At 37.6% G+C, this 72089-nt stretch overlaps 1 protein-coding gene, 2 long non-coding RNA genes and 1 pseudogene across 7 annotated transcripts; 3 read left to right on the top strand and 1 right to left on the bottom strand.

Annotated features, from left to right (window-relative positions):
* Positions 1-21084: 21084 nt before the first annotated feature.
* LOC145066788 (uncharacterized) lies at positions 21085-29286 on the top strand (annotated as a pseudogene).
* LOC145066789 (uncharacterized) lies at positions 23859-26892 on the bottom strand. Its single transcript, XR_013688791.1, has 5 exons — positions 26463-26892; positions 25679-25846; positions 25466-25612; positions 24654-24743; positions 23859-24053 (listed from the first exon to the last, which is right to left on the bottom strand). It is a non-coding gene; the product is annotated as an uncharacterized LOC145066789 (long non-coding RNA).
* Positions 29287-37759: 8473 nt separating the features above from the next.
* LOC145065767 (uncharacterized) lies at positions 37760-42103 on the top strand. 2 transcript variants are annotated; one of them, XM_079012839.1, is made up of 3 exons: positions 37760-37872; positions 38145-38213; positions 38994-42103. In XM_079012839.1, the coding sequence occupies exon 3, from the start codon at positions 39345-39347 to the stop codon at positions 41964-41966; it is 2622 nt and encodes an 873-aa protein (XP_078868965.1). In that variant the 5' UTR covers positions 37760-37872; positions 38145-38213; positions 38994-39344; the 3' UTR covers positions 41967-42103. The 2 variants fall into 2 exon arrangements, with proteins under 2 accessions (XP_078868965.1, XP_078868964.1); XM_079012838.1 differs by lacking the exon at positions 38145-38213 and having other exon boundaries at positions 37770-37872.
* A 12756-nt stretch (positions 42104-54859) lies between these two features.
* LOC145069623 (uncharacterized) lies at positions 54860-70403 on the top strand. 4 transcript variants are annotated; one of them, XR_013689582.1, is made up of 3 exons: positions 54911-55047; positions 56146-56236; positions 70234-70403. It is a non-coding gene; the product is annotated as an uncharacterized LOC145069623 (long non-coding RNA). The 4 variants fall into 4 exon arrangements; XR_013689580.1 differs by lacking the exon at positions 70234-70403 and adding an exon at positions 62958-63433; XR_013689581.1 differs by lacking the exon at positions 70234-70403 and adding an exon at positions 62958-63433 and having other exon boundaries at positions 56146-56241.
* Positions 70404-72089: the final 1686 nt, after the last annotated feature.

Below are 72089 nucleotides of genomic sequence, written 5' to 3'. Positions count from 1 at the left end.
TTAGGACTTTTTTGTCTAATAAAGTTTAGGACTTTCTTGTCAAATCGTGAATTAGGACTTTACTGTAAACCCACATTTCTAAAGATGGAGATGACCTAATATTAGGTCATTTCCACTTACCAATTTCTATAAATATTAGGTCAACGAATTAACCATTTATGTTATTTTCTTAAAATTGTTATGTTATTTTCTTAAAATTTATGTTTATCATGCAACCCTAATTACCGGCTAACCGGAAAAAAAATGGTAAAAGTGTCAAAAACTGTCGGTAGTTAGAACTTTACTGTCAAAAAAATAAAGTTTAGGACTTTCTTGTCATTTAGTTGAAAATATATGACAATAAGTCAATAAGTTATATAAAGCTCAATGTTGTTCAATTTGTGTTGAACTTCCATAATTAGTACTTTTCAAATTTCATGTTGAGAAGGCTTTCTGCTTGATTAAATGTGAATAAAATGTAATAATTAGTACTTTTCAAATTTCATGATTAGAAGACTTTCTGCTTGATTAAATGAGTGTCAAACGGAACACAAATACTATGAATTATAAAACAAGGCATTCAGACTAAGGTTGTAATAATTGTTTTTCCCCAATTTAATGGCACAATTATATTCTTCATTTGGTTTTCTTGTGTCATTCTCTAATGTGATTATTTCTTTACGAACAATGTTTGGATCTTTGTCAATACATTTGATAGAACACCAATACTTTTCACTTCAATGTAGTTACATCTACACCGTGGTTGTTACCTAATAATCGATGAGCAAGAGCATGGTGAAGAGACCAGTGAGCAAGAAGCATGTGTTCACTACAAAGGACAAGTAACGGACTACAAAGGTGTCAATGTGAAATCTTGGCAACCAATAAAAAAGGAAAATGCTTAGATTCTGCACTGAAAACCCACATTTCTAAAGATGGAGATGACCTAATATTTATAGAAATTGGTAAGTGAATGCACGTGGTATGTGTTTAGACAGGTTTTAGAAAATGTCAATTTTGATGAGGGTGTGAGATGGAAAATGGAAAGCTCTCACAGCCAAAAACTCTTAGAAGACTTACATTTGGTTTCATTTTCCACATCTTTTTGAATGTACACCGATATGAGAGACCTTGCTTGTAACGCCCCGTTTATTTAAATAATTAATAAATGTAAGTCCCAGGATGATTTGTAAAGAATATTAGGAGTCGAGGGTTAAAAGTGTACGTTTGAGACTTAAATTGAAAAGATTTGAAGGCTTAAGGGTTTATTGGTGATTTAGGGATCTTTTATGAAAGAAATTTATGGGATCAGGGTTTTAAAAGTAAGTTTTGGATTCAGTTGTAAAGAATTTCCTAGGGCAAGGGCTAAAGTGTAAGTTTTAGGGTTAAATGGAAAAAGATTATGGGAGGAGGGGCTAGTATTGACAAAATGGTCAAATGCTTGGATGAGACACGGGTTAAGACCCGGTGCTCATTCTTTCCCGCTTCAGGAAGAGAAGTCGAGTAACCCTAACCCTAAGAGAATAAGATGCAGCCGCTACTACCCATTGAATGCTTTCATCGACCGCCATCTCCTTTTCTTCTTCTTCCGTCCAAATGAGACCGTCGCCTGCTGCCTTGCCGACAAGCACCACCTCCTTGCTGTTGCCGGTGACGTAAGGGATGTCGGAAGAGCCGCCAAGTCTGGCGACTATAGCTACGTCGTCGCTGTGTGGGTTCTGCGTGACCGGGAGGTTCTTGGTAAGGTCATCTATCGCTTCTCTTCTCATTTCCTCGTTCATTTTGGTGTTTTGACACCGTGTTTGGAGGCTGCAAACACCATCGGCCCTTGAACCACCATTTTCTGCCCTTTTTCCGCTACCAGCCACCATAGGAGGTGGCTGTGTATGTTTATTTATTATTTATGAAGATTTCAAGTGTGATTTTCTTGGACAGGGACCGCCACCACCATTGGGAATGTTGGCTGCCGCCGCTGTGCCGCTGTTGTTGCTTTCTAGTGCTCCTGCCACCACCGTGAGCCACAAAGGGAGGGTGGCTGGACCTTTGTGCAAATAGAATCTTGTAGGTGTGTGTCTATTGCAGTTTAGTGGTGTTTGGGTGTTTAGCCTAGCCGGATTTAGCAAGGAAGCCACTACCACCACCGTGAGGTGGTGGCTGCCGCCCAGCGCCACCGCCGGCCACCATGGTGTGGCAGTGTGTGTGTGTGTTAGTTAGTGTGTTACTGTGTGTGGTTATGTTTTGATCAAACATTGTAATTGTAATTATTTTGGTTAATAATAAAAATAGTAGTAACCACCACCTTAAGGTGGTGGTCGCCGCCGTGAGCCGCCATCGACCACCACTACCCGAGGTGGTAGTGGGTGGTGCCCCACTAGCAAACCCTAATGGGCTTAGAGATTTGATTTGGGCCTATTGGGCCATGTTTGAGTGCAAACCCTAATTGTGATTATTTGGGCCTTAGACTAATTGGGCCCACTTGTGGGCCATTGGGATTGGATTATGAATTAAGCCTAAACTATTCCATCCCATTTATGTAGTAGATTAAAGGACTTAATGGATTAAGTCCTTAATGAGCTAATTGAGAAAATATTAATATTTGGGAATTTATTAGGACACACGAGAATTATTTAATAAGTGAAATATTAAATAATAATCATTGGCAGAAATTAATCAAAGCAATAATAGACTTAATGGATTAAGTCCTTAATGGATTAAGTCCCTAGCGTGTTAAGTCCTTAGTGGGTTAAGTAAGAAACACTTAACCCTAGTTATCATTTGATGTGAAACCCTAATTTCACTTGGGCTTTGTGTTGGGCCATCCGAGAATAATCAAATGGACTAGAGTAATTAGTTGGGCTTTAGGGTAAGGCCCATATGAAGGATTGGGCCCAATTTGGAAAATTGGCCCATAGATGGGCTATAGTTGGGGCCGAGAGGACTGTATGATATTGGGCCCTTAGAATGGGACATGTTGGACTAGACTGGACATTTGGGCCTTAAGGGAAGTCCATGTAGAGGTTTGGGCCCAATTTGGAAAATTGGGCCATATGTTGGGCTTTGATCCCTAGTTGACTTTGGGCCTATGGATTGGGCCTTAGGCTTGGGTAAGCCAAGCTAGGGGTAATGTAGTAATTATCCAAAGCATGTATTTATAGTTATGTGTTAGAACCCAATTATTAATTGGGTGTTATTTGGTGTTGACAGTTCGGGAATCTGTCAACCAGTAGCTGGGGTGGAGTTTGCGGGACTTCAACAGTGTGGGATTGTGTCTACGGGACTTCAGCAGTGTGAGGTGAGTTTCCTTCCAGTAGGAACGGGTCTAAGGCCACAATGTCGGCCCGCTCAGTTAGCAGTAGTCTCAGTACTTCGGTCCAATGCAGTAGTTAGTATGTTTGACGCCTCCGTGGCTCAGACAGGATTTATGTGTTTATGCTAGTTGATATGTTATGCTATGCTGTGTTCAGTCAGTCAGCTTCGGACTTCGGTCCGATGTAGTGGACAAGGTCCCAGTCAGTCAGCTTCGGACTTCGGCCCGATGTAGGGGACAAGGTCCCAGTCAGTCAGCTTCGGACTTCGGTCCGATGTAGGGGACAAGGTCCCAGTCAGTCAGCTTCGGACTTCGGTCCGATGTAAGGGACAAGGTCCCAGTCAGTCAGCTTCGGACTCCGGTTCGATGGAGGGGGCAAGGCCCCAGTTAGCCCGGACTTCGGTCCGATGCAATGGGCAGGGCCCAGTATGTGCTTTATATGTTATTGCATGGTATGTGGTAGTTTGGGGGAGCTCACTAAGCTTCGTGCTTATGGTTTTCAGTTTTTGTTTCAGGTACTCAGTTTTTTAAAGGAGGAGCTCGGGAAGATTGCTGTGCACACACCATTTGTTCAGTCTGGGATGTTTATACTCTGATATATTTGACAGTTGTTTAGATATTTTGAGATAAATTCTTTATGACTCTAATATGACGTTTGATGAATATGGTTTTATTACTAATTTTAAAAGAAATTTTCAGACTGTATTTTTGGGATGTTACAAGTTGGTATCAGAGCCTTGGTTTGAGGGATTCAGACATACTTGAGAGTGTGTCTGGACTCAAACTAAGGAAGTGGTATAGAGTTTTCAAAAGAAAAACCATGGTTACAAAAGAATTTGAGAAAAGAAAACAATTTTAGAAAAATTATAAAGAAAAGAGTTTTAGAAAAAGCGAAAAGAGTTTTGAAAAGAGAAAAAGGGTGTGGTACATGCAATCAGCCGAGCTCAAGTAAGTACTCCCAATTTACCCATACAAGTTATGTTATGATTATCAGTATCAGTATCAGTATCAGTTTCAGTTTCAGCTTCAGTAGAACAGCATGCTAGAATAAGACTAAGGATCTAGGATGATGCCTTATGTGTCTGCTTTATGTGTTTCGGCTTGATAAGAATTTCATGCTAGTAACGAGTAGAAAGTAGTAGGATAGCCTGTGTAGGTTATGGCTGATAGTATGAGCTTAGCATTGTATGCTAGTGTAGTTTCTTGTTATGAGAATAGTTTTGCCTGAGTATGTTTCCCTTATCCGAATGCTGCTTGCTTCGTGCTTTGTAGAACTCTGAGTGATGGGAGTTAGCCATTAGGTGAATACGTCACATTACATGTGATCAGGATTGAATAATCTCAGAGTGCTGGATTTGGCCCTACTGCGCAGCTCTTGTTTGAGTCTAACCGTTGTAGGGACGAGACTTTTACTCGAAGGATTATCCGAGCCTCATTACATGTGATGGTATTCAGGTGGTGACTAATTGGCATTACAAGGAGGCCTTCAGCAACTGAGGACTGGTTTAAGTGGAGTCAGAAGTTCCCTAGGGAAAGCCTAGGAAGGTAGTAGCAGAGATCAGTAGCAGTAGAGTGACTTGGTGGAGTCGAGGCAGTTCTTGAGGAAAGTACGGATAGATGTGGAAGGTAGTATGGGCCCGTACTACTGAAAGCATAGGATCCGTACTCGAATCAAGGAAGGCTGAGATGAATCCAGGGAACTTGTAGTGTGTGAGATCCCTCGAGATTGGGTGAGTATTGTGATGTTAGTGATGGCATGTTGCCGAGTATAGTGACGCTACGTGGTAGACCAGATGGTAGTTCTGGTGTCGACATGGGATCAGGCTCGGACTCTAGATCCGGGCAGATTGATGATCAGATGAGAGAGTTCATTTCATTTGAGAATTTTGCGCAGTATCACTGACCAGACTCCTTTGATCCTCAGTGTGATCAAGGAGGGCATTATGGAGATTTGTGATGAGAGGCCGAGTGCTTTCTGCACTGAGATAACAGTCATGATAGAGACCTGTACGTTGATGTTTCGGGAATTCACAGTTTGTGAGGCTTCAGATTGTCAGGGGGTTAGGGACCCCATTGTTAGCGGCAGATGGTTGGCAGATGTTGCCAACACATTTCGTACCAGATGTTGTCTCGAAAGGAGACAAGATCTGACTTACTTCCTATTTCCTGAGGGATAGAGCACGAGATTGATAGGAAGAGGTTGGTAGTGAGTTGAGTGGTGACGTGGTTGATGTTATGTCATGAGATGACTTCCAGACCAGATTATGGGCAGAGTGTGCCCAGGCGATTGAGGCGCAGCAGTTGGCGCAAGAGTTGTTAGATCTCCACTAGACGACTAAGATTGTGGTAGAGATCACTACCAAGTCTCAGGAAAGAGCTTATATGGTACCACAGTATGCAGAAGATGGGGAAACGAAGAAGGTAAGTTATTAGGACATATTGTAGAATGATAGCAGGGAGATTGTGAGTATCTCGGGGTGCAAGACCATGAATGATATGACTTCTAGAGCTCGAGAGCGGGATATTGACTTAGAGCCCATTGTAAGAGGGAACCAGATCAGTTGCTTATAGTAAAGGGTCTCGGGAGGAGACCGTAGATTTTAGATCGGCTTCTGAGAGGCCAGCGGGGTCAGAATCGGTGCAGCACTTGTGGGAAACTGCACAAGGGAGCCTTTTGTTCCAAGGGTTGAGTAAGTGTAACCCGGTGTTATCCTCGGTTCGTGTCTGAATTACATTTTCAAGAGATGTCATATGCCAATTGCATGCCGAGAAGCATTAGTGAATAGTGATAGAGCAATCCCCCAGATTATGGGATTGGGAAAGTACAGCGTCATCTTGGTTTATTCCAAGACTGAGGAATAGCACGAGAAGCACCTGCGGGAGGTGCTAGAGACTTTGAGGAGGAAGAGAATTTTCGCAAGGTTCTTTAATCGTGAGTTCTGGTTGCACGGGGTGCAATTTCTTGGGGTACCTCGTCAATCGGAAGGATATTCTAGTCCATCCGGCCAAGATAGAGGTCGTGATAAAGTGGGAGATTCCGATGGTCTCCAATTGAGATTCGGAGTTTCCTGGGTTTAGCGGGTTATTACCGGAGATTTATTCGAATTTTTAAGAGTTGTGAGATCTTTTGGATTAGCTAGTGTTAAAACACTAGCAATGGTAAGTGTGGTTTCTAGCAGATTGGTCATGGGTGGTGAGAAGGATTGGGAATTCTTCCAGTTTTGTGTACTGTAGGGCATTCAAAGTGGGGGAGAATCACCCAAGGATTCAGAAGCGAGGCAGTTTTGAGACTAGGATAAGTTTCGCATCCTTATTGGGAAGGAAGATAGCCCAAGTGGTTGTATGGTTTGAGGATAGTGTGAGATGGAAGTTCGGAAAAGCGTGCCAATAAGGAGATCGCGTTCTCGTGATGTTACTAGTAAGCCTTAGGGAATCAGGTTTGGGATTCCATTCAGGACATGAGTTCAGTTGAGTGCGGGGCAAGCGCGTGTTCGATCCAGTATCAGAGTGTTGTAAGCATGCGGGTGTAGCCGTAGCATTCACTAGTAGTCAGATAGCATCAGAGTGTTGTAAGCCTGTGGATGTAGCCGTAGCATTCACTAGTAGTCAGATAGCATCAGAGTGTTGTAAGCTTGCGGGTGTAGCCGTAGCATTCACTAGCAGTCAGATAGTATTAGAGTGTTATAAGACTGCGGGTGTAGCCGTAGCATTCACAAGATTAGCAGATAGTACTAGGGTGATGTGAGTCTGTGGGTGTAGTCGCAGCCTTCACTAGGTTGGTAGATAGCGTGAGTGCGTTGTTAGGACGCAAAAAGATCAGTAGTACTCACCATTTCAGGTATAGCAGTAAGGATATGGAAATCCATGGATTGGATTTCGGAATTTCCCAGACGGATTAGACCTGGTTAAGCCAGTGATAAGACTGTAGAAGCGCCACTATAGAGAAGAGAGCAGAGAAGTAGTGGACTGCTTGAGGTCATTTATGACATAAGGCTACCAATGATCATGTAGCAATCGCGTTTAGCTTTGGGTTTGGTGACGTCAGGATTCGACGCATGGAACCAATCAGTTAGAGAAGAAGGTCGTTAGGGCCACAGTGACGAGATAACTAGTAGCAGCTAGATCCATAGAAGGATTGCATTCAGAAGTCGTGCGAGGCGGCTAAGTAGGGAGTCCTTTGGCTCTGCAGTTGGGCTGGAACCCGATAGTTCAGATGATTGGCGGAGAATTTGAGACCAGGTAGGTCTCGGAAGATGTTGGGAAGCAGCCATGTGGCATCATATAGTTTCAGACAGTTCAGTGTTTCAGGAAGTTACCGCTTTTGGGCAATGTTAGTAATTGTGCCCTAAGTTGCAAGTACAGTCAAGATAGCTGGTTTATTCGGAAGTGACAAGTCACTCACAGCGGGACTATCAGGACGTTGGCCAGGTATAAGTGAATCACAGGGATAAGTGGATTTGTGATTCTGTTTTCTAGTGTGAGCCTTGAGTTACCAGAAGTTGAGTAGGCAGCTGAGTAACAAGTGGATTGGATTTAACAATCATGAATCAGTAGAGTGGTTTGTCAGGGATTCAGACCACCTCAAGACATCAGAATTTAGATGAAGTAGATGTGATCTTGTTGCGAGGAAGTAGTTCGCCTATAGATGTTTGGGCTTTGCGAACATTGGTCACAGCTACCCTGAGAAGGTTAGGGTGTACTCAGGATTATGGCCATGTTACTTGAGTAGTTAGCGTGTAAGGAATGGTAAGGAAGGATTTCGAGGACGAAATCTAATTTAAGTGGGGGAGAGTTGTAACGCCCCGTTTATTTAAATAATTAATAAATGTAAGTCCCAGGATGATTTGTAAAGAATATTAGGAGTCGAGGGTTAAAAGTGTACGTTTAGGACTTAAATTGAAAAGATTTGAAGGTTTAAGGGTTTATTGGTGATTTAGGGATCTTTTATGAAAGAAATTTATGGGATCGGGGTTTTAAAAGTAAGTTTTGGATTCAGTTGTAAAGAATTTCCTAGGGCAAGGGCTAAAGTGTAAGTTTTAGGGTTAAATGGAAAAAGATTATGGGAGGAGGGGCTAGTATTGACAAAATGGTCAAATGCTTGGATGAGACACGGGTTAAGACCCGGTGCTCATTCTTTCCCGCTTCAGGAAGAGAAGTCGAGTAACCCTAACCCTAAGAGAATAAGATGCAGCCGCTACTACCCATTGAATGCTTTCAGCGGCCGCCATCTCCTTTTCTTCTTCTTCCGTCCAAATGAGACCGTCGCCTGCTGCCTTGCCAACGAGCACCACCTCCTTGCTGTTGCCGGTGACGTAAGGGATGCCGGAAGAGCTGCCGAGTCTAGCGACTACAGCTACGTCGTCACTGTGTGGGTTCTGCGTGACCGGGAGGTTCTTGGTAAGGTCATCTGTCGCTTCTCTTCTCATTTCCTCGTTCGTTTTGGTGTTTTGACGCCGTGTTTGGAGGCTGCAAACACCATCGGCCCTTGAACCACCATTTTCTGCCCTTTTTCCGCTACCAGCCACCATAGGAGGTGGCTGTGTATGTTTATTTATTATTTATGAAGATTTCAAGTGTGATTTTCTTGGACAGGGACCGCCACCACCATTGGGAATGTTGGCTGTCGCCGCTGTGCCGTTGTTGTTGCTTTTCTAGTGCTCCTGCCGCCACTGTGAGCCACCAAGGGAGGGTGGTTGGACCTTTGTGCAAATAGAATCTTGTAGGTGTGTGTTTATTGCAGTTTAGTGGTGTTTGGGTGTTTAGCCTAGCCGGATTTAGCAAGGAAGCCACTACCACCACCATGAGGTGGTGGCTGCCGCCCAGCGCCACCGTCGGCCACCATGGTGTGGCAGTGTGTGTGTGGTTATGTTTTGATCAAACATTGTAATTGTAATTATTTTGGTTAATAATAAAAATAGTAGTAACCACCACCGTAAGGTGGTGGCCGCCGCCGTGAGCCGCCATCGACCACCACTACCCGAGATGGTAGTGGGTGGTGCCCCGCTAGCAAACCCTAATGGGCTTAGAGATTTGATTTGGGCCTATTGGGCCATGTTTGAGTGCAAACCCTAATTGTGATTATTTGGGCCTTAGACTAATTGGGCCCACTTATGGGCCATTGGGATTGGATTATGAATTAAGCCCAAACTATTCCATGTCATTTATCTAGTAGATTAAAGGACTTAATGGATTAAGTCCTTAATGAGCTAATTGAGAAAATATTAATATTTGGGAATTTATCAGGACACACGAGAATTATTTAATAAGTGAAATATTAAATAATAATCATTGACAGAAATTAATCAAAGCAATAATAGACTTAATGGATTAAGTCCTTAATGGATTAAGTCCCTAGCGTGTTAAGTCCTTAGTGGGTTAAGTAAGAAACACTTAACCCTAGTTATCATTTGATGTGAAACCCTAATTTCACTTGGGCTTTGTGTTGGGCCATCCGAGAATAATCAAATGGACTAGAGTAATTAGTTGGGCTTTATGGTAAGGCCCATATGAAGGATTGGGCCCAATTTGGAAAATTGGGCCATAGTTGGGGCCGAGAGGATTGTATGATATTGGGCCCTTAGAATGGGACATGTTGGACTAGACTGGACATTTGGGCCTTAAGGGACGTCCATGTAGAGGTTTGGGCCCAATTTGGAAAATTGGGCCATATGTTGGGCTTTGATCCCTAGTTGACTTTGGGCCTATGGATTGGGCCTTGGGCTTGGGTAAGCCAAGATAGGGGTAATGTAGTAATTATCCAAAGCATGTATTTATAGTTATGTGTTAGAACCCAATTATTAATTGGGTGTTATTTGGTGTTGACAGTTCGGGAATCTGTCAACCAGTAGCTGGGGTGGAGTCTGCGGGACTTCAGCAGTGTGGGATTGTGTCTACGGGACTTCAGCAGTGTGAGGTGAGTTTCCTTCCAGTAGGAACGGGTCTAAGGCCACAATGCCGGCCCGTTCAGTTAGCAGTAGTCTCAGGACTTCGGTCCAATGCAGTAGTTAGTATGTTTGACGCCTCCGTGGCTCAGACAGGATTTATGTGTTTATGCTAGTTGATATGTTATGCTATGTTGTGTTCAGTCAGTCAGCTTCGGACTTCGGTCCGATGTAGGGGACAAGTTCCCAGTCAGTCAGCTTCGGACTTCGGTCTGATGTAGGGGACAAGGTCCCAGTGAGTCAGCTTCGGACTTCGGTCCGATGTAGGGGACAAGGTCCCAGTCAGTCTGCTTCGGACTTTGGTCCGATGTAGGGGACAAGGTCCCAGTCAGTCAGCTTCGGACTTCGGTCCGATGTAGGGGACGAGGTCCCAGTCAGTCAGCTTCGGACTCCGGTTCGATGGAGGGGGCAAGGCCCCAGTTAGCCCGGACTTCGGTCCGATGCAATGGGCAGGGCCAGTATGTGCTTTATATGTTATTGCATGGTATGTGGTAGTTTGGGGGAGCTCACTAAGCTTCGTGCTTACGGTTTTCAGTTTTTGTTTCATGTACTCAGTTTTTCAAAGGAGGAGCTCGGGAAGATTGCTGTGCACACACCATTTGTTCAGTATGGGATGTTTATACTCTGATATATTTGACAGTTGTTTAGATATTTTGAGATAAATTCTTTATGACTCTAATATGACGTTTGATGAATATGGTTTTATTACGAATTTTAAAAGAAATTTTCAAACTGTATTTTTGGGATGTTACGTTGCTGTGGAATTCTATTAATTACTTACGCTACAATTATCATTGTTTCCGCCCAAAACTTTACCAAAACACCTTTATCATGGATCATACTGCTCGAAATCTCTGTCAAATGTCTGTTCTTCCTCTCTGGGACTCCCTTCTATTGTGGGGTATTATAGCATGTCAACTAACTCATGAGGTCATGCAGTTACATCATTGGATTGGTGTTATAAACCTATAATAGAACACATAACTTAATATAATCATGAGTTTCATCATAGATATTAAGATTTATGGAAAATTCTTAAACCTAGAAGACAACAAGGAAAAAGAAAGCTACCTTACAAGCTTTTACTTTAAGAATTAGCTTAGAAACACCATTGGATTTTCACTTTTACTCCTAATTTCATCATCTATCTCTCAAAATTGATTTCTCATTTTCTCCTTAACGCCGATACATTTAAATAAGGAAAGGAGAGAGAATTTTTTTCTGGGGGGAGGGGGGGTATGCTCTAATCAAACTCACAAGGAAAACACCCCCCCCACCTGACACGAAGGCCGATGTCGGAAGGAGGCGGCAGCCACCACCTCACGGTGGTGGTTTTTAGTTTCTTTCTCATTATTCCATTTCCAATTACATTTTACAAGGCTAAATCTCAAGTAAACACACACACCTACTAACACACACACAAAACACGGTGGTGCATGGTGGCAGCCACCACCCCACAGTGGTGGTGATGCCTTGTACTTAGAACTCCGACCAAACACACACTAATGAAATAAACACACACACACAAAATTAACCCATACATCAGCATACACAACCGCTATGGCGGTCCTTGAGGTGGCAGCCACCATGGCCGACAACCATGGTGGTTCATCCTTGGGTTTTTCCGATAACAACAACACATAGCGATGGACATGGCGATAGAACAAATAGAAGAAGAAGGGTAGCAACGATTAGAAGTAGCTACAACAGTCATGGTGGTCGCGAACGATGGTAGCACATACAATCATCGATGGCAGTAGCGGATGGAGCTCGAAGGCGTCACAGAAGTAGCTAATGGCAATAATCGTCTTCATCGACGACCTCGTCTTCTACAGCAACAACAGAAACATTTATCGGTGGTGGGTGAGACCCCTCATGGTAGCGAACGAAGGAGAATAAGGAGGAGAGCGGAGGTCCGGTGGCTGCTATGGTTGTTGGCTGATCTGAAATGGATGAAACCACAACAGCTTCAGTGGTTGGCGATCTCAACGGGAGTGGGGTGCGGCGCCGAAGGTTGAAGAGGTGAGGGGTGGCGGCTGGGAGGAGGTATAAGGGTGGATGACGGCGGCTTCTCATATTAGGGTTAGGGTTTTTCTTTGTGGAACTGGCACATGCTACGCTTTATACCCGTGCCCTTCAAATTATTGCCATAATGTCAAGATCAATCCCTCTCCATAAAATTCTTTTCATATCAAGTCAATAATTTACCCTTTTAACCCATCCATGTAAATCCTTTACAATTGAAGTCCGAATTTTACTAAAATAGCCCCTTCTCTACAAGTTCTTTTCAATTGAAGTCCAAATAATTTACCAAGTAATCCCTGCGAACCCATCCGAAACTTACACTTTTAACCCCCGACTTCTAAAATTGTGACAATTAGCTCTTCGAGACCATCCTTTTATATATAATTATTTATTCAGGGCTACAAGCCATTCATTAGTTCATTTATTTATTTAATAAATAAACGGGGTTTTACAACTCTCCTCCACTTAAATTAGATTTCGTCCTCGAAATCATTCCTTACCAATCCTTACATACCAAGCCACCCTAGTAACATAGTCATCTTCCTGGGCACACCCTAGCCTTCCCAGGGTAGCCGTGACCAATCTTCGCAAAGCCTTACAATCCGTAGGTGAATGAATTCCTTGCAACAAGACCACATGTAATCTATCCGAAACCTGCTATCTCGAGATGGTCTGAACCCCTAACAGACCACTCATACTAAATCATTATCGTTGAATCTAGTCTGTTTATCCCTCAACTGACTACTCAACTTCTGATAACCAGGGCTCCCACTAGAAAACAGAATCACAGTTCCACTTATCCCTGTGATTCCCGTTGTAAGTGACTTACCACATCCCAATCAACCAGCTATTTCGTCTGTGTTTGCAACATGAAATGCAAATACTAATGCTGCCCAAACGCTGAAACTGCCCGAATACTAAACTGCCTGAAGCAGTATGTTGCCACATGGCTGTTTTCCAAAATCTAACAAGACCTCTTTGGTCTCTATACATCCACCAATCATCTGAAATACTGGGTTCCGACCCGGCTGCGGAGCCAAAGGACTCCCACTAAGTCGCCTCACACGACTTCTGAAAGAAATCCTTCTCTGGAACTAGTCGCCACTAGTTATCATGCCACTGTGGCTCAAACATCCTTCCGCTCTAACCGATCACGTCCATGCGTCGAATCCTGTCATCATCAAATCCAAGTCTAAAAGTGATTGCCACCTAACCGATGGTAACCTTATATCATACACGAACGTAAGCAATCCATTGCTTCTCTGATCTCATAAATGCAGTGACGTCCCTACTGCAGTATCGTTGGCTCAACCAAATCTAATCCATCTGGGTAATTCCGAAATCCAATACGTGGATTTCCTTATCCTTACTGCTACACTCGAACTGGTGGGTACTACTGTTCCTTCTACGTCCTAACAACGCGCTCACACTTATCTTCTAACCTAGTGAATGTTGCGGCTACACCCACAGTCTCACAACACTCTATCACTATCTGACCGCTAGCGAATGCTCCAGCTATACCCGCAGTCTTACAACACTTCCAAACTACCTGACTGCTAGTGAATGTTATGGCTACCCCCGTAGTCTTACAACACTTTCCATACTATCTGACTGCTAGTGAATGCTACGGCTACCCCCGTAGTCTTACAACACTTTCCATACTATCTGACTGCTAGAGAATGCTACGGCTACCCCCCGTAGTCTTACAACACTTTCCATGTACTCGACGTAACACACAATTGAGCTTGAATCCTAACCGGAACTCTAACCTAGTTCTCGAAACCTGCTATCACGTGACCCCACTATATCAGTACCGCACCCATGCCCATGATCAAAGCGTCACAGTAACCCACGAAATCATCTAAAACCTTTGGCATGGTGAGAATAAGTGCCTCGCACAATCGCTGTCTGAGAGTCTCGAAAGCTGTCTACTGCTCAGGCCCCCAACGAAGGCCACCGACTTCTTGGTCCGTCGGGTCAAATGGAACCTCAATCTCAGAGAAGTATCGAATAAATCTCCGGTAATAACCTGCTAGACCCAGGAAACTCCGAATCTTAGATGGAGACCTCGAAATCTCCCACTGCATCACGACCTCTATCTTGGCCGAATCAACTAGAATACCTTTCTGGTTGAGAAGGTGCCCAAGAGATTGTACCCCGTGGAACCAGAACTCACATTTGGAGAACTTTATAAAAAGTCTCTCCCCCACTTATATTCGACTAAGTCTTCACTGCACGCAAGAATTGAAGGATTTCCAATCATTCCCGCTTCCTAGTATCCCCTTGATGACAACCTGTACTTACTAGTGCTAGGGATCCATCACCAATCAAACCTTAAGATCGTCCATCCTCTGAAATCTTGAAGAGTACTCTTGAAATTTGGTCCAATTTAACACCTCAATCCATCTCCCATGCTGTCAATTGAAGGTCTCAATCTTCACTCTAGCTGACGAATCCTCGTTCTCATTTCCAATCTTGCAGTACCACTAAACTCTAACCAAACACAACCCATGCGAAAATACAATTCTCTTGAACATCTGATGACCAACCACTTATGCATCTAACACCTGCAACTAACACTACCCTCTCCATGTTACCAGCCCTATCTTAGCAACGGTAGTGCCTTGAACTCCAAGGTTCATCCATAGCCAATTGTCGACCACACCTGAACCATGATAGAACCACTGAATGCTGACTTCGTTGAAGAACTACCGCTCTACTCCTGACCGAGGGTCTTCCCAAACAATACTCCTGAACAGATCTCAACAAAGATCTGGAATGATAACGGTAAACGTGGAACCCGCTCCGCAAGATGCATCCCTTTGTGGGTTCATCAATGACTTTTCGGCTTGCAGGATGGCATATATGATCCTTGATAACCCAAACACTAGCAGGAAACCGACCCGAGGTCTGACTTATCCAAACTCACTCATAATTCCAAAGCGGTACGTATTCCAAAAATGCACCTGATATCATAAAAGATGACATACTCGCAACATCTGGAGGAATACTGACTCCCTTCTGCTGACATGACCAATCCTGCTACCATGTAGCAGCCTAAACCCTTGGAGTGACAAACTCCCTCGTGTACATTTCTTGTATACGCTGCACTGAATCAGGCCCTGCTGGCCCTTCACCTGATGATCATAAGTCATGGGTCTCTTCCTGAGACCCCTACTATACGCACCTAGCACGAACCTCTCTTCTCAAAGTGCTCCAAACTGATCACACATCTGCAATTTCATGGAAATCATATCCCTTAGGGTCTGACACCCTGCCACGCTCACTAACTCACTTGCCAATGGCTATGCTAGAACATCCTCTGTCCCCAAACTGGGTCACAAACTCTTCCCTGAAGCTTCTCAGATTCTCTAAGACTCTCACCGATTCGAGTATGAATCTTGTGCTTTCAGTAGTACGGATCCAATACTACCTTCCACACCTATCCATACTTTCCTCAGCAATCCTCCCGGATCCTCCAAGTTACTTCCTCAACTGGTACACCCAAGTCTAACTGAGCCTCACTACTGACACACTGAAATATATCCTAGGCTTCCCTAGGTTCCCGAACTCACCCAGTCCTCAGCTGCTGAAAGATTCCCAGTAATGTCAACTAGCTACCTCATAAATATAGCCACATGCAACAGAGATCAGATAATCCTTCAAGTAATAGGCTCATCCCTATAACGGTTAGACTTAAACGAGAGTTGCGCAATATGGTTAAATCTATCACTCTGAGATTATCCAGCCTATGCCACATGTGACTTAGCATATTCACTTAATAGCTAACTCACATTGCTAAGAGTCCCACAAAGCACAAAGCAAGCAGCATTCAGACAATGGAAAATCTAACCATCATATTCCAATCAAATCATTTTATCCTCTAATCAGGAATCTGTACATGCAATTGAAACAAGCTATCCTATCACTGACTGATCAGTACTAGCATGCAAATCTATAAGCACATATAATAGGCATATAAGGCATCCTCCTAGATCCTTAGCCCTAATCTAGCATGCAGTTCTCATAAGCATATCATATCATAACATCTCATAACATGTATGGATATCTTGGGGAAGACTTACTTGAGCTCGGCTGATTGCACGCATCACACACCTTGTTCTTTTCAAAATTCCTTTCTCTTTTCAAACTTCTTTTATAAAGTGATTTTACTTTTGAAAATTTTCATACCAACTCCTTAGTTTGAGTTTAGACACACCCGAGAGTGTACCCGAATCCCTCAAACCAAGGCTCTGATACCAACTTGTAACATCCCAAAAATACAGGCCAAAAATTTCATTTTTAAATACGTCATTATAAAACCAACAGTGTAATAAAACATTTGTAATATCATGTCATGTCAAAACCAAAGTAGAAATAATCAAACATGTTATCGTGAAACAATATCAAAGTGTAATCCCAAAGATCTCATGTGCGGAAAACCATTGTGTGATGCGCTGCGATCAAGCCGTCTCCTTTACTTTAAACACGAAGTACGTGAAACCAAAACTGAAAACCGTAAGCACGAAGCTTAGTGACTTCCCCCAGCATACCACATACCATATAATCACATAACATACATATATTGTCAGGCATATCTGGGTGCCCGAGCTACCCCTTCGGTCCTCTCGACCGGATACTGGCTAGCATATCTGGGTGCTAGCCTCCCCTTCGGTCCTCTCGACCGGATACTGACTAGCATATCTGGGTGCTGGCCTCCCCTTCGGTCCTCTCGACCGGATACTGGGGACTATTTCACCCCCTACTACTACCACATAACACATATCACATAATCTATCTAGCATGGTTGGGCATGACTACCCCTTCGGCCCTATCGACCGGTAATCTGGGGACTATCTCCCCTACTATCACTAGCACATAGCATCATATCATACTAGCACATAACATATCAGGTAGTAGCAAGCCTAGATGAATATCATAGAGACAATCATCTAATCATACAACTCCTACTGATGGGTCGACATTGTGGCCGTAGACCCACCACTACTGGAAGGTAACTCACCTCACACTGCTGACGTCCCGAAGACACAATCCCACACTTGCTGAAGTCCCGCAGACTTGACCCCAGCTGCTGGTTGATAGATTCCCGAACTGTCAACAAAAAAATAACACCCAATTAATAATTGGGTCCCAATATATAACCATAAGTACATTCTTTGGATAATTACTACATTACCCCTAGCTTGGCTTATTCAAGCCCAAGGCTCAATCCATAGGCCCAAAGTCAATTAGGGATCAAAGCCCAACACATGGCCCAATTTTCCAAATTGGGCCTAGGCCTATACATGGTCTCATTCTAAGGCCCAACATCATATACTCATTAAGGCCCAAACTATAGCCCATCTATGGCCCAATTTTCCAAATTGGGCCCAATCCCCTTACATAGGCCTTACCCTAGGCCCATTAAATTACTCTAGATCATTTGCTTGATCTTGGATAGTCCAATAACCCAATCATCAAGGCCCAATAAAAAGGCTGCTATGGTCGTTGGCTGATCAGAAATGGGCGAAACCACAACAGCTTCAGTGGTTGGCGATCTCAACGGGAGTGGGGTGCGGCGCCGGAGGTTGAAGAGGTGAGGGGTGGCGGCTGGGAGGAGTTATAAGGGTGGATGACGACTGCTTCTTATATTAGGGTTAGGGTTTTTCTTTGTGGAACTGGCACATGCTACGCTTTATACCCGTGCCCTTCAAATTATTACCATAATGTCAAGATCAATCCCTCTCCATAAAATTCTTTTCATATCAAGTCAATAATTTACCCTTTTAACCCATCCATGCAAATCCTTTACAATTGAAGTCCGGATTTTACTAAAATAGCCCCTTCTCTACAAGTTCTTTTCAATTGAAGTCCAAATAATTTACCAAGTAATCCCTGCCCTCATAATTCTTTACGGAACCCATCCAAAACTTACACTTTTAACCCCCGACTTCTAAAATTGTGACAATTAGCACTTCGAGACTATCCTTTTATATATAATTATTTATTCAGGGCTACAAGCCATTCATTAGTTCATTTATTTATTTAATAAATAAACGGGGTTTTACACTAACACACACTATTATACTCATAAATATACATATTTTGCTCTAAATGAGACTTGAACCCTCAACATTTAACGGATGAACATTTTTTGTCAACTTCTAATATTATTAGGTTCGTAAATCATTTGTTATTTGATAAATGTGAAATAGTTTAGAAACTTATACTTATGATATAATTAAACATTAAACGTTGAATATCATATAATTCAGAAAAAGAGATTACTCATGGAACTACAAGTAAAATAAAAGTTTGGTCCTCTGGTATGTTATTTTTGGGGTTTGAGATAAAATGGTCTTTGAAGAAAAACCTGTAAGAAAAAAGTTCATCTGGACAAAACATGTTTATTTTGTGCATACAAAAAGGACCCGTTTTGTATTTTAATTTAAAAAACACATTTCCCCAAACTTCCGGTTCTTCTCGAAAGGAATGGTTTCCTCCAGCGAAGTAGTTGCGTACAGGGGAAAAGGCGAAGCCTCGGTTGTTTTATATCTATCCTTCTCAATTCTCGAGTCATCGATGTTCGCTGGGTAAGTTTTCCAATTCTTTTTCTGTTTGACCAAATTCATATTGATTTCATGAACTTACTCTATTTGGTTTTTACAAAAATTTTAACATGCAACAAAACACACAAATTTGGACCTAGTAATTTAGCATGGTTGAAACGGATGCATATATCTTTCTATGTGTACAATTATCTGCATGCATTAACGCATCGTATTGGGATGCTTCTAAGTTTTTATATTTCTGTCTGACCTAATTCTCACACAAAATTGGGACCTGTAAGACATAGAAGATCGAAATCATGCGATTTTATGATGATTCATATATGCTGATGGTGATGGACTTTGTTCTGCAACACTTTTGGAGCTCCTAATTGTAGATATAATGTCAAACTCATTATCTGTTAATACCTGTTAAACAGGTGGAGATGCTTAAAACTCAAGTGTTTCCCCTGCTTCTCAGTAGAACCTTTTATCAGTGGCATTATGGGGAAGAAATGAGCTCTTGTAGCTCAGCCATAAAAAAAAAGCACAAAGAGATGATGATGGTCCTTCTGGATTCATGCTGACATATGCTTCAAGTTATTAAATTATTTACTCTGAATAGCTGCCCATCATCCACATAATCATTCCGTAAGGCGATGCCTGGAACCCACCTTGGTTTGCCAATTAATTACTTCCTATTTAAAAATTGATATGAAATTGTTTACTTTGTAGGGATAAATGAATGCTAATCTAAGAGTACTATAAATTAACACCCAAATAATCAGTTAGAGAAATAAATACTACTTACTCCCTCTGTCTCCGTGCCAAAAAATGCCATATGATATGCTTGACATCTAATTTGATAAAAATGCTACCCTTAATCAAATTTCCAAAATGCCCAATTAAGGAAACCTGTTGACCATAGTTAACTTCTGCAGTGATGGTTTTTGTGCATTTCTTCTTTTGTTTTGTTTTGAAAATGTTCAGTAAAGTAGAGATTAATCTTCATTTTTAGAGGTTTTGTTGAACGATTATTGTTTTGACTTTTATAGAAATGTATTAATCTTCATACGGTTTTGTATCAGAAAATAATTTCGAAGATCAATATACTTCAAATGTAAAATATTGAAGCCTTATGTATTTGATTATTCAAAAAAATAATGTTTGACAATTCTCTGCTATGTGAGGTCCCAGGTTCAACTTTCAAGAATGGGCATAGCTTTCTAACTCTGGTGCCCATCGGATCTTTTTATTTAACAGCTGACATCAAACACATATTATCTTTTGGTTTGCTCATGAAAGAAATAGTTCCCATGCACAGATACACTTATGCCCATATGTATGTATATATTGCATGGACCAATTAATGTGTGTCATTTTGGTCTGCTCTACCATAACATAGGTATAAGATCACAAGTCAACAAAAAATGACAGCTTTTGGGAAATATATGTCATTTTGGTCCAATATGAAAATAAGTTTGTTAGTATTGTGAATAAAATGTGTATGGCCTTTAGTGACAAATGAACGAAAATGGGCTTCTAGATGGTCATTTAGTCCTAAATAGTATTTTATTGGGCTTGAAACATAACCCTTATAGTCAAATAATCAATAGCTTTCTTTTCCTGCAACTTAGTTAGTTTTATAATCCTTTAAATGTCAAAGTCAAGTTTGTAATTTTGTGTAAATTTCAAAGTAAAGTAAGATAGTCAATAACTTTCTTTTCCTGCAACTTAGTTCTTTAATCCCTCAAATGTAAAAGTCAAGGGTATAGTTATGTAGACTTCAAAGTACTTGAATGAAACTTTATATTTAGAAATACATGTATTGGTTGGAATTTTTAACTCTAAAACATAAAAAGGTAATTTAGAGGGCCATAGCTAGGCGATAAAAAAATATTAAAGTTGAGGATTAACATAAAATTTGTATACAAGTCATTTCTGTGAAATTAAAGTATTTGTCACAGATGTCACTTCTGTTTTTCATATTTCTCTTTCCTTGGATCAACACTAACATTTTTATCACAATATATATATATATATATATATATATATATATATATATATATATATATATATATATATATATTCGAATATAGAAAATTTAAAAAATACAATATTTATTAGGTATCTTTACAACAAACATCATTTATTTGAGCTTTAACTATTTTATATATATATATATATATATATATATATATATATATATAATACACACACCAGTAGATTTTGATTGAGAAAAAGGAAACTATGCCAGGATCAAACAAATACTAATTTATGGATAGAGTTTGTACATTGACTTCCAAATTTTCCAAGTCATGTCCATTGACTTGCAAGTCTTTGATGGAAGCAAGTTGCTTTCAATTCTGGGTTTATAAATAAAGTAGTTTCTTGATCATAAAAACCCATCAGTTCATCTTAAGAACCCATCTTTCCACTTTATTTGAAAAAAAACCGAGTTAATTAGGGAGGGTTGCTAATGGGGAATCCAAGGGGCTTAGGGCTTCATCTCATTTTCACAAGTATAGTTTTTCTTGCAAACACATATACCTGTTTGGGTGTTCGAAATATCTCTGTTGTTTGCTCTCAGAGAGAGCGTCTTGCTCTTCTCAAGTTCAAACACAACATCAAAGATCCTTCTGGAATGTTGTCATCATGGATTGGCAGTGATTGTTGCAGGTGGGAAGGAATTCAGTGTGATGGTGTCACTGGAAATGTTGAAAGACTTCATCTGAGAAGAGATCGGGACTCTTATTCTTACACTGTTGACAACTATTTAGTTGGTAATGAGGTGAGCTCTTCGTTGGCGGAGTTAAGGCATCTAAAATACTTAGACTTAAGTGGGAATGATTTTCAAGGAAGCCGGATCCCTAATTTCATTGGTTCCTTAACAAAGCTGAGCTACCTTAATCTCTCTTACGCTGGTTTTCATGGTATTATTCCTCCTCACATTGGAAATCTCTCTAATTTAAAGGTTCTTGATCTCAGTTCAAATAGACGGCTCATGGCGGATGATATGGCATGGACTTTTGGCCTTTCATCACTGAGCATCTCGACTTGAGTTTGGTGAATCTTGCTGGAGCACAAAACTGGGACATGGTGCTTTTCATGATTCCTCTGCTAAAAGAGATAAGTTTGTCAAAATGTGGACTTTCCAATGTTGGTCTTGGTTCCTCTGTTAATTCAAGTAGAATACATCACAACATCAAACACCTGGATCTCGGCTTCAATTCTTTCAGAGGTTCACTCTCTAGTTTTCTTCAAAACATGACATCCCTAACATTCCTAGATGTTTCAGGGTTTGATCTTAGTTTTTCTCAGAACTTTCAACACTTGCTAGACATGATCCCTTCTTTATCAGAGTTGCAGTTGTCAATTTGTGGGCTCCATAACATGCACCTATCTGCCCCTCATCTTAATTTCAGTACACTTTCTAACATCCAACACCTGGATCTTAGCAAAAATTCAATTGAAGGCATATTTCCATCACTTTTTACAAATATGAGTTCCTTAAGAGTCCTTGACCTTTCAAAAAACATGTTAAGTTCTTCAGTTCCTATTATGCCAAACCTTCTGGACCTTGATCTTTCTTTTAACAAGTTTAAGCAGATTGAGCAGGTTGGAATCTGGAGGCAGTGTCACCTGAAACGATTGAGAGCATCAGGAAATGATTTTGATATAGAGATGATCGACTCACCAAAAAACATATCGGAATGCTCCGAATATTCTTTGGAGAGGTTGGATTTACGTGGGAGTTTAAATGGTACAATTCCAAAACCACTTGGAAGTCTGTTGTTGAATTTAAGAGTCTTAGATTTATCATACAGTAGATTAACACGTCCAATCCCCGAATCTCTAGGAAGATTAAGATTCTTAGAGGAGTTATATCTATCTTATAACAACTTAACCGGTCCTATTCCAACATTCCTTGGGAAACTTTCCAAACTGGGCCTTTCTTTCAATCAATTGACTGGTTCAATTCCATACTCCTTTGGCCACTTAACAACTTTAACAGATTTGCATCTACAATTCAATCGATTAACGGGTCCCATTCCGACATTTCATTGGAAACTTTCCAAACTCGACCTTTCTTTTAATAGATTGAATGGTTCAGTTCCAGAGTCATTTGGAAAATTAACCGCTTTAACAGATTTGTCTCTAGAAGTCAATCAGTTAACCGGTCCTATCCCAGCATCTCTAGGAAGACTTGTTTCACTAAAAGCAATTTCATTGCATTCAAATTTGTTAAATGGGACTATTCCAATTTCATTTGGACAACTTTCCAAACTCCATTCTCTAAATATCTTTAATAATTCATTAGAAGGAGTTGTTTCTGAAGCCCATTTTGCTAAACTTGCGATGTTGACTGAACTAGATACTTCTTATAACACTAAGTTGACATTTAATACTTCTTATAACACTAAGTTGACATTTAATGTTTCACGTGAATGGATACCCCCATTCCAATTGGTTATTCTTCAACTCAGTTCTTGCAATATTGCAAATGGACACTACAAGAAAATTTCGATTTAGCTACGAAAAAAATTTGTAGCTAAAAGCTAAAATTTTGTAGCTAAACCTAAATAACTACAAAAGTTGCTACGGAATTTGTCAATGAGATTCCGTAGGTATATTTCTTGTAGCAAACTGTTTAGCTACAGAATTATAGTTCCATAGCATTTTTGCTACGACGTTTATTACGTAGCAATTTAACTGCACTACACTTATGTAACAATGAGATGCGTAGCAAATTCCGTAGCCATTTGTTGCGTAACAAATTTCGTAGCCGTTTGTTCCGTAGCAAATTCTGTAGCCGTTTGTTCCGTAGCAAATTCTGTAGCCGTTTGTTCCGTTGCCATTTGTTCCGTAACAAATTTCATAGCCATTTGTTCCATAGCAAATTCCGTAGCTAATTTTTCAGTAACAAATTTCATAGCTATTTGTGATGTTTCAAATTTCATAGCCAATTGTTCCATAGCAAAAATAAGCTCCAAAGCAAATTCATAACGATAAAAATATTCAAGAAAATCCAATTCCCATTTATAATATTCATTCAAATATATAAAAATGCAATAAAATATAATTTTAATAGTTACATAGATTTTTATAGATATATTACATAACTGAAAATCCTTTTACATAGTTCCCTAATCATCAAACCTAAATATTCATTACAAATATTGTCACACAGTTCAAATTGGAACCACCACAAACACACAAACAGCCACAAATGCTCAACAAAAATGGCACAACCTGCAAAATCAAATTTATAAACAACTTGATTAACATTAAAATCTCTTGTATGAAATCGCATTATATCTCTAGTTTTTGACCAACTAGAGATTTAAAATCTGGAAATAAACAAAAAAATAGAAAAAACAATCAACTCTTCTATTTGATACACTATTACCATATACCCAAGACACAAAATGAATCACCTTTTGAGCACCATCAAATCCAACGTTAGCATGTTGCCAACAGGATTTGAAATAAAGTTAAAACAAAATGACAATATAATGATCCTAGACAACTAGATATTAACGTGTTTTTATAAAACAAAACTTGATTGTCTATTATAAAAGGTAATCTAATAATTAAAGATTCAGATGTTTAAGTTTTTGTGTGCTTTCGTATCCGCAATATAATCACAGCTGATTGCAAAAAAACCAAATTTGCATAATGGAATTTTGTAATGGTAGTGGCAGGAGTTGTTTATGATCTTATTATTTATATTTCTACCTATTTCCAAGAAACCAATATAACAAAAATTATTAAATTGAATATTATAGTTGGACTTTGTTTTCTTTAATTTTTACCATCAGCTGATTGGATTGTGTGGTAACGAGTGATTACCTATTAAGCTTTATAGAGATTTTTCTAGCTCCCAACAAGCCATGACTACATCGATTGCATGGACACGACCATGGATATAAAATAGTGTGCCTACACATGGAAAAAATGAACGGTTGAATATATGAAAAAAAACAATAAAAGATGAGATCAAAGATTCTTGAAATGAAGTTATAAACAAAAGATTTTGAAAAGGTAAGTGAAATATGCATTTACCCTATTCTTAGTGGCAAAAGCTTTGGAATAAGAGTATCATGATTAAAGTTCATGATTAATTACCCTTGCCATTTGGGGGCCAATTTGGCCCGTAAAGTAAAGAAAAAAGTCTCAGGACATGTGTAATGTTAATCCTTAAAGCAACTTAACCCTTTTAAGTTTTACCCCTCGTTAACTTTACCCTTTCAGAAGAACTAATTATTATATCTTGTGAGATAATAACTATTCAAGAGGAAACATGTAAAGCATATTTCAATGGTTTGAATGATCCGTTTATTGCATCATACAAGCTACAATGTCTTATATAAAGATAATACCAACACATCAAAATGAACATAAAGCATGATGGAACATGAAATCATAATTATTTATGGATGATTAAGAGACTTCAAGATTGAAATTATATGTGAAAAAAATCTAGATCTGAAGTGTAATTGTTTAAAGATGATTAAAGCTCAAGTTGTGTCATAGTGTTTAATGGAACATCCCTAATAGAAGTAAATCATAATGGAAGCAGATTATGAAAACACTGTCATAACTTTATTATTATTAATTGTATTGAAATATAATTCAAAGTAAATAATAAACAAGTTTTTTACCTTTGGGGTTCTTCCAATCAATCTCTGATATATGAAGGGAAGATTTCTAACAATCACAATCTGCCACTTTCTAATAAGTCGTCCTCATTAAATATATGTCCATGAGCTTCCTATGCTGCAAGGGTAGTTTCGTCCCAAAATACAGACCTATATGTAAGTGTGATATCATTAGAATTAATTCAAATTATGCATATTAATATGCAGAGTACATACCTTTGCAAGTGAGGCATTTGACATCCCAATCGGGTGATAAAGATCATCCCACCACCAAATGTGAAAGTAGAAACGATACTTTTCATGTTTTTTATGAATGTTTTGTCTTCATTTGTTGTTGTTAATACATATATTGAAGTTCTTCAGGAGGTAGAATCTTTAAGCAACCTGATACCAGTATATGAAAGTTTGTTATAAAGTGAATAGAAATGTCCTTCCAATCTATTACAAAGCTGAATAAAAAGAAGGCATACTAAATCTTAATTTCAATTTGTTCCTAAACCCTAACTCTATTCTTTCATTGCTAATTAATCATAGCTAGTAATAGTATGCCATATCATTATATTCATATCATCTTTTCTAGCTTGTCAATACTGTTCTTCTTCTTCTTTTTTTTTTTTTAAATTAATTCATGCGTTGAATTTTGCCCATCATATTCATACTAACAATTTAAAAATGATATAATCCAGATTCATGGAGTTTGGGAGAGGCATATATGTTCATATTCATCTTAATGCTCTAGTCAGAATAACGTTACCACCATTAACTTTGAGGTCATAATTTAGTAAACATGAACTAAAGAGTTTCACAATTTAATCATTGATTTTTACCATGGATTGTTCATATCACTAATCTAGAAAAAATTCCAGCCTTTGCTCAAGGAACAAGACCTATGTGCATATAATCATTAAATCAATCAAACTTTGCTCAAGGAACAAGACCTTGGCGCATATAATCATAATAAATGCAATTCAAACGCTAGAAGATATTATGAGTGACTTACATGGAGCATCTAGATGATTTAATTTCCCTTCGATTTCTTAGCCAGGATACTACTACATTAGGTTTTTTTTTCATGAATACCAAGTCCCGATTTGATCGTACTCGATCTCCAGCCAAATTACAAAGCCTCGAAAAGAAGAAGTAGCACTGTCAAAACCGGCCATCATCGTGTTAGATGCTAACTCACTTTCCCTCAGAACTCCAACTTTCTAGCTTTCTTCGTGGTTGGGACTGCATCTTAACGCCGAATCGGGAAGGTTGTGCACCGAATCAGTACACTGTTGTTGAACAATTATGCCTAATTACACCGTCGGAGATCTGTGTAATGTCGGTAGTAGTCGACGACATCAGAACTTCATTGAAACTATGGGTGATTTTATTCTAGCCATCTAACTTGGGGAACCGTGAACAGATTTGGATTGAACAAAAAGGAAAACATGAACTTATACCCCTTGTACTTTTGAAATTCGCCTAGCCTATCCCTATTAAAAATAATATTATAACAAAATAATGATAATAAGAATAAATAAAAAAAAAAACTTATAAAAATACGTAAATAGGTTTATTAATCATAATTAAATTATAATTAAAAATCACAAAACAATTAAAATCAATAATATATTTTTGCTGGTAAAATATTTTTCTATTTTTTACTACGGAAGCATATTCCATAGCTAGTTGACTACGGAATATTCCGTAGCCACATAGCTACGGATTCAAATTTTGTAGCTATTTTCCAAATTCAAAAACAACTTAGATACACAAATAACAACAATTAATATTTCCGTTACAAGTTCCGTTGTAGATTAGCTATAGATTTTGTGTGTAGCAAATTTTCGTCACCAAATAGCTACAAATTTCTATTGTGTAGCCAACTAGTTACGGATTTTTATTTCGTAACCGATTTTTATAGCCAACTAACTACGAAAATGGATTATGTAACATGCTCCATAGCAAACTACCTACAACCAACAACCCTGTAGTATGTTACGTAGTAAAATAGCTACAAATTTTAATTTTGTAGCAACAATTCGAGATTTGAATACGGAAATGCAACTCCCTAGCCATTTCTGTAGAAAAATAGCTACGGTCATCCATTCTGTAGCGTATTCCGTAGTAAAATATCTACAGATTTTGATTGCGTAGTAATTTTTTATAGTTATTTTTAATTTAGCTACGGAATGTAACTCTGTAGTCATTTCCATAGCAAAATAACTATGAAAAGCCGTTTTGTAGCACATTTTGTAATAAAATAGCTACAAATTTTGATTTTGTAGTAACTTTCCGTAGCTATTTAGGATTTTTCTTGTAGTGGGATTCCCACAGTGGCTTAGAAATCAAAGGAAACTTGAGGCGTTAATCTTGTCGAATGCTACAATTTCAGGACCTCTGCCCACATGGTTGCGGAAGCTGCCCGTCATTAGTATCTTAGACCTCTCTTACAACGAAATTAAGGGTCCTTTGAGAAATCTTCCTAATGAATATGGATCTATGAGAAAATTATTCCTTCAAAGTAACCATTTTAATGAGTCGATTCCAAGATCATTGTGCAGAATGACAAGTTTGATATTTCTTGATATCTCTAGAAACATGTTAACCGGGAAATTCCCCACGTGTCTTGAGAATCTACAAAACTTGCTTGCCATGAGATTTAGCTCAAATCGGTTGTCCGGTGTAATCCCAGGTTCTATAGCACTTAATTCTTCATCATTAATTCGGTTAAGTTTGAATGACAATAACTTTAGTGGTGAACTTCCCCGAGAATTGGGGAATTTAAGATATTTAAGTGTCTTAGATTTGGGTGATAACAAGTTCTCCGGAAGTATACCTGAATGGATTGGAGAAAAACTTAAATCTTTGGTAGTTTTGAGGTTACACAAGAACAACTTCACCGGAAGAATTCCCCCATCTTTATGCGAAGCTTCAAATCTTCAAGTTCTGGATGTTGGATGTAACAACTTAATGGGAGCTATCCCTCCTTGTCTAGGCGAGTTAAATGCCATGTTTAATAGTAGTCGGGTACATTCGCCTCTTTGGCAATACGGTTATAATGAGAATGTGATTGAGGTCATAAAAGGTGTTGAACTTGAATATGGTACAATTATGGGTATACTTTTTAGCATAGACTTTTCAAGCAATAAACTTGTTGGAGAAATACCAGTCGAGCTAACTGCACTTTCGATGTTAGTGGGTCTTAATCTGTCTAATAATCATCTCAGTGGGGGTATTCCCGACAGCATTGGAAACATGACGAAGTTAGAATCTCTCGATTTCTCAAAAAATAAATTGACAGGGATGATACCTCCAAGCATGGCAGCTCTGACTTTTTTGAGCCATTTGAATTTGTCATACAACAACTTGTCTGGACAAATTCCAACAGGTCGTCAATTGCAGACACTTACTGATCCATCAATATATGCTGGGAACCAAGATCTGTGTGGACCTCCATTGCCAAATAATTGCTTAAATCATGAAGACCCAACAACAACGCCCGACAAAAAATACAAAGCAGATGACGAGCCCACGAAGATATGGCTGTTTTATTTGGACATAATGGGTGGTTTTGCAACAGGGTTTTGGGGTGTTATAGGAGTTTTGTTATTCAAGAAACATTGGAGACATAAACTTTTCATGTTTGCTGATGAAACCGTGGACAAGATATATGTTGCAGTCATGGTAAGAGTTGCCAAAATGAAGAGACAAAGTGAAGACACATAGATCCTTTTTAAATATATATCATCAAGGATTAACAGTCCTTTTAATATTGATATTGTGCTTGTTTATAATACTATTTGGATTTTAGATTTTTATGAGATTTGTGATATAGATGGATGGTATTAAAAGGTGTTAATTTTGAAATGTTTGTTTGATTCCGTATTCATACAAGATGAAGTTGTTGTTGTATATCAAATCAAAAGACACGCAAGGAAACCGACAAATAATATTGTGAATTATATGTCGATTAGTTGCGAATAATAAATTCAATTATTATTATTAAATTTACCAAGTTTCGTCTGAAACCAGATCTATCCTTCTCGATTAGATCTGATTATAAGAAAGGTAGAAGAAGACTGTCCTGTTATTGGACGAATTAACCACAAGACAGAAAAATAAAACCGACCTGTTGATTGCTGACTTGATCTTGAAGCAACTGCACGGATCAGATACATGTCCTTAAAGGTTTTTACTTCGCTTGTATTGGCTGTAAGCAACAGAGTAAAACCCCAGGATTTAATGCAGCTAGATCGATATTCCAACAGCACTGGAAATCGACAAACACAAAACGACTACTCGGAAACTAGAAGAAAAACGCAGAGAGAGGGAGAGAGCTTTCAGATTCCGTGTGTGTTCTGAATGGCTCCTAGAGGGCTATATTTATAGGTATCGAAACCCTAGAAGGCATAAACCGGGCCCCCATAGGCCGGCCCCAGAAACCCTAGGGCGACAGCTTGCTCTCCAAGCAAGTCGTTTCCTGATCCTTCTAGAATGCCCCGATGACTTATCCATTACGAAGTCAATGCCGGTCAACCATTTGACCGGGTCGGTCAAATCGGCTTGACCCGAACTCACCAAAAATAAAAGCTCCTCAGCTCCCAGCGATCGATGCGTCGTGCGAAGTGCAAAGTGCGCCTAAATCGCGCACTCGCGGCGTCGGCTAGTGCTAGGCTAGGCTAGGCTAGGCGCGCGCGTGGGCTTGGCCCATTCCTTTGATCCACTAAAGCCTTTGAAGGCTTACCAAGGGAATAGGCTTATAAACCCTCAAAAGTTTCTTCTCCCCACCAATGTGGGATACAAAGGAAATTGCCAACTTGCAATTCCTTCATATATATAAAGTTCCAACAATCCCCCACCAAGTTGGTAAGTTTCCTTTCACTCAGACAGATGATGTCACTCGGGTGTCACGAAGATTAAACCCTAGTTTAATGAGAACAAACAAGAAGAGACCGATTCAATAGTATCCTTATAGGTTTAAACCATGAACCTTAATGACCTCTCCGGTTTACCCCCACACACCACAAGTCATATTTGTGTTCTCCCTGAGCGCTATTATGGCCATGCGCTATAAATCCTTTTCATGACCCTTTAGAAGATAAACCACTAATCTTCACTTGAGGCGGCACCACCTCTAGATCATATAGGCATAGTTTTACAACATCTTCGTTGCTTAGATGTCTCCAAAACTACGTTAAGAGTCGTAACTCAACCTCATTCTCGGCAACGACGCACTATCCTACCTCACATGGATCTATCATGAATGACAGTACCTTCTATCGTTAGTGATTTCGTTGTTACCCTTTAAACTTGAAAATTAGGAGCACTAATGTCAAGTTGGGTTTCCATCACTAAACGATTCTATTGTGGTTTTAGACCCATGACTCTCGTGGTAGATGTAACCAAATCTCTCGTCAGAGGTTTGGTGAACGGATCTGCCAAGTTTCTACTTGTCTTGACATAGACAACCTTGATGGTACCACTTTCAATTAGTTGTCTCACAAAATTGTGACGAAGACCTACATGTCTTGACTTCCCATTATATACCGCATTATATACTTTAGACAGTGTGGCCTCACTGTCACAGTACATGGGTATTGAAGGCATCGGAATATCCCACAAACGTATATCCATAAGTAGATCTCGAATCCACTCTGCCTCTTTGCCTGCTACTGCTAAGGCAATTAGCTCAGCTTCCATCGTTGAATGAGCTATGCATGTCTGTTTCTTGCTCGCCCAAGAAATAGCACCACCAGCTAGAGTATAAATCCAACCACTTGTGGATTTTGAATCACTGGTGTGATCAATCCAGCTGGCATCAGAATAACCTTCAAGTATTCCATTAGATGACAAATATGTCAATTCAAAAGTACTTGTCCTTTTCAGGTATCCTAGTACTCTACCCACTGCTTTTCAGTGCTCCGTCCCTGGATTAACTGTATACTGACTCAACTTGCTTACAGCGAATGCGATGTCAGGTCGCGTGCAGTGAGTAGCATACATCATGCTCCCAACTGCACTAGCATATTCTAGTTGGGCCACAGCTCGACCAGAATTCACCTTAAGTTTCACACTTGAATCAAAAGGAGTGTTAAATTCCTTAATGTTCAAATGTTGAAACTTTGTCAGAATTTTCTCTATGTAATGAGATTGACTCAGAGAAATCTGACCACCCGTCCTCTTCACCTTGATACCAAGAATAGTATCTACTTCTCCAAGATCTTTCATCTTAAAGTTCGAGGATAGGTATTTCTTCGTCTCAAGAATACCTTCTAGGTGAGTGCCAATGATCAACATATCATCAACATAAAGACATATAACTACTATGTAATCAGATGTATGTTTTGAGTAAATACATCTGTCAGCACTATTGTGCTGAAAACCAAAGGCAGTCACAGTGGTGTCAAATCTCTCATGCCACTGTTTAGGAGCTTGTTTCAACCCGTACAGAGACTTAACAAGTCTACATACTTTGTTTTCTTGTCCAGGTATTACGAAACCTTCAGGTTGCTCCAGGTAAATCTCCTCTTTGAGATAACCATTCAGAAAGGTTGTCTTCACATCCATTTGATGAATGTACAATCCCTTCAAAGCTGATATTGCTATGAGAGTTCTAATTGAACTAATTCTAGCAACTGGGGCATAGGTATCAAAATAATCGATCCCTTCTCGCTGCCTATAGCCCTTTGCAACCAACCTTGCTTTATAAGCAGATATGGATCCATCAGGATGATATTTCTTCTTGAAAATCCATTTGGATCCTATGGGTCTTCTCCCCTTGGGTAAATCAGCTAACTCCCAAGTTCCATTACCCATAATTGAATCCATTTCGTCATTGATTGCTTCCTTCCACAGAGGAGCATCCCGAGACGTCATGGCTTCAGTAAAGGTCTTAGGATCATCATCCAAATTAATTGAAAAGATGACCTCTCTCGTCACTTTCTTTTGTGTTCCTTCGACCAAATAAGAATAGAAATCCTCTCCAAAGGTTTTCTCAATTCTAGCCCTAGTACTTCTCCTTGGTTCCTCCACAATGGGAGGAGGTGGGAGTATTTCTCGAGAGGTACTTGTAGTTGTTGTATGACTAAAGTTTTCTTCATCCTTAGAAAACTTGTCCTCAAAGAATTCCACATCTCTGGATTCCACAACAACACCAGACTTAATATCTAGTAATCGGTAAGCCTTGCTATTTTGAGCATATCCAATAAATATACTCTTATTAGCTCGTGCTCCCAATTTGGTTCGCTTAGGATCGGGAGTCCGATAATAAGCAACACACCCCCACACTTTCAAATAGTCTAGGTTAGGCTTTCTACCTTTCCACAACTCATAAGGGCTTGTAGGAATCACACGACTAGTGATCCTGTTATGAACATAACAAGCAGTTAATAGTGCTTCCCCCCACAGATTGTTTGGTTGACCCGATTGGTTCAACATACAGTTGACCATCTCACAAAGAGTTCGGTTTTTTCTTTCAGCCAAACCATTCTGTTGAGGGGTGTATGGTGATGTTCTCTCATGTTTGATTCCATTCTCTTCGCAGAATGTGTCAAACTCTTGGTTGAAATATTCTCCGCCTCTGTCCGAGCGAAGAATTTTGATGTGTCTTTCAAGTTGATTTTCGACCTCAGCCTTATATCGTTTAAATGCATCAAAAGCTTCATCTTTTGATCTCAGCAAATAAACATGTAGATATCTACTGAAGTCATCACAGAATGTGATGAAATACCTTTTTCCTCCTCGAGTAAGGATTCCATTTAACTCACATATATCAGAATGAATCAACTCAAGTAAAGATGTGTTTCTCTTAACTGATGGAAATGGTTTCTTTGTGAACTTTGATTTTACACATGTTTCACATTTTTCAAAATCTTTTGAGTCATATTTTAACATACCTTTAGTTTGCATTTTTCAATGTTTTTAACATTAGTGTGAGCTAAACGTTTATGCCATAAAGAAATTGAACAAACAATATAACCAGAAAAGTTCACTTCATTCACATTAGCAACCAATCCATCAATTACATCATTACCAACACTCGACACCCTAGCAACACTAGAAACACCACACTCAACACTAGGACCACTCACATTACCCTCATCACTAAGACACAAGCGATACATTACCGAAGTATTGTTCGCCCTCCCAACATGTCTTCTGCCTTTAGTGATCACATATTTGCCTCTCTCAAGCACCATCTTGAACCCAGCCTTGTCAAACTTGTCCGCAGAAACCAAACCCTTCGAGATGGTAGGAACATGAAGAACATCTCGAAGAGTCACCCATTCACCACGCGTGAACTTCAACCGAACATCACCCTTTCCTAGAAATTCAGCTCTGTGGCCGTCAGCACAGACGACAACCGTCCCTTGTGGCATGGGGTGGTAGGTGCTAAAGCTTTCTCGATGCCCACAAACATGCACAGTGGCTCCAGTGTCCACGAACCAACCTCGAGCACAGATTGCTCGAGTAAGAGAGGAGATCATGAAAATCTCTCCAAGGTTCACACTGGCCACCATGTCAGTCACTTTCTCGACTGCATGTGCAACCGGTACTGATTTGCGATCTTTGCATTCTCTTGCATAGTGCCCGATCTCTCCGCAGACGTGGCAAGGACCAGCTCTTTTTGGCTTTGAGTTAGGATTCTGATGACCCGGTTTCTTGAAGCTTTGTTTCTTGGGTCCAAAGTTCTTGTTCTGACCCCCAGATTTGCCTTTGTGGCTAGAACTCCCAGCTGACACTTGATGCACACTTTGTCCAACTTTACCTTTCTTGTCCCTGATGCGAGTTTCCTCCTCAATGCGGAGGTGTTTCATCAGATCATCCAAGGAGTAGTCCTCAGACTTGTGCATCATTCTCTTAGAGAAATCTTTCCACGAGGGTAGCAGTTTTGCGATGATCGCACCAACCTGAAAGAGTTCTGGAAGAGAGATGGTGAGTGCGTTCAACTTGTTGACCATGACTTGGAGTTCATGCACTTGCTCCATAATCGATTTGTCATCAACCATTTGAAACTCAAGGTACTTTGACACAAGGTACTTGTTAGTACCTTCCTCATGTGCCTTGTACTTAAGTTCCAACGCATTCCATAGCTCTTTTGGATCTTTGACCGGCGAGTAAAGATCATAGAGCCGATCATATAGGGAATTCTTGATGTGACCCACACACAATTCCTCGGATTCTCTACGCAGAATCCTTTGCTTTTCGAGTTCTGCAATGACCGCTGGGTCCACAGATTCCCCTTCCTTGGGAATTGGATTATCTGGAATTGGTGGCGGTTTTGGGTCCAACACAAAGGAGAGCTTCAAGACATGAAGCATGAACTTGACCTTTTCGGCCCAACGAGTGTAGTTTTGACCATCGAATTGGTCAAGTTTGGCAAACTCTTGGTTCATGAAGTGGAGGCTAGCAGTAGTGTCCATTAGTCTGTTGATTTATCATAATAAAAAACCTTTAAGATTGTTGTATATCAAATCAAAAGACACGCAAGGAAACCGACAAATAATATTGTGAATTATATGTCGATTAGTTGCGAATAATAAATTCAATTATTATTATTAAATTTACCAAGTTTCGTCTGAAACCAGATCTATCCTTCTCGATTAGATCTGATTATAAGAAAGGTAGAAGAAGACTGTCCTGTTATTAGACGAATTAACCACAAGACAGAAAAATAAAACCGACCTGTTGATTGCTGACTTGATCTTGAAGCAACTGCACGGATCAGATTCCTGTCCTTAAAGGTTTTTACTTCGCTTGTATTGGCTGTAAGCAACAGAGTAAAACCCCAGGATTTAATGCAGCTAGATCGATATTCCAACAGCACTGGAAATCGACAAACACAAAACGACTACTCGGAAACTAGAAGAAAAACGCAGAGAGAAGGAGAGAGCTTTCAGATTCCGTGTGTGTTCTGAATGGCTCCTAGAGGGCTATATTTATAGGTATCGAAACCCTAGAAGGCATAAACCGGGCCCCCATAGGTCGGCCCCAGAAACCCTAGGGCGACAGCTTGCTCTCCAAGCAAGCCGTTTCCTGATCCTTCTAGAATGCCCCGATGACTTATCCATTACGAAGTCAACTCCGGTCAACCATTTGACCGGGTCGGTCAAATCGGCTTGACCCGAACTCACCAAAAATAAAAGCTCCTCAGCTCCCAGCGACCGATGCGTCGTGCGCCTAAATCGCGCCATTTCGCGCACTCGCGGCGTCGGCTAGTGCTAGGCTAGGCTAGGCTAGGCGCGCGCGTGGGCTTGGCCCATTCCTTTGATCCACTAAAGCCTTTGAAGGCTTACCAAGGGAATAGGCTTATAAACCCTCAAAAGTTTCTTCTCCCCACCAATGTGGGATACAAAGGAAATTGCCAACTTGCAATTCCTTCATATATATAAAGTTCCAACAGTTGTTAGACTAGATTAGGGTTAGATCTTTGGTTGATGGTTTGGTTCTGCTTCAAACACTAACCCAGATTTTGTAATCATCACAGGTTCACTGTGTTAATCTCATCTGTTTCTTTATATAATTCTGTTGTATTGTTTCTCCTTCAATTTTCTGATGTGGTAATATGCCTTTGTTACTTGTTTTGTATATATTTTGATGTAATTCTTTGATTAAGATATAAGATATCAGAGGGAATTCATATGTAATTCTTGATGTTTAACATCATTATCATTATCTTGGTTTCCGCATTGGGTGTATGATCCTTTTACAGTGTATCGATGCAGATTTATGCTGTGAACATAGTTTCTTTAATGTGTTTTCATCAGTAATTAATAAAGATTTTACCATTGTTGTATTTGTATTCAACTTAATATTAACAGTGGATATTTATAGCTCTAATACAAGAAGCATCAACTTCAACTTCAATTTGAGTGATATTGGAGGATCAAACACATGTATCTACATATCTTGAGTATGAATTCTTATTTTATTTTTTCCATGTGTGTGATGATCCTATCCATACCATTTCAAGTAATACCTTACTTACTAGATACAACTTTCATCTTTCTTTCATTCTTGCATCATCATATGTTATTTCAAGTTCACATTAATACCATTACACTTATAGTTATGTTTACTTTACATATATAAGGAAATTAGCGTCCTACTTTCGAATATGAAATTAACCAACATCTCCAACTTGTCAAGTATCTTTGTTTACATGCATTTTTTTTAACATTCAACACTTTGACAAATCATTCTCAAATTATTTATATGTCCATTTTCCTTGACCTTTACCCCAACATGATATGATATCAATTTATTGACCAATTTTTTCTTAATTTGCAATTAACCTTCCATAAAATAACATTTCACCAACTCAAGCTATATCTACATTTCACACATTATTATTTTTTTTGATCATATATTCTTCTATTTCACACATAATTACATACCGAAAAAAATATATCTGTATCATCCTTTCCAATATACAAACATTAATTTTATATCATGTCATTGTTGGACTTGGACCTCAAACATGAATATTGAACTTGAAAAATCCTATAATTTGCCAACCACAAGTATCCGATTCTTGATTGTTTATATATCGATTACAAAGTGTACACAGGAGAAGGGTGTGTTTGTGTGATCCCTTACCGATTGGTACCCCTTAACTAGTAACAAAGAAAACAAAATGATTTTCTTTTTATTTTTTCTTCCTCTATTATCATGTAATAAATATATCATTCTCACAACTTTCATTTCGGATCCCAACCACCTCAGCCCTCTTTTTATGATATAATTTATAGGACTTTTACACCTAATAATTTTCAGTTTTAAGTTACTATGGGGTGTTTGACTTAGCTTTTCACAACTCAAAAGTTTTTTTTAGAAAAGAAAAAAAGCAAAAGATGTTTTGGAAAATAATTTTAAAAGCTACTTTTGGAGTTTTTATACAAGTAAAATGAACTTTTTGGAAAAGTCAGGAAATTCTGACTTTTTGTAACTTTTCCAAAAAAAGACTTTTGAGCTGTGAAAAGTTAAGCACCCCTATGAATCTCCAAATTTAATGTAATGATTACAAATATATCAAAATATTTATAAAGACATCATAATTTTTCTTATCATAGTAACCTAACATCACTTCATCTTCCTTTAATCATTTCAACTCACTTCTATTTGCTTGACCTCGTTTTGAGGAACGTTACACATGAATGGTCCAATTGAAGAAATAGTTTCATAGATGAAAATTATAGGTTTTGACATAATACAAAAAAGACCAAATATGTAATAAATCCTAGATTTTACTAAATGGATTATATCTGTAACAATTCGAAACCTAGTGGCCAAATTTGTAATTTACTTGTAACAAAATTTATCCCAAATTTCACGTCCTCTCAAAACTATCGTCACCGTGAAGTAGACGAGAACGGGGAAATGGCGAAGCCTACGCTGCCGATTCATATGGTGTTCACTTGGTATGTCTTCCGATTTTCTTTTTTTCTTTTTTTCTTTTTTTCTTTGACCTAATTCTCTAATTTATGAACTTTGCTGGATTTGTTTTTTAAGAAAATTCAGCACACAAATTGGGACCTGTAAGATAAAAAAAGATAGTAATTTAGGGCTATTGAAAACGATGCAAATATGTTTTTATGTGTAATATAATCCAATTGCATTGATGTGTAGTGGGAAAATGATCCATCTACGCTATTTTGATTCTGTCTGACCTAATTGTTTTTATGTAACACAGAGAAGGTAATGATGCATATAAGCTGATAGTGACAGCCTTTGTTTTGCAAGACACTTGCAGCTCCTAATGGTAGATACAATGTCACCACGTAATCTGTAATTACCTGTTTAATGGCGGAAATGCTTTAAACTCAATTAAATCCCTGCTTTTCAGTAGACCCTTTGGTACTTAAACTGGTTGTATTGTTTTAGTGTGTCAACGAATCACCTATAGACTATAGTCCTATGTTGACCTGTGCTCATGAAAAGCCTCTATTTTCTCTTGCTTTTGTTTACTGTGAGAAAACTGGAAAAAAAAAACATGTTTTTGTATTGCTGCTATATTTGGAACTGGTTCTTCTTCATATGCTATGAAAGCAGTTCCTACAAATGAATTTTTATTGATTTATGCGTGCATAGTTTTACTAGGCCACATATTATATATGCATAATGTATGTGTGTAATTGCTCCCAATATTATTAGATTAGGTTTTGTATTGATATCTACTGGTAGTGGTACATGATACTATAATTATTGTACGTCAATAGATTTTTCTATTTTATTTTATTTTTTAATTCGCATTAGTAAATATACCTTTTTCAGTAGGCATTGCATGTTATCAAAGTTTGCACATGTGTAAGTGTAAGATCATTAAGTACCTGATATGCTTTCTAGTATCCCTAAACTTGTGCTTCCTATGAACTGCCACAGTGATGGTTTATGTGCATTTCTTCTTTCGTTTCTATTTTTAACGTGTTTATGAAGGTTGAGATTAAATATCTGATAGAGTGAACTTGGTATTCTATAATAAGGAAAGAGATTTTGATTTTCATCAGGAATGGATGATGATGTTGTTTTTTGTCTGTAACAGAGGGGAAAATGGTGTGAGGCTGGATCCTTCAATCTTTTGCAATGGTGGGGGAGGTGGTTTCAAGGGCAGCATCTGGTGTTTGGTGAAGTATCATTTTAGACATTAATAATTTACTCTATTTAATGATAACATAATAATAAAAAATGAATTAAAAAATTATAGGAAAATATCATTAAGGGCAAGGTGCTTTACAATCTTTGTTCATTAAAAGAGTTAAGTTTGTGTGGTTGTGGACTTTCCAATGTCCATCTTGGTCCTTTTCTTAATTCGAGTAGAATTCTTGCCAACTTAAAACACCTTGATCTTGGCTTTAATTCTTTGAAAACTTCACTCCCTGGATTTTTCCAAAACATGACATCCCTTGAATTTCTGGATCTTTCTGGTTTTAATCTTAGTTTGTCATGGAACTTTGCAAACTTGCTAAACATGATCCCTTCCTCTTTATCAGAGCTGCATTTTTCAAGTTGTTGGCTAGATAATAAGACTTTTCTATCCTCCGCTCATTTTAATATCAGTATGCTTTCTAACATACAACACCTGGATCTTAGCCAAAATTCAATTGAAGGCATAATTCCATCTTTTTTCACAAACATGAGTTCCTTAAGAGTCCTTGATCTCTCAGGAAACATGCTGCATTCTTGGGTTCCAATTATGCCTGACCTTCTAGAGCTTTATCTTTCTTCTAACCATTTTAAGAATATTGAGGATGTTGGAATCTGGAGACACTGTCACCTGAAAACATTGGCTGCATATGGAAATCCTTTTGAAATAGAAATTACTGACTCACCACAAAACACATCGGAATGCTCCCGATATGCTTTGGAGTTGTTGGATTTAAGTGGTTCTTTGAATGGTACGATTCCAGAAGCACTTGGAAGACTAACCGATTTAAGACACTTAGATCTATCAATGAGCAGTTTGACAGGTCCAATCCCCGAATTTGCAGGAAGACTAAGACATTTAGAAATGTTAGATCTATCTAATAACCAGTTGATCGGTCCCATTCCTACATTCATTGGGAATCTTTCCAGACTTGACCTTTCTTCCAACCAATTGAATGGTTCAATTCCAGAATCCTTTGGAAATTTATCCGCTTTAACACATTTGAGTTTAGGATCCAATCGGTTAACGGGCCCCATCCCAGCATCTCTAGGAAGACTTGTTGCATTACAAGCAATTAGCATGCATTCTAACCAACTGAATGGTTCCATTCCAGAATCCTTTGGAAATTTATCAGCTTTAACAAGTGTGGCTCTAAGCTACAATCGGTTAACAGGCCCTATACCAGCATCTCTAGGAAGACTTGTTTCATTACAAGCAATCTCGATGTCTTCAAATTTGTTAAATGGGACTATTCCGGTTTCAATTGGGCAACTTGCCAAACTCAAATATCTAGATATCTCAGACAATTCCGTAGAAGGAGTAGTTTCTGAAGCCCATTTTGCTAACCTTTCGATGTTGGAGCACTTGGATGCTTCTTCTAACACCAAGTTGGCATTCAATGTCTCACGTGAGTGGATACCTCCATTCCAGTTGTATGGTCTAGATCTCAGTTCCTGCAATCTCACAAATGGATTGCCACAGTGGCTACGGAATCAGTTCTTGTTCTCTGAGTTAGTGTTGTCGAATGCTTCAATTTCGGGACCTCTGCCCAGATGGTTGCGGAAGATGCCTGTCATTGATTTCTTAGATCTCTCTCACAACAAACTCAGCGGACCATTGACAAACCTTCCAGAAATAGGACTGGCATTAATACTAGCAAATAACATTTTCAATGAGTCAATTCCGAAGTCCTTGTGCAGATGGACAGATTTATATTTACTTGATCTTTCCAGAAATAGGTTAACAGGGACAATTCCCAAGTGTCTCCAGAATCTGCAAGGGTTGGGTGCCATGATCCTTAGCTCAAATTTACTTTCAGGTGTCATTCCAAGCTATATAGCACTTAGTCATTCATCATTGCATTGGTTAAAATTAAATGACAACAACTTTACTGGTGAACTTCCTCGAGAGTTGGGGAATTTAAGATATTTAAGAGTCCTAGATGTGGGTGATAATCAATTGTTTGGAAAGATACCCCACTGGATTGGAGAAAACCTGACAAGTTTGATTGTTTTAAGATTACACAAGAATAACTTTACCGGGGAAATTCCTGAATCTTTATGCAAAATGTCAAAACTTCAAATTTTGGATGTTGCATACAACAACTTAACGGGTATCATCCCTCATTGCCTAAGAGAGTTGAATGCAATGGTTAATGGTGCAGAAAAGTGGTATAACAGTTATGGCTGGGCTGATTCTAATGAGAATGTGATTCAGGTTATGAAAGGTGTTGATCTTGAATATACAAGAATTTTGGATATAGTTTATAACATGGACCTTTCAAGCAATAAACTTGTAGGAGAAATACCGATCAATCTCACAACACTTTCTATGCTCATTGGTCTCAATTTGTCTAATAATCATCTCAGTGGGAGAATTCCAGAAAACATTGGAAACATGATGAGGTTAGAATCTCTTGATTTATCTGGAAATAAGTTGACCGGGATGATTCCTTCAAGCATGGCAGCTTTGACTTTTTTGAGTCATTTGAATCTGTCACACAACAACTTGTGGGGAAGAATTCCAACAGGCCATCAGTTGCAGACCCTTATTGATGATCCATCAATATATGGTGGGAACAGAGATCTTTGTGGACCTCCATTGACAAACAATTGCTCAGATCATCAAGACCCAACAACAACAGCAAAGCCCAAGAAGAAACATAAAGCAGCTGAGGAGTCGATCAAGGTATGGTGGTTTTACCTGGACATCATGAGTGGATTTGCAACAGGTTTTTGGGGTGTAATTGGAGTTCTGTTGTTGAAGAAGCAGTGGAGATGGAGGCTTTTCATGTTTGTTGAGAAAATCATGGACAAGATATACGTTGCAGTCATGGTAACAGTTGTTGCCAAGATCAAGAGAGGAAGATAAGCTGTATAGGCGCTCTGGAATGCAAGTAATTCTCGGATATATGTTATCAATGAGGTTTTTGTTTTAATGCTACTATTTGGATCTATGTTTGTAATGTGGATGTTGTTAAAGGTTTCAATTTTAAAATGTTTGTTATATTTCCCTTCCGTTAACCATAATCTCTTATGTTTTGGTGTTGGTATATATTTAAAAAAAGAGGCACAGAATATTACCAAAACCTCAAAATAAGGACCAAAATTACATGTGGTCTTTTTTGTACTAAAACTGAAAAATCAGCTAAACTTGGCGACTGTAAATACAATTTACCTTTCAACTAATTTTTACTTCTCTGCACTTCATCGATAAATACCATAAAAGTTCAGAAGGATAGCATACTATTTACTACTTTACGTGTAAAAAATTTTCATTCCTTTTATCATAGAACTCCACAAGAAAGAGACATGTGAGGCAGTGACAATCATTGAAACACCCCCAATGGTGGTTGTTGGGGTATGTCAAGACCCCACGTGGGCTCCGCAGCTCGAACACAGTGTGGGCCCAGCATCTGAGTGAAGACATCAAGATGAGATTTTATAAAAGCATCTGAGTGCAAATCAAAAAAAGAAAGCTTTTACAAATTATTCAAAGAAAGATGAAACTGAAACAGGAAAGAGAGACATCCAGTCACAGCTGGAGAAGATGAAGAAGTACTGCAATGTCATCCGTGTTCTTGCTCACACTCAGGTAAACCCTAATTTTTATTTTCGTTTTCTGGTTTGATGGAATCGGAATCGTTTATTACATTGGATTCTGAAAGTATGTTTGTTGTGTCTGATGGAATGGAATATGGTATTCCTGTAGAAATTTGTAATTCTTTCAATTTTGTTAATTTTTGTACTGAAGTAAGGTTTGCTTTATTCAGTATCTTTTATTCACACAAATCCTTTTCAAATGTTTTCAATATTTTTATGTTTACAAATTTGATTTATTAAATTAACGATAAATATTACTTTGATGATCCTTTTTTTTAGATATGGTTAAATAGAAGTTTTTTTTTTCTTATTTTATTTGGGGGTTTACTTTGTTGACTTCAAAGTTGGATTTAACTCGGACTATCCATGTGGTATTGTTTTGTTACGATTCTTGTCCTAAAAATGCTTTTTTGCCCTTACTAGATTTTTTATTTGTTAATTATTTTATATACATTATTTTTATTAATATTAAAACATTGGGTCCTACAATGCCCCCACTCCCACACTCTTGTTATCTCCTCAAGGTCTCTTTACTCCACAGTCCTAGATCACTTCTTTTTACTCCAACGAGTGACCATTTTAGACCATTGAAATTTGAAACTGGCGGCCGTGATATTTCTCTGATGAAGACAAGCGACGTGGGGTTGTTGGGTGGGTCCATTTTAGACATTAATAATTCTTTACTCTATTTAATAATAATAACATAATAAAAAATGATTTAAAAACTTACAGAAATTTATCATTGAGGGCAAGATAGTCATATTAACTCGGTTGGGGACCAAAACCGAAACCACAGGACTCCATTATGTGGTTTACTCAAAAAACTATTATATAATTTCTTTAATGTTTAAATCTAATTATATTTAAGATATTTTAGGATAAAATATGATTGTAACATGCTAACTATAGGTGCCGTATAGACCACTTAATTTTGATTGATAAAAAAAAAAAAAAAAAAAAGGCCAGGCCCGGAGCATACCAGTTTGTGGCTGCAAACTGTCCATTGACTTCCAAGTCTTTTGTAGTTAGTGACTTCTAAACTGATTAAATAGAATTACGTATTTCATGGAAAGTAGCCAAAAAAGGACTTAAATTGTTTATGTTTTATAACATGGACCTTTCAAGCAATAAACTTGTAGGAGAAATACCAGTGGTGCTAACTGCACTAAAGATGTTGGTGGGTCTCAATTTGTCTAATAATCATCTCAGGGGGAATCTTCCAGACAACATTGGGAACATGACGAGGTTAGAATCTCTCGATTTATCTGGAAACAAGTTGACCGGGATGATCCCTCCAAGCATGGCAGCTTTGACTTTTTTGAGTCATTTGAATGTGTCACACAACAACTTGTGGGGAAGAATTCCAACAGGCCATCAGTTGCAGACCCTTATTGATGATCCATCAATATATGTTGGGAACGAAGATCTTTGTGGAGCTCCATTGCCAAAGGATTGCTCAGATCATCAAGACCCAATCACAATGCCCAAGAAGAAACATAAAGCAGCTGAGGAGTCGATCAAGGTATGGTGGTTTTACCTGGACATCATGAGTGGATTTGCAACAGGTTTTTGGGGTGTAATTGGAGTTCTGTTGTTGAAGAAGCAGTGGAGATGGAGGCTTTTCATTTTTGTTGAGAAAATCATGGACAAGATATACGTTGCAGTCATGGTAACAGTTGTTGCCAAGATCAAGAGAGGAAGAGAAGCTGTATAGGCCCTCTGTAATGCAAGTAATTCTCGGATATATGTTATCAATGAAGTTTTTCTTTTAATGCTACTATTTGGATCTATGTTTGTAATGTGGATGTTGTTTAAAGGTTTCAATTTTAAAATGTTTGTTGTATTTATCATTCGGTATTTTTATATAATATCAAGTTGTTAGATTAGACTATATTTGTATGCCTTTTGTAATAAGCTATTGTGCTCTCCACCTGCCACTTCTCTTGCATCGACCTGCTGCCGCATCGATCACTTTTCGTCTTCATGGCTCCAAGTAAGAATCAGGTAATCGACTCATTATCTATTTCTTCTTTTGTAGATCTTGTTTTTCATGTTAAAGAAGAAGTTGATTTGTGTGATTTCTATGGTTTGTTTTTATGGTTTTTGGTGTTAGTTTAATTTCTTGCATATTCTCTTTTACTGGTTTGTGTGATTTGATTCAGGGATTCCCCAAGAATTATTGGGACAGGTGGTTCTGAGGGGTTTAGCAAGAGGTTTGGCTGGAAGTCTAATCAGTCTCAGCGGTTAACAAACAAATGAACAACAATTCAAATGGAAGCTGAGATCAAACAATTACACAAAGAGAAAACTTAAAAGAAATCAAGCATGGACATAAGCAAGTTGTGTTGTTGTGTTATTACTTTTCTCTTGAGTATTTAAGCCCTTGATGTGTCTTTGAGCGTTGTCATGCTGCAAAAACTTCCATGGGTTTGGCAATTCCTGCGGTTCAACATCTTCATGTTCCGTTTTGTTGCTTTCAATTTAGATACAAGTTGATTGATTGCATATACTTCTTTCTTTTTGTATTTGCTTTTTCAAGTTTCTACTTTTACTCTCAGTTTGTCTTGACCATCAATCAACAACAATAGTTGGTTGTAGAATCAAGGAGTCATATATATTACATATCTTGATCTATTTTTCAAATAGTTTGGTACTTGTTTCCTATAGTTTCCTTCCAAGATTAGTTCCTCATATAAATCTTTAGTATCATTTTTCTTCTCTTCTACGTCTCCTTTATTATTTTGAAAAGTACCAATATTTGGTGTGCAAAGACCGGGATTAATGCCAACGGGATAAATTGTAATTTTTTGGCCCACCCAAAAAGATGCAATGGGGACTTGCTCTTCTTCTTTGGTTGTGCAAAAGATATCAATCCCCCACCTCTCAGATCCTCTTTGAAAATAGCCTTAGAAATCTTGTCTTGTGTAACAAAAGTCAACATAGTACTTTCATGTTCGTATATAGTGTAGGTTATATGATCAGGTTTTGAATTCATTTATGTAGTGTTGTAGAAAGCAACGCCTTGTTCTTATATTAAAGGTTGTACATTTAACTTGTAAAATGCAACTGTCTATCTTGTTCAATTTGATTATATGACAAGGTTCCACTATTGACCAAATACTTTATGTTAATTTCATCGATTTCATCAATAAGGTTCTATTACTTATCAAATTTGACGATTAGTAAAACATAATCCGAAAACCGTGAAAGTTCAAACAAAACAATTTTATGAATAAGAACATGGTTAAAGAAGATGAAAAATATACCATGCTTACAAAATATGATTTCCACCATTTTGGAAATCATGAAGTTGTTTAGATTCAACAATGTTTGTTTATAAGAGTCACAACTACAATGTTAAATCTCTTGGGAGTCAAATTCAACCAAACGTAAAGATCCATTAAATGAATAACTATCAAGACAAGAAGAAACTATTTATATATAAGTGTCACATTTTCTATGTTGAACCAACACTTGGTTCCATAAAAGTGACAAATGTAACAAAGCAGAGTAAACCATAATGTAAACATAAAAGTTCTTGTAGAAATCCATTTGTATATAATACCTTTGAAATGAATGGTTCCAACCGAAAATACTTTTATCATCCCAACAAAGACAAAAAATGTAAACAAACACAATTTTATAAAAAAAATATAGATAAAATAGGTGTTTGTATATATTTTTTTTGTAAAATATGTTTTTGTATACATTTTTTATAAAAACGGATTTGTATATATTTATATACTTAATAAATACCTATTTTTATAACTAGATATTTTATATACAAAAAAGTTTTTTAAAAAAAGTTTTTATATAGAAAATATATGATTTTTATGTGAAAATACGTTTTTTTGTATAAATATGATTTTATAAAGAAAAAAACATATTAGAAACAATTATTTGAGAAAAAAAGTTGTAAAAAAAACTAAAGTTATGATGAATTCATAATAAAAAGCTTGGACCAAATTTGTAACGAATGTTAAAATATGCGACAAAAGTGTAAATTTTGAACCAAATTTGTAATAAATTTTGAAATCTGGGCCAAAAATATAGTTTTCGAAAGTTGGATGACCTGTTGATCGGGTCAAAGGGTTAAATTGAATACGATTACCGGTATTTGGGACTTAATTGAATAAAAAAAATATATAGGGACTAAATTGATTATGAGGCCAATATGTAGGGACTTTATTGCAATTTTCCCTATATATATTGATGTAATTCTTCGATTAGATATAAGATATCAAAGGGAATTCATATGTATTTCTTGTTTTTTTACATCATTGTAATTGTTTCCGAATTGGGTATATGCTCCTTTTAGAGTGTATCGATGTAGATTTTTGTTGTTAACATGCAGTTTCTTTTAGTCAGCAATTAATGCAGATTTTAATTAACATTATTTTACTTGTATTCAACTTAATATTATCATGTATAGTACAAAAAGCATTAACTTCAACTTGAGTGATATCTGGAGGATGAGCTCTTATTTTATTTTTCCTTGTTTGTGATGATCCTTTACATACTGTTTCAAGTAAAAGATTACTTGGTAGATACCACTTTCATCTTTCTTTCATTCCTGGATCATTATATTTTATATCAAGCTCACTCAAATACAATACAAATACACTTATAGTTATTTTTACTTTAGATATATAAGGAAATTGAATCTTGCTTTTCGATATGAAATTATCCACCATTTCCAACTTGTCAAGTATCTTTGTTTATATGCATTTTTTTTTTAATATTCCACTACGACAAATCATTCTCTTAGATGTCGACTTTTACCCAAACATGATATGGTATCCATTTATTGACCAATTTATCCTTAATTTGCAATTAACCTTCCATAAAATAACATTTCACAAATTCAAGATATAACTACATTTCACATATTATTATTGTATTGATCATATATTCTTCTATTTCAAACATAATTATACACCAAAAAAGTACATTTATATCATCCTTTCCAACATATAATTAAGCATTAATTTTACATGTCATTGTTGGACCCCAAACATGAATATTGAACTTGAAAAATTCCTTAACTTGCCAATCACAAGTACTTGATTCTTTGGTGTTTATATATCAATTACAAGGTGTATCCACACAATAAGTTATGTCCGTGATCCCCACCCAATTCGTACCCCTTAACTAGGAAAACGGAAAAAGTGATATTATTATTATTATTATTATTATTATTATTATTATTATTATTATTATCATCATCATCATCATGTAGTAATTAGCATATCATTCTCAAAACTTACATTTTGGACCCCAACCAGGTGCTACCATCTTTTTATGATATTATTTATCATAGTTACCAGAAACGCGGTACGGTACGGGGAACGAGGTACGGTACGGTACGGGGTTTGCGACATTTATCGTATCGGGTACCTGCAGGGGGGGGGGGGGTAGGCTCATTTCAGTACGAACCGGTACAGTGTATTGTATAGTCCGGTATAGGAACAAAAGAAATACTACAATTACTTCATAAAATATATGTATACTATTACTTAACAATTTAACACTTCAAAGTTCAAACATAAAATACTTAATAACAAAAGTACCAATTACCAAAACAGGAACAAAAGAAATACCACAATTACTTCATCATAATACTTAATAACAAAAATATTAAAATACCATAAACAAGTTTATCCGCTGCCTTTTTCCTCTTTCATTCTCCATGCCTTCATCATCAAGGTTCTCCCACACCATTTCCTCTAGACGAGCACTTGAACATTCAATGTGATCACTTTCCGGATTGATGTCACATCTTTTGTTGGGCCCGACTTTGTAAGATTTTGAAAACCGGGACAAAAGTCTAATATTAGAGTGAATATACACAAGTTTATCCGCTCTTGGGCCATTTAAACGATTCCTTTTGATGCTCTATATATATGAGAGTATGTACTCCAATTCCTCTCAGCCGAAGAGCTACTAATCGGCTGCGAGAGGATTCGTTTTGCCACGTCCGCCAAATCCGGAGTCTCGGCTCCATATGTTCCCCACCAATCAATCGCGTCCATAGTCACCGCATTGGCTTGCGTCCCCGCTAATGAATAGATTCCTTTCTTCATGTGAAAGGTTGCAAATTGCTCTCTCAACTGCTTCTATTCTTCTTCACTCTCCGAAATTTTTTCAAATGCTTTCAAAACACCAACAATAACTTCTCTGTCTTCGTTAGGAGGATTTCTTTTCATGCCTCCTGGTGCCAACTTTGAAAGATAATGTTTGTCATAATATTTAGGATTTAAACCAAATCCTAAACAATGGAGGGGATAGTCATCTTGTCCCACCTTTCGAGCACAATTTCTTCAACTTTCTTGTAATACATTGAGAATTTATTGTCCCTCATAGTCATAGCCTCTTTGATTTGACCCATCATATTGTCCATTTGTTCATATATTTCTGCCATTTTTGGACCTTCACCATCACAAAACTTTACCATGTAAAAGATAGGTTTTGTGACAACCAAAATGTGAGCAATATCATCCCAAAATTCTTCATCTTTAATTGTACCTGCCACTTTATTAGCAAGTACCCGAGTGTGCTCATCCTCCTTGTTGACCCATTCTAGCCACGAGTTTACGACAATAGTAGTAGCAAGTGCTTCCCTACACTGTCACACCCCCGAACCAGACGGCGGAAACGTCCGGGGGCTTGTGCGTGACTTCATCTTGAAATATCATTACAGTGAATATAATTGAAACATAACATCATCATCATCACACATGTAATATTACAACATTCATTGTTTACATCGAGTATTGTATATGAATATTATATGTCAAAATAGTACGAGTATGATGAGACAAAATATAACACAATATCCCTAAGTTTGTTTCGTTCATCCTGCCTCAACGGTATCCTGAGAATACAAGTTATTTTGAAAAACGGTCAACATAAAAATGTTGGTGAGTTCATAAGCATGTTTGTGAAAATGATTTGTATAACTTTGAAAACCACCAGAAAATCCGATATTTTCTGAAAACTGTTTAGTATGTTTGTGTTAGATCTTGTATTAATGCATGTATGTTATTGTTATTTGACTAAAAAGGTGAAGAGAATGTAGAGAGAATGTAAGAACATGTAAAGAGAATATTCCCAGACAACCCGATGTTGTCTGTACAAGAGAAAGTTGCCATACCAACCCCCGAGGTTGAGTACTAGTAAGAGAATGTTTCCAAGTAATCCAAGAGAAAAGAGAATGGTCTTCCGTAAACTTCATAACGTTAATTCCTCTAAGCGAGCCGTCATAACCATACTAAATAATGACAATTTCGCTTGTCTTGGCATCGTTGGACACCGACGGAAAATAGAATAAGGTTTTTGTCACCCTAGACTGAGTTAGTCTAACTGTAGCGAACAGCTCAGGTGTGGGGTGTCATCCCCGTATAGATCTATACACAAATCCCCGCTCTCCCTTCAAGAGACTCTGGTTATAACTATAGGCTACGATCGTACACTTAATAGGTGCCAACCGATAAAACTCGCTAGATCCTTAATCGAATTTACGCGAAGTAAAATGTATAAACTCATTCTAGGTCCAATGATCCATGTAAGTGAACCACTAAGGCATCGCTAAACATGTAAATCATTTCAAGACCTAAAGGGAATGAGATTATATAACATGGGCCCAAAATATATGTGAAAGGACAACTAAAGCCCATTTCACATGTAAGGTATTTATAGGCCCAAATAGCATGCCAATAGTATCCACTAAATTAGCATAAAAAGAATAACGCATATAAAACCCATTCCTAGGCCCAATAAACATGTAAGTGGACCACTAAGGCCCACTATACGTGTCTATCATTTCCAGGCTCAAAAGGAATGTGAATGTCTATCCTAAGCCCAATATACATGTAAAAGGACACTAAGACCCACTAAACAAGTATATTATTTCCAGGCCCAATAAGGATATGAATACCTATCTCGAGCCCAATATACATGTAAAAGGACACTAAGGCCCACTAAACATGTATATTATTTCCAAGTCCAATAAGGATATGAATACCTATCTCGAGCCCAATATACATGTAAAATGATACTAAGGCCCACTAAACATGTATATTATTTCCAGGCCTAATAAGGATATGAATGTCGTTTTTAACCCGTTTGTTATTGTTTTGTTTATTTTAGCTTGATTATTTACATAATTGATATCTAAAGCCCACTTTTTGTAAAAATAACATTCTTGGCCCAATAAGCCAAAAATTTACAATTAAGGCCCAATTTTTGTAAGAATAACACTTTAATCTCCAATTTTGTTAAAAACTTGTGTTGATGACTACTTTGTGATAAAAATAGCATTTTAAACCCATTTTTGTCAAAAATATCATTTTTGGCTTGGTTTTGTGAAAATACATATTTTTCTGGTTTTTGGCTTTTCCGAACTAGTTTTTAGAAAATTCATCGTAAGTCGAAATCTGGATCCGTAAATTTTGGAAGTTTGGGAATTTTGTCTACTTTGTTCACAATTTTTCTCATAATTTTTGATGGCTTAAAACTAGTGTGAAATTACTCATCTTCACAGGTTGGTCCGAAATTATTTCAAATATGGTAGGCAGTTTTGTAAAATTCGCCAAAAATTGTAGAAAAATCGTATGAAAACGTGAGAGTAGTCATTTTAAAGGTATTAATCTGAAATTTATCCATGTAAAACAGTTTTGAAAAATACTTCCATTTGGAGGGTCAAAACAGTCCGAGATTGGACCAAAAGTTTTCTGTCAAGGGCTGTTTTGTGGGTTTAGTTTATAGATCTTTGAACACAACACTTATTTTTGCTATATCAAGTATACAAATCCTAGATATACATGTTCACATGTAATACTTGTGATAAAACATACTTTTCTCAAGATTCATATGAAGATCCTAGTGATAAACTCCAAGTTTCTTAACATATTTTTAGATTAGTGAAGAAATCAACACATAATCACCAAATAATTCATGGAAAACACACATAGTCATGCATATACACATAGATCTACACAAAGCAACTTGTATTCTCCCCCAAAAATCATATAAAAACAGAAAACAAGGGGTATGAACTCACCTTGCTTTGTTGTTCTTGGTTTGAAGAAGAAATGGAAGAAGATGATGTGGTTTTCGGCCCTAGTAAGCTTCTTGAATGATTTTGGACTCTATGAAACATAGATCACGAAATGAGGCATTATAAGGGAGTGTTAAAGGGTGAAGATTTATCATAAATGAAGTTAGTCATCAAACTTAAGGAGTAACTTACCAAAATGATGATCTTTAAGGAAGTTTCCTTGATCTCTCACCCAAGCATACACGAAAATTTGAAGAAAAAAGGATGATATTCTCTTGAAATTCTAGAGAGAGTTCTTGGTGAGGTTGTAATGAAAAGAAGATGAGAGTGGGGTGGATTGCATCCTTGGCCGTGAATGGAGAAGAAGAGGGGAAAGGATGTGAAGTGAGATTTAATATGTATAGAAACATGAGACATTCATAGATATATGTTGTATAATTTGCATGGAAGTCTATTAGATAATTATGAGGTGGCACTCCTCTAGTTATCTCTATATTTTATTTTATTATTATTATTATTATATATATATATATATATATATATATATATATATATATATGAAGACATAAATGGGCCGAGAATGAGGGAAGGGAAAAGAGAGGGAAAAGAAAAGTTTGGGCCTTTAATGAACATTCTCGAGATCATAGGCCCATCATGGATGTTTTCGGCCCATTGGGCCCTTTTTATGGGTTTACGGCCCAAATCTATGTTGTTGAAGAGTTTTCGACCCAATTAGGACCCACGAAAATGAAATGAGTCATTTTAGACCCAATAAGGCCCATGGGAAAACTTATGGCCCAAAAAGGCTCATTTGAGATTAGATGGATTATTTTAGGCCCACATGGCCCAAAATGCTAAAGTTTTATGAATGTGGTCTATTTAGAGCCCAATTAGGGTTTCTAGGCCCAAGATAGTCAACTTTAAGGTTTATTGGTCCATTAGGCCCAATAAGAGAATCCTAGGCCATAGTGAACTTGAAATTGGATATCTAGGGTTTCCAACCCTTATTTGAGCATATGAGATATATTTGATTGAGAATGGAGTATAGTATTCACTTAGAGTATAGGCTCTTACAATGGATGATGTTTATATGAGAATATAATTTCCTAGCAAAATGCCAGTTGTGACATACACTCGGTTAGTCTTTTCAACAATATGTAATGCGATGCAAATCGTGTTTGTGCAACCTTTAACAATTGCAATTTCGAGTTGTCTCTAAAGAAAGCTAAGGCATGTGTGTGGTTTAAAAAAAACGTGACAATACCCTTCCCTTTGTTATACGTGTCGGACAGGCAATCAAGTTGCTTCGCCATGTCTTTAAAAGTCAAATTTAAAGAATGTACATAACAAGGGGACCAGAAAATATGTTTATATACCTTCTGTATTTCCCGTCCAGCCGCCTTGCAATTCGCCGCATTATCGGTGACAACTTGAATAACACTACTTGGACCAATCTCCTCTATAGCTTGTCGAAGAAACTTAGCAATCTCCACCCCCGTCTTCTCAATCCCTACAAAGGTCTCCGCGTACATAAAAGTTGCACCACGTGAATCTTGTGCAATAACATTTATAAGTGGTTCATTTTTTCATTCGACCAACCATCCGAGATAACGGATACTCCTTGTGTTAACCACATGTCTTTGACGAGATCAAGTTCTTTGCCCACTTCTCTCACACATTGATCAAGCAACGAAGTTCTAGCTTTTCATATGAAGGTGGTTTGTAACCTTCCAGTGCTTTCTTAATAGCTTGAATCATTTCAAGGAATTGTGGGTTCCATAACAAATTATACGAAATCCCATTAGCACACAAGCCTCGAACTATCTTCATGTCAACTTCCTCTCTCCCGAGCATCTTAAATGCGTCTTCAATCCTAATTTTTGAAGTTGAGTTTTTTAAGAGCAACGAGTTCTTCAATGATTTGGCAACAACACCTTTCTTTTCCGCTTCTTTCACCCTATTATATAGAATGTCATAATACGGGTTACTTTTAACAAGAACCGGACACCTTTTGATCTCAGCTGTTTTCCCCACAGGAGGTCCAAAAAAGTGAACATGGATTCGAGTATAAGAGCTTGTATATTTGCCTTTACAGTGGTTACAGGTCCAATGTTTAGAGCCTTCACTATTCTTGTTGTTTCTTGGAACTTCTTCATATGTAACTTCTTCATGAAGTGGTTTTCTTGGATCTTTCTCAACATTGTTTTTTGGGGCTGTTTGTTGAACCTCATCATCAATATGGATTGTTGTTTGCTCTTGGGTCTCACTAATGTGAGTGCCTTCTGTTTCACTGTCTGAATGAGTTGGTTGTCTGAATGAGTTGGTTGAGACTCTTTTTTTCTTCCAAATGCCATTCTTCACAATCAGATACACAATTTGTAGTGGAAAAATAGAAAATTAGAAATAGCAAAATTAAGTGCAGATATTGAAGATAGAAAGCTGTAATTGAAATTGAGTTTGATTTTGGGTGTCCAATACAAGGTCTATATATATACTGATCTCAAAGACTTGCAATTTACAGTGTGCAATTAACATTAAGAAAACTAAACATCGATCCATCGTATCTAGAGAGTCGACGATTGGAGAAATCGAACACGACGATCGGAGAAATCGAACAGACAGTGTAAAGCGCGGCTTATCTCCCACCCAAATCGCCATGTCATCGACGCATAAAATCCGATCGGAAGCAATAAAATCGACTTCAAGTACGATCGATTTTGACTCCAGGTACGCCCGATTTTGACTCCAGGTACGCTATTAGGATCGATTGGGTTCATTATTAGGATCGATTGGGATCGATTGGATCCAATTTGAGGTTCGCTAATATTTCACATACCGGATTTCGCTTCGATTGGGGTACGTGGGACGCCACTAGTTGGAAATATATCCAAATATTTATAAAGGCATCATAATTTTCTTCCTTTAAGCATCTTAACTCACTTCTATTTGCTTGACCTCATTTTGAGGACATTACCCACGAATGGTCCAATTGAAGAAATAGTTTCAGGATGAATATCATAGCTTTTGACATATACAATACAAATAATGAATTTGTAGTTTATCCCGGATTTTACTAAATTGATTATATCTGTAACAAAACGAAACCAAAGGGACCAAATTTGTAATTTATCCTGGATTTTACTAAACGGATTATATCTGTTACAAAACGATACCAAGTAACAAAATTTCCCCCAAATTTCTGTTCCTCTCAAAACTATCTGTCACCGGGAAATAGACGAGTACGGGGAAAAGGCGAAGCTTAAACTCATATGGCGTGATTGGCGTCCACATGGTATGTTTTCTGATTTTCTGTTTTCTTTGACCTAATTCTCTATATTTTATGAACTTTGCTGCATCTGTTTTTTAAGAATATTCAGAAAATGCTACAAAACACACAAATTGGGACCTGTAATACAAAGAAGATAGTAATTTAGGGCCGTTGAAAACGATGCATATATGTTTTTATGTGTAATATAGTCCAATTGCATTGATGTATACCGCGAAAATGGTCCATCTACGTTTTCATGATTCTGTCTGACCTAATTGTCGCACAAATTGGGACCTGTAACACAGAGAAGGTAATGATGCATATAAGCAGATGGTGATAGCCTCTGTTTTGCAAGACACTTGCAGTTCCTAATGGTAGATATAATGTTAAACACGTAATCTGTAATTACCTGTTTAAGGGAGGAAATGCTTCAAACTCAATTAAACCTCTGCTTCTCAGTAGACCCTTTGGTAGTGGTTGTGTTGTTTTATTGTATCAACTAATCACCTATAGACTATAGTCCTATGTTGACCCGTTCTCATGAAAAGCCTCAATCTTCTCTTGCTTTTGTTCACTGTGAGAAAATTGGAAAAAATCATGTTTTCGTATTGTTGCTATGTTTGGAACTGTTTTTTCTTCATATGCTATGAAAGCAGTTCCTACAAATGAATTTTTATTTATTTATGTGTGTATAGTTTTACTAGGCCACATATTATATATGTATAATGTATGTGTGTAATTGCTCCCAATATTATCAGATTAGGTTTTGTATTGATATCTACTGGTACATGATACCATAATTATTGTAGATTTTTTTTTTCCGCATTAGTAAATAAACCTTTTTCAGTAGGCATTGCATGTTGTCAAAGTTTGCACATGTGTAAGTGTAAGATCATTAATTACCTGATACGCTTTCTAGTGTCCCTAAACTTGTGCTTCCTGTGAGCTTCCACAGTGATGGTTTATGTGCATTTCTTCTTTCGGTTCTATTTTGAACTGTTTATGGAAGTTGAGAATTTGAGATTATATATCTAATAGAGTGAATTTGGTATTCTATAATAAGGAAAGAGATTTTGATTTTCATCAGGAATGAATGATATTGTTGTTCTTTGTCTATAACAGAGGGGAAAATGGTGAGGCTGGATCCTTCAATCTTTTACAAGAAGTATGCAGTGGTGGGGGAGGTGGTTTCAAGGGCAGCATCCGATGTTTGGTGAAGTATCATTTTACACATTAATAATTTACTCTATTTAATGATAACATAATAATAAAAAAATGAATTAAAAAATTATAGAAAAATATCATCAAGTGGAAGATAGCCATATTAACTTTGTTGGGGACCAAACCCGAAACAAAACCAAACCATAGGGATCGTCCAAGTTAAAAAAAATGTTAAAGGACCATACACTCTAATTACCTGAAATATTCGTGTATTTACTTAAAAACTATTATATAATTTCTTTAATGTTTCAATGTAATTATATTAAAGATATTTTAGGTTAAAATATTATTGTAATTTATTTTAGATTTATAGATATATATGATAATATTAAGACAAAATTACAAAAATGGTCCCTATGGTTTGCCAAAAATCACAAAGTCAGTCCCTGCTAATTTTTTTTGATGCAAATGGTCCTTGTGATTTGTAAAACTTGAATTGATGGCCCTTTTTACTAACTCGGTTAGTATTTTGCCGTTAGGACTGTATCTATAAGGGCATTTTCGTCTTTTCAAGTATAAAATGACTGAATCCATGACATTTACTAAACCACAGAGATCATTTTCGAAATTTGTTTGAAAAAGACAATTAAATGGCTAGGGAGAGGCCTGGAACTCGTGACCTCCAACCTATTAAATTACTAAAGTTTTAACCAGTTGAGCTGCATGCTCACTTGGTTTATAGTTTCCTAAAACTAATTTATATAATAACAAAATCGTTAAACATAAACAATCAATAAATTACAAAAAACATTTGTTTACATAATTTTTTTTAAATAAACAAAATGTATTTTAGTTGTATTATAAAAAATACTTTTTTTACAAACAATTTGCATGTATTTTATATATTTATTTTATGAAAATATACTTTTTTTTTCTTTAAAAAATACGTTTTCGTATAAAAAAACGTTTTCGTAAAATATATTTTTTATGTCTTTGAAATAATAACAATTAACACTGCTGATGACATAAAAAAACTGTATAAATTCTTTTGGGTCGCTAGTTCTAAAACTGTTTTTTCGGTTATATGTATTAAAACAACTTAACAACGATTTTGTTATGCATCTAAACAATTTATACGTTTTTTATGTCAATAATATTGTTAATAATTGTTATTTCAAAAAGATATATCAATATTTTTTCCTTCTTCATTTTTAACTATACGATTTAGAACTTATGATTAAGATGAAATACATATTGTAAATAAAATATATAGTTGAATAGGTTTTTTATGTTTTCTTAAATACATATAACTGAAAACGTATTTTAAATAAGATATATAACCGAATAGGTTTTTTTGGTTTGGTATAATATGTTATTATGTTGTATTGGAAGGCAAAATCGGCTAAATATGTTTTTGATTTGGTCCAATCGGTTTTCTGAAAACTGTTTTTTTATGTTTTTTTTTTTATAAATACGTATTCGGTAATATGTATTTAAGAAAAGAAAAAAAAACCTATTCGGTTATATATCTTATTTAAAATACGTGTTTCATCTTAATTGCAAGTTCTAAATCATATAGTTAAAATGAAGATGGAAAGAAATAATGATATATCTTTTTGAAATAACAATTATTAACATAAAAAAACCGTAAAAATTGTTTAGATACATCAGAAAATCGTTGTTAAGTTGTTTTTAATATATATAACCGAAAAAATGGTTTTAGAACTAGCGACCCAAAAGAATGTTTATAGTTTTTTTATGTCATAAGTAGTGTTAATTATTATTATTTCAAAGACATAAAAAAAATATACTTTACGAAAACGTATTTTTTAAAGACAAAAAAATATATTTTACGTGAAGTCAATACATAAAATACATACAAATTGTTTGTTGAAGTGTGTTAAGTGCACTAGTTTTAGTCCTACTATTTTAACATAAATTTGACACACAAAAGGCAGTGTACCTGTCAATTAGTGGTATAGTTTAAGCAAGCATGGTATTGAACACAGAGAACGGTAATTAAACTAACTACTAGAATTATCTAAAAACAAATAATAAAAGAAAGGGGTTTTCTCTAGTTTTGCAAGCCTATAAACTTAAACAATTAACTAATATTAAAACAAAGGCTATTAACAAATAAAGCAAATAAAAATCAACTAAATTCAATAATAAAGGAGCCTTCTGTTCAGGACTTCAGGTTCGACTCACTTATTCTTATGGTTGATTTTATGGCAAGTGCAATGAATTAATTTGTCATTGGCTACCGATTAATGTGATTAGGTTCATGTTCACTATTACAATTTAAATTCAACCAGTGGCCAATTGGTTAAACTAATGAGTTTCCTAGTATATTGATTCAGGTTAAGTAAGACTTGTAGTTAGAATTAAATTACTAATTTAATTAACATCTTGTATGGTTGTTCAACATACAAGCTCACACATTAACTTATCTATTTTCTAGTTAACCCTAGTTTCAAGTTCACTATTCCTAGGCATATAATATTGTTTTCACAGAGGCAAACAATTAAAAGGATGTTCATGCAACTTAATCTTTATAGTTAACAAAAAATAGTTATTGTTAACACAAAATGATCTTTAGCAAACTTAGCAAAAACAATCTCACCAAATCAAATAATCCATGCCATAGAAATCATACCATATTAACAAGCTAATCTACCCTAAACAGAAGCTATAAGTGTTTAGCTCATATTCATAGTAGAAAATATCTCACAAACTAAACCTAATGATTCAAACATGTTGTAAACACTAGATTAAGAAAAGAGAATATGTTTTTGCCTTTTAATCTCCTCAAAATTGATAACTAAGGTTGATATTCGAGTTCGAGAGCCTCAGTAGCACTTCTAATCACAATATGGTCGCCAAAGGCACCAGAAAAAGCTAGGGTATCAGGCAACTAAGCCCTTTATATAGACTTCTGAAACAGGGGCTACTCGTCGAGTCCAGTGACCGACTTGACGAGTCCCTCACTTAAAACCCGTGTACGGCAAGGCATCTGATGTTCGCGAATATTCGTATCTATTTGCCGAGTAGGTGTCTGACTCGCCGAGTCCTTCAGATTTTTAGCTCCTTCTGTTCTTTCTTCAATTCCCAAGCTTCCAATTGCTAGTCCTGCTTCCTTTTGCTCCCGAGCATGTCTTTTAGGCTGAAAATACAATTTAAGCAAAATTAAGTACCTTCTGTTCAATAATTGCAATAAAATAGCCAAAAAGCATTAAGATTCTATATAAATTATATGATCAAATATGCACATATCAAAATACTCCACACTTGACTTTTGCTTTCCCCTAAGCAAAACTGAATTTTAAGCACACCAGCATCACATAAGACAATCTCACTCGAACCCAACCAATATGCCAAGATCGCAACGCATGCATCTGTGTCTTAATTTTTTCCTAAGGACACCCCCTAATTCTAAATAGTTACAATCCTCATAAACACTCATCCACTTCTTTTGAACAACGCTCATTTTATGCATTCCTCCGAATCCATCCGCAGAAAACTATCTTAACCTCAAGGTATTTTTGGTCAAGCTACCCAAGCATACATAATCTAGAAAAAATTACAATTTTTGATACCACAATGAAGCTCTTTGGAATTCTTCACTTCTTTGATAAATTGATTTCTTTGAATTCACCACCTTCTTTGTTTGATTTTTGATATCTTCAACTTTTGATTAGCCAAGTTAGATTGGAAGAAGAATGGTCTTCTTGTTCAATACCTATAGCTTCTTTCTCTAATAGACCATTTGGTCAAAATGAAAGAAATTTATGTCCCAAATGAAATAAATTGGGAATGGATTGGCCAGGTTAGATTGGAAGAAGAATTGACCCCGTATTCTGTCAAAACTTTTGTGCACAACGGGGTGACCATTACATGTGACGGGTGGAATATGTTATTTTGGATTCAGGAACCGATTTACCAGGAGCTATGTTGGGAGGTCTTCTCGACCATTACCTTCTACGGGGTGAATGATTATTACAATCTGGGGGTCATTACATTTTTTCTTGGCGGGGAGTATCGCCAATGTAGTATGGTGGAACTTGGATGGAGGATGAGAATTTATGACCAATCTGTGGTCATGTCTGAAGCTTTTGGTGTATTTATGGAGGAACATTGCCATAAAGACATTCCGAAAGGGATGACGGGTTCGGGTTGGTGGAACACAATCGCCAACAAAGTTTATATTCCATCTTCCGCTCAAGAAGGAAGTATTTGATCACTTATCCACAAATTAATTCATCGCCTTACCTCGAGCACCATAAATATGAGAAAAGATGATGACAAGGTCCCGAACCTTGATGTGTTTTATTTATGGAGCATTATTACGCCGAACACATTCTGCAACATACCCTATTGTTTGGCAAGATATTTGGGGGATGGAGCAGTCAAGGAAAGAAAGACCTCGAAAATAAATGGCAGGATATTTGTGACCCGCTTGGCAAGATCATATGGTGTAATGGGGAGAGGAGTCGGGAATACCTTGACAATGATACCTACACCTCAGTGTAGTATTATGCTGTACATGAGGGCGAGGATTGTTGAGGATTTTGGTGGTGGGACTTTTGCTATTCCACATGAGGACAAAGTAGTATCGCTCGAGGAACCGGGTAGACGGGTGAGGCCAAGACATGAGCATGCACATGACGACCCACCGGTAATCCCAGTTGACGATGAGGTACCGTTGGATTGGTACAATATGGAGGTGCGGTACCAGGATGACTTAGGGAGGAGCATGAACTACAACAATATGGCTCTTTCACATTTGTTTACCCACTTGAATATTCCAAGCATGGATACCCCAGATTACCCTTATGTTAGGAGTTGGGACGAGCGGATTGAAGCAAGAAGAAGCGGAGCGGGAGGTTGTGGAGATGGGGAAGATGAAGAATGACTATCCTTTTTAGTTTTTATTTTTATTTGTGTGGTTTTGTTTGAGACAATTTTTATTTTGTTTTTGGCTTGTTTTTATTGGTTGATGTTTGGAACATGTAGTAATCAGGAACTATGTAGGATTTTATTTGTTTTCCTTTCTATCACTTGTGTGTTGTTTTTTGGTCTTTTCAGTTTGAGGGTAAGGAATGCATACAAGAGTCTAGAGTCAAGGCTAACCAAGAAAAAAATCGAGTCTGGGCGAGAGAAATAGAATTTTAGAGTCCGGTATCGAGTCCAATCATGAAAAAGGTTAAAGAGTGCTTATTTACTGATGAAAATTGAGGAAAAATATCATGTTGATATTATCCAACAAACACCCTAGAAACGGACTTGATGGCAGAACAATTTTTGTCCATACAACGATGGACTCGGCGAGTCCATATACTCAACTCGGCGATTCCAAGTGAAAAAACATGACTTCTGCCAACTTTACGCTTTAACTCGGCAAGCCACCTGAGGAACTCGACGAGTTGATCATTATCTTATTTTTCAAGCTGATGATTTGATGACATTCAACACAGTGATTGGCTATATTTTTAAAGATCATTTTCCGAGTGTTTCCAAGAGCTTTTTCGTCTATATTTGGAGCTGTACCACACGAGACGAATGACACCCAAGGCATGGATGAGCTGTTCCCATTTCTAAAAGTCAGCTGAAGATGGATCTTCACAAGAAGAATATCGACCTCACGATTACTATCCCAGGGGAGTTTGTTCCAATTGCCTATTTACTTTTATGTTCTTTATCCTGCATAACATGTAATGGGGACATTGCATGAATTAAGTGTGGGGTAGGGGGTTGGTTAAATTAGTAGAATCAGAATCCTAATTTTAGGTTTAATTTTAAAAAAATTTGCATGAAATTGCTAGGACTTAAATTAGAAAACCATGATAAAAAGCAATTAGGATTCCATGCTAGTATTGTGTTTGATGATTTTATGAGGACCCAAATGTGTAGTTGAGCCTATATACGTTATAATGCATTTGTGGCCCCCTTTATTCTAGTGAAATCATGGGACAAAAACACAACCTTTCTTAGTTTGAGGATCGCAATATGTTTAGCATCGTGTACTTGAAATGTATCCAGGAAAGCTTAAGTAGTCATTGCACACTAAGACTAATGCTTAAACCAATAATGGTTAAGAGTAGCTCCCTCGCTTAAGCATGTAGGTTTTGAGTGAGAAAAAAAATGAGATATATGTTGAAAAAAAGAGAGAGATTACAAAAAAGTTAAAGAATTTTGGAGCAGTGAAAGTATAAAGTATGAAGATCAAATTCTGAAGAAATTCAAAAGTTGAAGAAACCAAAAATCAAACAAAGAATGTGGTGTATTCAAAAAAATCAATTTAGCAAAGAACTGAGGAATTCTAAAGAGCTCCATTGTGATATCAAAAATTGTAATTCTTTCTAGATTATGTATGCTTGGGTAGCTTGACCAAAAATACCTTGAGATTAAGATAGTTTTCTGCGGATGGATTCGCCGCAATGCATAAAATGAGCGTTGTTCAAAAGAAGTGGACAAGTGTTTATGAGGATTGTAAGTATTTAGAATTAGGGGGGGGTGTCCTTAGGAAAAAATTAAGACACAAATACATGCGTTGCGGTCTTGGCATAATGGCTGGGTTTGAGTGAGATTATCTTATGTGATGCTGGTGTGCTTAAAATTCACTTTTGCTTGGGGGCAAGCAAAACTCAAGTTTGGGGTATTTTGATATGTGCATATTTGATCATATAATTTATGTAGAATCTTAATACTTTTTGGCTATTTTATTGCAATTATTGAACATAAGGTACTTAATTTTGCTTATGTTGTATTTTCAGCCTAAAAGACATGCTCGGGAGCAAAAGCAGGACTGGCAACCAGAAGCTTGAGAATTGAAGAAAGAAGAGAAAGAGCTAAAAATCAGAAGGACTCGGCGAGTCGGACACCTACTCGGCGAAAAGATATGAATATGTGTGAACATCAGATGCCTTGCCGTACACGGGTTTTAAGTGAGGGACTCGTCGAGTCGGTCACTGGACTCGACGAGTAGACTCTGATTTTAGAAGTCTATATTAAGGGCTTAATTTCCCGATACCCTAGGTTTTTCTAAAACCTTTAGAGACCATATTGCGATTAGAATTTGGTGGTTGTCGAAGCAACCAAAATAAATAACCCTAAATCCTTTACACTAAAATAGTGTATAGTGGTAAATGGATCGAATCCAGGGGGATTGGTTCAGTTTATTACTCAATGAAGATCTCTTTGTAAAAATATTTGTTAAATAACAATAAAAATAAAAATGGGGGTTTTTGTCTTTTGAAATATACTAAAACTAAAATAAGATTTAAATATACAATTTAACAAAAACAAGATTTTGATGTAAAATCAATAAGGGATAGATGGTTGACTTAAGGTTTCCTCACTTTGACTTTGTGATGAACATTTCATTAGAATCCAATAGTGCAATACTTGTTTTAAACCCTTAATTTGGCTATAGTAATCCAAAAAGCTTAAGATTACCTTGACTTTTCTTGGTTGTTAAAATGGTTAGAGAAGCTCATAACAGTTTTCTTAGTCAAAGTCACAATTTCCATTAAGCATGTAATTAGTGAAAGTCAACTAGCATTAAGAACTAAAAAGTCACCAAATCCAAGAGGAGTCAAAAGCTTCCACTACCATTTTGGAGAAAGTGTTTTTATGATTGTGAGATGTAAAACTAACACAAAAATCATATGTTGCTTGCTAATTTGATGATCTTTTACTTAATCAAGAAATTAGCCAACTAATCACAACAAACACATTTAAACTCATGAATAAAAACATACAAGTAGTGATAAGATGTTAATGTTGGGTTTTGAGCATTCTAACACTCCTAAGTGTACATGCAACCCTAAATACCTTGGATCTATGTTTTCTCTATTATTCATGCAAATATGAATATCCAATGTATTATCCTAACTAGCATACCAAAACATTGATACTAGGGTAATAAAATAGATAGAATACATACCTTGTTGATGTTGCTTGACTCCATGAAGCTCGAGAGCCTAGTGCCCCAAGTGTGACACCTCAAATGGTTCATACAACATCATGAACGCTTGGAATAACCATGAGAAGAAGACACTCTAAGCTCAAATTGACTAGCCCTCACATATGTATCACTTGTGTCCATTTCTTGAGCTAAAGGGGTCCTTATATAGTGTGCACATTAGGGTTACTCCATGTAACTCATTCATTATGCTCCATGGGTTTTAACCTCCATGGAGTATCCATGGGTCACCACATGGGTTAAACCCAACATAAGGAATCTTGGATCATAAGCGTACATATATAAGAATGAATGATTTACACAATCAATCCCCATATATTTAATTAGTCTCTTTTGATCACTAAATTAAGTCCAAATTAATTCTTGATCAATACTAATAAAATAACATGATTTCATATTAATATATTAGAACTTATAATATATTAATATGTCACAAATGTCTTATTTTCACAAAAGGTCTATCCAAATGTTTCGATGCCATGCAACCCAAATGGAGCATGTCGAGTCAGGTCAAGTCTTACCAATTATAGTTATGGACTTAGAAACTAATCCAACAGTCTCCCACTTGGATAAGTCTAAAACTATTATTGCGTATGACTTCAAAACCTAACTGGAAATCGTAGCTCTCAAAAGCCGTTGTCGAACTCTGACCTTGTCGATGCACTCTGACCTTTGTCAATGACTTGTCCATTAGATAAGGGATCATATATTCCTCCATTCTAGATATTATATGGACCGATACATGGATTATAAATCATTCTCTCCGTCCATTTGTTGTTTCCCGATTTCCGATTTATGAAGACTGACTGATTGAAGAAATCAGATCAGTCCTGGCTTGGCCAAGCACTCACATGTATCATCATTAAATCATCGAGGGGCCCACGAATAACGCTTTTATCCCGAAGGTAAAAGGAATGGATAAACTTCGACTCATATGACTTGTTTTACTACTTTTTGAATCATACACAAATGCACGTTTTATAACATCGAGTTACCAATGCGTTTTCATGCAATCAATGTACAACCAACTTATAGTAAGAACTCATATCTCTTGGTTTGAAAAATATAAGATATTATCGTCTCATGATTACTCGTGATTAAATCCATGAAGTAATTCAAATGAGCGTGGGTTGAATCCAATACACAGAACTTATGAGCACGCATGAGTGTTGTAACACCACTTTGTCCAACATCTTAGACCTCTACAAGCCATCTGGGTAGGATGGAAACCGGGTGCTTCTCACCGTCAAGCCAACTGTATTTTTCATTGCCCCGACTCTCTAACGTTTCTGCTCGCTCAAGAGCGTAACAATCTAGTAGGAAGTTGGGCTAGTAGTGGTCAACGGGGAAGTAGTCGGGGGCGGGGAAGTTTAGGCCGACAAATCGACCTATAATAGTAATGAGCCCCCCGATATGGATCTCTCCTATAGTGCATTGATGGACAACCTCGCATTTATCGAGGAGAAATGTGGACAAATCAGGTTCTTCCCGAGATCTCATGCAGTATAGGAAGAAAAGTTCACATCTATTTATTTGACCGGGCTCGAGGCAACCAAAAATATTGGTGGTGAGAATGTGGTGTGCAATGCACCAACAAGGATGGACTATGTGCTTGGCCCTCTGGCTGCTCGGATTGAACGTGTCGAGAACGGTGATTTGCGACCAAAACTCCACGTTGGGGGAATGCAGGAAGCTGACTTAAGCTTGAGAATGGATGGTTGTGTCGTTTGTGCGGTCTACTCCCATGTTAGAGTTTAGTCGCCCGAATGAAAGCCGATGGCTTTGGCCTTGTAATTGGAAGGTGAGGACTTTGGATTTATTGTCAGTGGCGAAAGTGGACAAGAATTCTAGTGTGGGCTATTTTTAGGTCCTATCACAGAGGCTGAGAAAGTCACCCCACCCCATACCACGGAACATAGATTCTAAACCGATGTGATCCCTAAGCATATTCATTGACTCCTCGTGGTAAAACTTTGTGGGCCGAATTGGGCGTCCGCGGAGGTTTGACCGTATGTTTTGATTTCTGTCTTTGTAAGGGAAGGACCGCTCCCCACATTTCCACTTTGTTTCCGTTTCCTAGTGGCTTTTCGTGAAGTATCAGCTACATCTTTTTGTGGGTTAGGATCAACGGATGGGCCTTGAGTGCGACCCTGGGTTTTGGTTTTGCCCATTTCAAAGACCTACAATATAAAAAACCATTCACCAAAGTAATCCCTCCCTCACCACTCTCAGAGTAATGCGACTATTTTCAAACTGAACACAAAAATTCCAAGAAATAATGGCACCCAACTTTTGACAATTCAAAAAGGTTTCAACAACACCACTCGGTTTATTTGACAATTCTAACAAAAAATCGGCAGCATTTCTAGACAAAATGAGCAAATTGCAACCAAAATTTAAGCAATTTTTAAACAAATTCCGAAGCAAATTAACCAATTTCAACTATTCTCAAACCAAATTTTCCAAATAAACCGAGCAATAACTAACGATCCTAGGCGATACTCAAAGCATAATTGGATGCAATTATCGTATTAGAACAATGCAATGAAATAAAAACCAAGGAAACAAGATAATTGATTCAATCGTTTTTGTCCCAATAATTGAGCTTGAACTCGGAATCCGCTACCGTGCACCCCAAGCTTAGTGGTTGTTCATGGGTGCCAAAATGCAAGACTTGTTCACTAAAACAATATTTTCAACTTATTTTTTGCGAAAAATATTGCGGCGGCTCGTGGTGGCTCAAAATTCCCGACAAAATTTTTGATGAGATTTTGAGGTTTTGTTCGGTTGGATGCAAAGAGATTGGAAAAAGAAACACTTTGGTGGTGTCAGAATTGCGAGAGGTGGCCGGAAAATGGTCGGAAGTGGAGAGATGGTGGTGGTGGCACCCCTAAATCTGACAACGGATCGGAGGAAATTTTTGGTGGGGTTTGTTGAGAATGGAAACTGGTGAAGAATGGCAGTGGTCTCGCCGGATTCCGACCGGTAGAACTTCGGGAAATCTGATTTTAGTGAGAGGTGGGTGTTTGTGTTCTTGAGAGTTTGAGAGAAAACTCGTGGGATTTGTTAGGGTTGAATGAAGAAGATGAAGTGCTGGAAGTTTTAATCCATGGTCAAGTTCTGGTCAACAAAAGTCAATGTTAGTCAACTCATTAATCCACCTGGTCAACGGAAGTCAAAGCTGGTCAAAAAATAAGGCATGGTCGGACACGAGGTGCGTGGGTCGCGCAGGTATGGCACGCAGCCGCGTGCATGATGCAGTTAGAGGTCTTATTTTGTGAGCTTGTTTTAAACGATCAGGGGTGTCTGTCACAACTATAAATTTTGAGCCATGTAATCTATACATTCAAGTTAATGTGAATCAAAAACTTCAATCAAACACAACATGCTAGTACTACAAATAGTCATCAAACAATTGGAGACCCTAGAAGTTCTTGTTAAGTCTATTTTAGACTAGAACTTCCTTATTGGATCCAAATGGGCCAATAAGCTTCCAATTAGACTATCATGGGCTTAGAACCCTAATTGGGCTCTAATTGGACCCACACTTATTTATTTCAACATTTTGGACCATGTTGGACCTAGAATGAAATAAATCACAAGCTTTGATCCATAATTTAACCTAACCTAGCCTAATAAAGCATAAAAATCACAATTTTATTTTATAAGGCCAATGATCACCCAAACTACCTCAAATATTGGGCTTAAGGGCCAAAAGGCCCAAAAATCTTTTTTTCCCCACCATTCTCGGCCCAAAGGCCCAAACCCAAGAAGATAAGGAAGAGTTGACTTAAGTGTGCCACCTCATTATTGTCCATAGGGTATCCATGCAATATAGTCCATGTATCCATGCAACATCACTTCAAAATCACTTCTTCCTTCTCTCCTCTCTCACTCTCGGCCATACACCCACACACACACACAAAAATCTCTCAAATCCTCTCTAGATCACTCAAGAACAACTCTCCCCCTCCATCCAAAATCTCGAAAATTAGGAAGCATTCAAGAAGGTTCTTCCACAAAAATCAACATCTAAGGTAAGGTTTTGCTTGGATCTATGACTTGTATTCCTTATTTATCAAACATCTCTTCCTAATCCATGCAAAAATCATGATCTTGCACTCTAGAAACCCCCATAATCTCGAAAAGTTCATCAAGGAGTGCAAAGGCCAAAAATCACTTCATTTCTTCCAATCTTTCTTCAAAAACCGAATCAACACCCAAGGTGAGCTTCATACCCCCTATTTTCTGTTTTTATGAGTTTTTTTTTTTTGGGGGGGGGGGGGGGGGGGGGGGGAATACAAGTGAAAGTGTAGATCTATATGTGTTTTGTATGCCTTGTATGATTTCCATGCTTATACGTATGCTTTTATGTGTTTTTATGTTGGATCTAGCCTTAAAACCCCTCAAACCGAGATATAACTTATGTTTTATGATCTTAGCTTCAAATATATTTCTACACACAAAGTGTTTCAAGAAAAATGGCTAAGTGGTTTAGTAATAATTTTCTTTGGGTTAAAAACACAAATTTTGGGCCAAAAATGTGAAAAATACAAAATTAAGGGCCCAAATTGACATTTCACAGATTCTGATGGATGAAGGGTGCCAAAACAGTTTCCATAAAATTATTTCTGGAATTATACTCAATTAGAGGATTAAAAACATAAATTTCAAGCTTAATGGGCTAAAAATGACATTTTCGGCCCAATGAGGCCCATTATGCGAATTTTTCTGTTTTGGAGGGCCAAAACTGTGAATTTCTGTAAAACAGTGGACTATAAGTGTCCCAAATCCTTTTCAAAGGTTTAAAATGCTTTTTAAATTTAAAAAGGACCAAAGTTGCAAAAATTTTCCAATTTGGGCCAAAATTGTCAAAATTGCGAAAAGGAGGGCTAAAACCGAGAAAAACTGCATTTTCAGGGACTTAAACTGTTTTCTATGAAAAATATGCTGAAAAATATTAATTTCAATAATTTTTGGTGTTAAAATGTCAAGAAAAATAGTTCAAGGACCAAACCGGGAAGTATTTAATAAAAGGGTTGAAAATGTAAATTTTACAAACAATGAGGGGCTGAAAAACAGAAATATTTCAAGACTAATTCAATATGTACAATTTGATCAAATAATGGCACCGCGACTATCGATGAAATACAACTCATTACAATACCAAAAGTCGTTGTTAAACGAATTGGCTCGGTCTCGAGCCAATGGAAATCTACAACTACTAACTCTTCGATACTACGATTCATACAAATAACGTTTGGTAATACATATACATACGAGTGTGCACAGACGTCTACGCACCATCTTCGGGCCCCAAAAGTGTAAAATCTTGCTTGTTGGGCCTAGCTAGCCCAATGACCTGATCTTAAGGCCCGAAGATGCATATTTTTCTACGAGGTGTTGAGTTTCACCGACTTGGCACAACGTAGAGTGACTTTCAATGGCTTGTACCACTGGTCCCCAAGGGTCCTTGGTATTGCTAGAAGAGTCTGCATATTTTACGAGGCGGGTCGGGGACCCCTCGCACGCATATTATCCCCAACCGATTAATAGAGTCATCGAGGCCTTCGTGTCCTCTTTCTCTTCGGATGTGGGACTACACCTAGTCAGGGCGATTGGATAACGGGATTAGTACTGACGACGCCTTCGGGAATCGTTAGTATATCTACAAACTGGGCGTTTGCGTAACGCGGGTTTGTAGTAAATAATCCTGCTCGAGAACCTTCCAACGTCGCCTGGGACTGACACTGCTATCTTCGTAATGGTTTCAACGCAACTTAATGGATTCCAAAGGAACTAGGGGAACATCGGGTTTTCCTAGGGTTTTCAATACATACAGATTTGAAATGCATACATCTTCAATGAACATTTTTTTTTACAAGTATAGAAACAAACAAGCATACCTATGGATCTCCACAAACGTTTTCAAAAGCTTTTCTTTTCAGAAAATATCGGATTTTCTGGTGGTTTCTCAAACAATACAAACATTCGATTTCAAACACTACTTATGAACTCACCAACATTTCATATGTTGACGTTTTTCAAAATACTTGTATTCTCAGGGAACCAGTGAATCAAGGGAAATCATATTCAGTGACGGTTGCAGTTTATTTTTGAATGAATGGAACAAATTAATTTTTGGGAATGTAATGTTTTAAATAATGTATGACATGTAAACACAACTGGTTGTAATATGTAATGAATGGTGACGAATGTTGTTATGTTTCATATATATTCAATGTTATGGTATGCAATTGAGTCACGACAGCCCCCGGACGTTTCCGCCGTCTGGTTCGGGGGTGTGACAGTGTCTACGCAACCCACCCGCGCAAGGCTGTGCTGCCGCACATGCTGGTCGCGTAAGGGGGGCGAGCAAGGCCACGCAGGCACGTGCTGGTCGTAGTCTCCGACTTCGTTTCGCTTCCACTTGTGGGGATTCTTGGCTTGCATTTGAAGGCCTAAACACTTGGAAAACTTATTTTCTTCATAGATAACTTCAAAATAAACATCAAAACATCTTCAACACTTCTTTATTTGTGTTTAAAGACATGAAAGCACAACGCTTTCCAAAAATGCCTTCTTTAACGTGTTTGGCGAGACATCTTTCTAGCTTTCTTCAACACCTAGGGACATCCAAATGGATGATTTCAAAAGCATTTGCATCTAAACCTTCATAGAATGGCTTCAAACGTTGCCCATTGACTTTGAAAATTTGTCCCGTTTCTTCACTTTGGATTTCCACCGCCCATGGTCAAAAGTTTTAATGACAACAAAAGGCCATATCCACCTTGATCTTAACTTGCCCGAAAATAACTTCAATCATTAATGGTAAAGTATGATCATATGTCTCAGTTCAAAGGGCTTCCGGGTGATGGACTTGTAATGAAAAAGTTTCGTTTTCTCCTTATAATTACTTGAGTTTTCATAAGAGTCATTTTTCAACTCTTCTAACTCTTGGAGTTGAAGCTTCCTATGTCCTCCAGCCTCATCAATATTGAAATTACATTGTTTGACCGCCCAAAATGCACAGTGCTCCAATTCGACGGGAAGATGACACGACTTTCCAAAAACCAACCTAAATGGGGACATTCCTATCGGGGTTATGTAAGCGATCCGATAGGACCACAAAGCATCATCAAGCCTCAAACTCCAATCCTTTCTTGTCAGATTCACTATTTTCTCAAGAATACTCTTCACTTCATGATTTGAAACCTCCACTTGACCGTTTGTTTGAGGATGGTAGGCGGTAGAGACATGATGGGTGACGTTGCACTTCTTCAATAAATCCTCCATCATCTTGTTGCAAAAATGCATCCCTCGGTCACTAATCATAGACATAGGCACACCAAACCTCGAAAAAACATTAGACTTCAAAAACTCGATAACCGTTTTGGCATCATCCGATCTTCTGGCTTTGGCCTCAACCCATTTTGAGACATAGTTAACCGCGAGTAAGTTATAAACGTTGCCATATGAGACGGGAAATGGGCCCAAAAATCAATCCCTCATACGTCAAAAACTTCACAAACAAGGATTGGATTTTGTGGCATTTGGTTCTTTTGTGAAATATTCCCCATCCTTTGGCACCGTTCATAACTTTTACAAAACAAATAACAATCGCGTGACATGGATGGCTAAAATAGTCCACACTCAAGAATCTTTCTTAAAGTTCGGTTAGGTCCGAAGTGTCCCCCACAAGCAAATTCATGACAAAATTGCAAAACTGATTGGTGTTCTTATTGGGGCACACATCGCCTAATGATTTGATCGGGACAATGTTTCCACAAATAAGGTTCATCAAACACATAATATTTTGCATCACTTTTCAATTTATCTTTTTAAGCACGTGTGGATGTGTCGGGATACCTTTTTGTGACCAAAAAGTTAACGATATCGACATACCAAGAAATAGATTGAG

Source organism: Lactuca serriola, chromosome 8 (assembly GCF_051521515.1).
Source record: "Lactuca serriola cultivar US96UC23 chromosome 8, Lser_US96UC23_V15, whole genome shotgun sequence".
Taxonomy (NCBI): domain Eukaryota; kingdom Viridiplantae; phylum Streptophyta; class Magnoliopsida; order Asterales; family Asteraceae; genus Lactuca; species Lactuca serriola.
This window is presented reverse-complemented; position numbering and strand designations above follow the sequence as displayed.

What these genes read in the sequence shown, in the direction of transcription:
- LOC145065767 (XM_079012839.1), top strand. Translation starts at nt 39,345, where the DNA reads ATGACATCCCTTGAATTTCTGGATCTTTCTGGTTTTAATCTTAGTTTG.